The following is a 72,089-nucleotide window of genomic DNA, read 5'->3' on the forward strand; positions in this document are numbered from 1 at the left end:
ACTCCCACTGACGTCCCTTTCTATGGGATAGTACCCAGCAAGGCTGCCATGCCACTCAGATGGATCATGCTCCTAGTAATGTTTGGCACCCCAAACAATTTCCAAACGAAGTTCATCTAGTTTGAGGTAGCTGACTTTGAATCATCATACCATGCTATCTTCGGTCAACCCGCTTTGTCTAAGTTCATGGCCATACCGCATTACCCGTACCTCTTGCTCAACATGCCGGGTACCAATGGCGTACTCTCCTTCTGAGGTGACCTTAAGCCCTCATATGACTGCGACATGGAAGCCATCCAGATCGCAGCCAGAACGCAGCAAGCCTAAGAAGCATAGGAGATTACCAACATTGCATGGCAGACTAAGCCGGAAGACATGGCGATTCCGACTAAGAAGGAAGGAATCATTGCCTCACCCTCTAAGATGGATACCATCGAGATTGATTTGGGTACTGGTGATCCCTCTAAGACGGCTATCATCAGCACCCACCTCTCTAAAGAATAGGAACTCACGCTCACCAATTTTCTCAGGGAAAACAAGGATATCTTTGCATGAAAGATGGCTAATATGCTGGGTGTTCCGAGAGAGTTGGCTAAGCACAAATTGGATTTAAACCCCGGCTCAAAGCCGGTTAAGCAATGACTACGATGGTTCTCACCTGATAAGAAAGCGGCAATCAAGAAGGAAATCACCAAGCTATTGGCAGCATGGTTCATTAGGGAAATTCTTCACCCTGACTACCTAGCCAATCATGTACTCATCCAGAAGAATTCGAAAGAGCAGCGCATGTGCATTAGCTACACAGATCTCAACAAGCACTGCCCGAAGGATCCCTTGGGCTTACCTCGCATTGATCAGATCATAGACTCCACGGCTGGGTCAGCTCTTTTATCCTTCCTTGATTGCTACTCGGGTTACCATCAGATCGCCCTCCGAAAAGAAGCTTAGAGCAAGACATCCTTCATCACTTTGTTTGGTGCCTACTATTACACACCCATGTCCTTTGGGCTAAAAAACATCGGTGCAACCTATCAGTGGGCTATCCAGGCATGCCTAAGCAAACAGATCGGTCATAATGTAGAAGCCTACGTGGATGATGTCGTCGTCAAGACCAAGGATCCCTCTACTCTAATCGTAGACCTGAAGCAAACCTTTGACAATCTTCATGAGTACAAGTGGAAGCTTAACCCAACCAAGTGTGTGTTTGGAGTTCCTTCTGGATAGCTATTGGGTTTCCTCGTGAGCCATAGGGGTATCAAAGCCAGCACGAAATAGATTCAAGCAATCACTCAGATGACTCAACCTCACTGCATCAAAGATGTTCCTAACTGATAGAGTGCATGGCGGCCCTCAATTGTTTTATCTCACGACTCGGGGAGAAAGGTCTGCCCTTCTTTAGGTTGTTGAAAAAGATGGGCAAGTTCGAGTGGACAACTGAAGCTAACGAAGCCTTCCAGAAGCTCAAAGAGTACCTATCCACCTCTCCAATTCTTAGTCCACCTAAGAAGCATGAACCACTCCTACTTTACATTGCAGCTACTACTACGGTAGTTAGCATGGCAATATTTGTGGAGCGGGCTAAAGAAGGGCACGTATATAAGGTACAATGACCTGTCTATTATATTAGCGAGGTGCTATTAGAATCCTAGGCCAAGTACCCACATGTGCAAAAACTCCTCTATGCCCTCTTAATTACTTCACGCAAGCTATGCCACTACTTTGACAAGCACAAGGTAACAGTGGTATCGGACTTCCCACTTGACGATGTTTTATGCAATCAGAATGCAATAGGACGCATATCCAAGTGATCAGTTGAACTTGGAGCTTAGAACATTGAGTTCGTTTCCCACAAGGCTATCAAATCTCAAGTCTTGGCTGACTTCAAAGCCGAGTGGACCGAAGCCCAGCAGCCTACTCCAACAGTTATCCTCGGCCATTGGAAGATGTATTTCAATGGTTCCCTCAAGCTAGGAGGTGCAGGCGTTGGCATTCTCTTCATATCTCCGGATGGAAAGCAACTTAAATATGTCCTACAAATACTTTGGCCTGCTACCAACAATAAAGACGAGTACGAGGCCCTCCTTCATGGCCTCTGAGTAGCAGTTTCACTAGGCATCAAGTGTTTACTTGTCTATGGCGACTCCTCGGTGGTCATCAACCAGGTTAACAAGGATTGGGACTGCACCAAGGAAACCATGGACGCTTACTGCGTAGAAGTCCGTAAACTCGAGAAACACTTCCAAGGTCTAGAAATCCTCCATGTTATGTGAGATCTCAACATTGCAGCTGATGCTTTGGCCAAATTAGGATCAGACAGAGCCCAGGTACCCCCTGATGTGTTCGTGCAGGAACTCCAAGTCCCTTCAATCAAGCAAGATGCCTCCACACCCACCAGTACCCCAAGCCCTAATGTCCACGTACTTGTGGTTAACCCGACATGGACGCAAGTATTTATTGATTACATCCGAGATCACAAGTTGCCTGACAACAAGGTAGAAGCAGAGCAGATCACACGCAAAAGTAAGAATTACATCTTAGTTGGAGACAGGCTCTACTGGTGGGGCACATCATCTGGTGTTCTCCTCAAATGCATTACACCTGAAGAAGGGCAGCAGATCTTGGAGGAAATCCACTCTAGGTGATGTGGTAATCATGTAGCTTCTAGGACTTTAGTCGACAAGGCTTTCAGATCTGGGTACTATTGGCCTACAGCACTCAAAGACACAAAAGAGCTAGTGTGACACTGCAAGGGCTATCAGTTCTTTGCCAAACAAGCCCATGTCTCAGCTCACAACCTTATCTGCATCCCTCCATCATGGCCTTTTTCATGCTGGGGGCTTGACATGGTTGGACCCCTCAAACGAGCATCAGGTAGTTTCGAGTACATCTACGTAGATATTGATAAGTTTACCAAGTGGATAGAGTATAAGCCACTCGTCAAGTTCAATGCTACAAAGGCAGTCGAATTCATGCAAGACATTATGTACCGGTTTGGTATGCTCAATCAGATCATTATAGATCTTGGCTCACCCTTTATAGCTATGGAGTTCAGAAATTGGGCTCAAGATTGTGGCATCAGCATCGACTACGCTTCCGTAGCCCATCCTCAAGCAAACGGCCAAGTAGAGTGGGCTAATAGGCTACTCCATGCCGGATTAAAGCCCAAGCTATTTGACGAACTTAAAGACTACGGCGGCAAGTGGATATATGAGTTACCCAAGGTGGATTAGGGATTGCTCACTCAGCAAAGTAGAGCGATAGGGTACTCTCCCTTTTTCTTGGTTTATGGCTCAGAGGCCATCTTACCAGCAAATTTGATATGGAACTCTCATAGGGTTGAACAATACAATGAAGGTGAAGCAGCCAAAACCTAGCGGCTAGAAATTAACAGTGCGGAAGAAATTAAGCTTAACGCACACTTCTAGTCTGCCAGATACTTGCAAGGCCTACGACGTCACTACAACAAGAATGTGCGCCCTAGTGCCTTTCAAGTCAGAGATCTAGTTCTCAAACGTATCTAGAATACCTCGGGACGCCACAAGCTACTCAGTCCCTGGGAAGGCCCCTTCATCGTCTCCAAAGTTACCCGGCCAGGTTCTTTCGAGTTAATCACAGAGGACGGCGATCCCATGCCTAACTCCTAGAATATCGACCAGCTACGGAGATTTTATGCTTAAGTAAATTCAGTGTCCTAGCGTCTAAGGTTCTTTATTAATACAGAATCGATATTATTCACTAGATGAATCTGTCTTTTTTTCTTTTTACACAACTTTTCAGTTCCCCTTTGTTGAAGTTTTTACGTCATATATGAGATATACAACTGACTACTTGTGTGGCTACACATCTCTCAATATGATAAATTATCTCGACACACAGATACCGAGTACTAAGCTATGTTACACGAGATACACCTCCTACCCGGATGGCTTACATCTCCTTGGCCGGGAGCCAATTACTGACATTTAGTTTAACTATTGCATGTTGTCCTAGGTAGGGTGATTCCCAAAAGCATGTAACCTGATTCGTTGGCTACAGGATGGGATCCTAACAGCAAACAATCATCACATGGGTTCCTTGAACAATTGACTTTGAACACTTAACATCGACAGAAGGGTCTAACATGATTTTAATCATAGCGACTATGTTGATCAACTTTTTACTCAGCTACTCGGTCTTACGCGCCTTTCTAAAGGACATGACATGACAAATTTACAGCCTAAGTAGACTACAATCTTATATGAAAGATTACCAAGTCTAAACAATTTGAAAAACCTGTCTTAGGTTCTCAAGTACCCTCACAAGATGGATCATATTCATAGCATACATGCTAAGTATTGTCATTAAACTAACAAGCCTACACAAGCCAAAGAATATCATTTCTTACAACGTGCCTATCCGGCACATGTGCTCAACAAGTTTTTTCAAACTTACACAACCTATTCATCAGGCTTCTCCATCCTAAGGTCTACTTCATCAGTTATGGTGCTGGCAAGCCCGTCGAGTTGCTCCTCAGCCCTCTCTATGGCAGCAAGGTATCCAGGGGCTCTTTAGAATAAAATCAGGAACGACGGGATAGATTATCCAAAAACCGAGGGTCTCTTTAGCAAATAAGCCAGCTTAATCGGTATCTTCTAATCTAGGCCATTGATTTTAGATCGGGTGGTGCAAATCAAATCAAGGAACGGAGGTCACCGGAGCGGCGCTATGCGCGGCGGCGCCATGGTCGGAGAGCAGAGGAGCTCGCCGACACTGGTCGAATCGGTGACTTTGGCCACCGTTAGACACGGGAAGAACACGGGGAGAAAGAGATCTAGGTGAACTCACCGAAGGAGTTTTCGTTGGCAAAAACAGGACTGCAGCGGTGGCTCGCTCGGTGAGGAGGATGGCAACGACGGCGGCGCTAGGGTAGCAATGGCTGCTACTCAAACGAGGGCAGCGGCTAGCGAAGAGGGTTGGGAACAGGGCGGCGCACCTAAGGCTGCTATTTATGGGTGGCTAGAGGCATGGGATGCACGCTAGGCGGCGTAACGGAAGTGGACTCCACGGCGCGGAGGCGGTGGCAGCAGTGTCCGTGTTGGACACGAGTAGAGGAAGGGGAAGGCGATGACACGTGGTCCCGGCGTGTCAGGGAGACAAGCGAGAGAGGACAGGGCGCGCGGGCGGCGTGATTTGCACTAGGCTGGGCCACAGCGAAAAGAAGAGAGGAGCGAGCGGCCCAAGAGCGAAAGAGGGGGCGACTAAATATTAAAATACTTGCAAATTAGATGTCTAATATTGAGAGACGTACGAATTCAAAGTTAAATATTGAAATTTCTCGCTTCTACCGATCGAATAAAATTGAATTTGCCATTCCCCCGCTCCCAGCTCTGGCCAAAATCCTCCCCGCACTATCTCCACAGCTAGGTCAGCGACCACCATGGAGGCCTTCTTTAGCCAGCCCATCGTTTGGCTACCCGCCTGCACCGTCACCGTGGACGGAACCCTCTTCGTCGTGACCAGGGAGCCCAATGATGGTGAGGACCACATCAGCGCCCTCCCCGACGACCTCCGCCGAAACATCGTCTCTCCCCTCCCCATCAAGGACATCGTGCACACCACCGCACTCTCCACCCGCTGGCACCATGTCTGGCATTCTACACTGCTCGTGCTCTATGATTTGCACCTCGACCCCGATGAGCCGGCGCGCGTTGCTGCAGCCGACCGCATCCTCGCCGGGCACCCAGGTCTATTCCACACCGTCCACCTCGCCTTATGTTTCTTCGATAAACACGAACATGAGCTCGACCAGTGGTGGTGGCTCCTCGCCGCCGGTGGCATCCAGAACCTCGCCCTCATTGGCCTCCCGAGGGAAATGGATCTGCTGTGCCTCCCCGTCGACATCGTCCGATGCGCGAAGCCAGAGCGCCTCTACCTTGGTTGTTGGCACTTTTCGGACACTGCAGACCTACCCGATGGTACCGGCGTCTTCCCCCACCTCCGTGAGCTCACCATGGTCAACACCTTCTTTGAGGACCGTGACCTTGACCACATGCTCGCCTCGAGCCCTGTTCTCAAGACACTCGTGCCCTTTTTTAGCTTCGACAAACCAAAACATGTTTGCCTCCATGGCCAAAGACTCCAGTGTGTGCTCTTCTGGGAGTCCATGGCGTTTGACCTCGAAGTGGTGGACTCACCACTCCTAAAGCACCTCATCATGTGGGATACATGTCCTCCTGGTCCTATAGGTGATGTGTCACTTATGGGGTTAGGATTCCTAAAGGTGCACCTGAGCTGAAGGTGCTTGGTTACTTGGAACCGAGAGTCCACGAGCTTCGAATTAGGAACACCATCATCAAGGTGCTGTGTACTTTATGATGCATTTTTCATGTGTGTGAGTGTGGTGAATGTGCTTGATTCATGGATTGCATTGCAGGCTGACACAAAGGTGAGCCCAAGAACCATGCTTCCAAGCGTCAAGATCTTAGCGCTAAAGGTGAATTTGGGTGTCTTCAAGGAAGTTCAAATGCTGTTCAGCTTCATCAGATGCTTTCCCAACATTGAGACCCTACATGTGGAGGTGACAATATGAACACTAATTCAGTTATTATTCATCAATTTTTACCATCAGTTCTCACTAATAGAAGAGTTTACTGATTTTGTAGTCTGCTCGTGTTGATGAACCAACTGGAAAGCACTATGCTGAGTTTTTTAGGGAGCTCAGTCCTATCGAATGTGTCTAGTCACACATAAAAATGGTGGTTCTCCATGAGATCTATGGTGATCTAAGTGAGGTGATGTTCATTAAGTACATAACCCAGAGAGCAAACACTACCGGAAACGGGTTCTTTGCCGAGTCGGAGTTCCCATCGCCATGTCGGCCTACCTGCACCACGTTGCCTCGCCACTGCACCGACCCACCATGGCCCCACTAGCCTGACTCCACCGCCACCCTAGGTATAACCCCTCTTTCCGTATCATGGTCGTAGATCGCGTAACCTAGTTAGGCGTCTCCCATTCGAAAGAGATACGGTTGGAGGTATGCAGATCTTTGCATATCTATGACCGTATCTGTTTCGGATTGTCCATGTTTTTTGGACAGCCCATGGATGCGTAGATGGGTTAGTTTCCATGGTCTGCTCTAGTCCGAGACAGAGTTTCGGCATCACCTCCCTATTGTTCTCTGGATACGCACTCTTTTTTGGCAGGACATGTATCTAGAGAACAACAGGGAGGTGCTGCCGAAATTCTATCTTGGATAGAAGTAGAGCATGGAAACTAACCTCATCTATGCATCCGCGGGTGGGATTAGGACCTATCCTCACCTATTAGACAGTAGGAACACCATGTAGATGCAATTGATGGTTATATTACTCGCTGATACATATGTTAGAGGATGGATGACCATCAGTGGATGTACATGGGTCGAAGAAGTCAGAGTGATTACACCACGGAATGGATGAACAAGACCGATGCTTTCTTGAATAGTGCATTTGGCAAGGCTGCTAAAGGACATTGCCTAGTTTTGTGTCCCTGCAGCAAATGTGGAAACAGGAGAAGGGTAAACAAGGTGGAAATGGGTAAGCATCTTGTGAAGAATGGATTTACGCCAGACTACACCCGGTGGGTCCACCATGGTGAAGCCCATCGTATGAGAGAGGAGGTGGTGAGACCACGGGTGGAGGCTTTTGATGCTGATGCTGAGGTAGCAGACATGTTAGATGACTTTCACCAAGGACAATTCAATGAGGGGCGTGAGAAGGAGGAGATGGAGGCAGCCGCACAGGCGTTCTACAACATGATGGACTCGACATAGAAACCACTTCATGATCGGTCAACGGTGTCTCAACTGGATGCCATTGGACGCTTAATGGGGTTAAAGTCTGAGTTAAACTTGAGTCGAGAAGGCTTCGATAAGATGTTGGCCATGATTGGCACCCTACTTTTGAAGGGCCACATTCTGCCAAAGAGCATGTATGGGTCACAGAAACTCTTTCGTGCATTTAAGATGTCGTATGAGCAGATACATGCTTGTCCGAAGGGGTGCATCCTATTTAGGAAAGAACACGAACATGCAAAGTTTTGTCCAAAGTGTAAATCCTCCAGGTACCTAGAGGTTGACTCTGATGATGGCCAGAAGAGGCAACTTACGATCCCCATGAAAATCCTATGGTACCTTCCATTCCTACCGAGAATCCAACGGCTATACATGACCGAGGAATCCGCGAAACAGATGACATGGCACAAAAATGGCAAATGGTACAATCCTGACAAGATGGTACATCCATCCAATGGTGAAGCTAGGAACCGCTTTAATGACAAACATCGTGACAAAGCAGATGAGGCTCGTAATGTACGTGTCGCGCTAGCAACATATGGGTTCAATCCTTATGGAATGATGGCTGCCCCATACACATGTTGGCCCATCTTCGTTATCCCCCTTAATCTCCCCTCTGGTGTCTCCTTTCAACAACATAACGTATTCTTGTTGTTGATAATTCCTGGACACCCAGGGAGTAATATGGGTGTGTTCATGGAGCCCGTGTTTGATGAATTGGTCCGTGCTTGGGATGAAGGGGTATGGACATACGATCGAGCTACAAAGACAACCTTCAAAATGCACGTTTGGTCCTACTACTCCCTGCATGACTACCTGGCGTATGGGATATTCTGCGCCTGGTGTGTTCACGGGAAGTTCCCATGCCAAATATGCAAGGAAGGTGTGAGGTTCATTTGGTTGCAAAAGGGTGGCAAGTATTTGTCGTTTGACAGACATTGTCAATTCCTACCTCTTGACCATCCATTCAGACAAGACATCAAGAACTTTATGAAAGGTGTCAAAGTGACAAACCCTGCACCACGGATGATGACTGGTGCCGAGGTTCATGCTCCGATAGATGCTCTCGTGCCCAATGAAGAAGGTGGTTTTGTGGGATATGGTGAGCAACATATGTGGACTCATATCTCGGGCATGACGAGGCTCCCCTATTTCGATGACCTTCTTCTGCCACATAACATTGATGTAATGCACACTGAAAAAAATGTCGTCGAGGCACTTTGGGCAACACTCATGGACACTGAAAAGTCTAAGGATAACCCTAAGGCTAGAGTGGACCTGACAACGTTGTGCGATAGACCAAATCAAGAGATGCAGCCTCCTAGTCATGGCAAGACCTCGAGAAGGCCTAAGGCCGATTTCGTCTTGAAAAAGGACCAAAGGAGGGAAGTACTTGAATGGATCCAGATGCTAATGTTCCCTGATGGGTATGCAGCGAATCTAAAGAGGGGAGTGAACTTAGGCACTCTACGAGTCAACGGGATCAAGAGTCATGACTACCACATATGGATTGAGCAGCTTCTTCTGGTGATGGTTCGAGGCTATGTCCCAGAGCATGTCTAGCAAGTGCTGGCAGAGTTGAGCTACTTATTCTGCCAGCTTTGTGCCAAGGAGCTCTCTCGGACCATCATTGATGACTTGGAAAAAGCGGCACCCATGTTGCTCTGTAAGTTGGAGAAGATCTTTCCACCTGGCTGCTTTTTGCTGATGTAGCATTTGATTGTGCACCTCCCATATGAGGCACAGATGGGGGGGGCCGTGCAGAACCGTTGGTGCTATCCAATCGAGAGATGTCTGAAGACTCTTCGCAAAAAATGTAGAAATAAAGCAAAAATTGAGGCTTCCATTGCAGAGGCATACATTCTAGAGGAGGTGTCAAACTTCACAGAGAAATACTACACTGAGAACCTTCCTAGCATTTATAATCCACCCCCTCGTTACAATGCTGGCGAAAATGAATCGAACCTCAACCTTTTCCAAGGGCAACTCGGAAGCACAAGTGCATCGACCACTAAGCAATTGAAAAATGAAGAGTGGCGTAGTATCATGCTATATGTGTTGACCAACCTTGTCAAGGTGCAACCGTTCATTGGGTAAGTTCTAAAAGAACTTGTTTTATTTCACCGTATGTCCTTGTTTCTTCGTCCAACCCCCTTATTTCTTGTTGGTATAGGGAATTTCTTCGTCAATCCTGGCATGGATCAAGGCAACCTACCCCGCAAGAAAATGATATGCTTCTTTCATAGGGTGCGGGACTAGAGAGCCCTGATTTCATTTGTTGGTTCAAATAGAAAGCCCAAACTGATGCGCCTATAAGTGATGAGCTGAGACAGGTTGCAAATGGCTGTGTCGTTAGGGTCAAATCATTTACCAGTTATGACGTGAATGGATATCATTTTCACACAGCAAGCTACTTGCAGAGTTAGCCCAATCGAAAAACCACAAACAGCGGAGTTGTTACGCCCGGCATTGATGGACTCGACTATTATGAAAGAATTGAAGAAATCTACGAACTATCATTCTATGGTTCCAAACCTCTTACTCCTGTCATATTCAAATGACACTGGTTTCATCCTGGAGTAACGAGATGGACCCCTAAGCTTGGGCTAGTTGAGATTCGACAGGATTCCGTCTATCCAAGAAAAGATGTCTACATTGTGGCTCAACAGGCCGTCCAGGTTTATTATACGTCATATGTGTGCAAAGACACCGAGCATCTTAAGGGTTGGTCTATTGTGCACAAGGTATCGCCACATGGTAAACTACATGTCCCAAATGATGAAGATTACAACTTCAACCCAAACACATATGATGGAGAGTTCTATCAAGAAGAGGGGCTACAAGGGAGGTTTGACATAGACTTAACCGAAGAGATAGGAATGGAAGTAGACAATGAAAGGGATGATGATGAGGACACTGGAGACGAGGTGCGAAATCTGAAGGACATACAAATGCTTGAGCGATTATGTTTAGGCAATGACAATAAAGACAACATTCCTCCTTCAGATAGTGTTGATGAGTTGGACAATGTTGATAGTGATGACGAGACCTATGATCCAGCTAATCTCAATCATGAAGATTATTTCTAATACATGTAATACTATGTTTTTTGTAATTATGTTTTGTTCATTTTTTCATATATTTCTAATACATGTATTACTATGTTTTTTGTAATTATGTTTTGTTCATTTTTGCACCTATTTCTAATTACGTCTTGTTTTTCTTTTTTATTGCAGGTAATTGAACAAAGATGGCGGGCGACCATCATAGGTCCGTGAACTCGATTTACCAAAGACCACGCCGGCTGTAGGAGGAGGCGAAGGGGGTGGCGGAGGGATCGGACAGGAGGAGGAGGAGGGCCGCTAGCCGTAGGAGGGGGTCATCTCCTCCCACGCCGCACGAGGAGGAGGTGGCGCCCGTGGATGAGTCAGAAGAGGAGCTGGTTCGGCAGACGGACGAGGAGGAGGGGCCGCACGAGGACGACGAGTGCGAGACGGCAGGCATGGGTTCCGCTTCCTCTGACTCCTCTTCGAGTGTCTACTAGCGAGGTCCCACGAGCCTCCCACAGGTTCCGCTTCCTCACCAACGCCCAGTGATTCACCCCGAAGGGCAAAAGTAAGTAACTTTATATGTTATCACCACTACTTCATATGATATGATGAAAAAAACTAATAATTTTTCTTAATCACTTGTGCAGGAACTGGGTGGTTGTGTCGGGTGGTAGCGGAAGGCTAGTCAACGGCATCCTGGGTCTTCTGTGCAGGCAACACTTCCTCAGCATTGTCACATACGCATCGAAGATAGAGCCGGCCTACTCGTTTGACCACTATGCCGTCGCCCTCGATGTGGAGTACCCCCAACAAGGCGGCGCGGGTGAAGGCGGATTTTTGGGTAAGTCTCACTCGCACAACATTGCTCAATACGTCGCATTCATTGGACTTTTCTTGAAATAATGAATGGATACATCGCTTTTGTATGCAGACTTATTACAGATGCGAGGGATTTGAGGCCAGGGCGGAGCAGGTGACTACCAAAGCCTGTAAAAAACTCATCACCGACATGCATCACGAGGCGCGCATCCAGACCATCATAACCTACTACGGGTCGAAGCTTGGAGAGAGGAAAACTAAGAAAGATGCAAGAGAGATGCAGCTGACCCAAGAGCAGTACCTTGAGGTAAATGAAGAACATCAATATTGATTCGTTTTGAGATTAAGTTGGTTTAATTTGATCTTCTTATATGTCCAATACTTGATGACGTGTAGATGATTCCGTGGTGGTGCCAAGCGTATCTCGAGTGCTAGGCAATGATGGTGGAGAGGTGGTTTATGGAGGAGTACCTCAAGATGCACAGGGATACCTGGGACCGTCGTTTGCAGATGCAAGGTCCAGCACACCATCAAGGCAGCCGTAGCCTCGCCGGATACAAACAAGCATGGGTACGCGAATTCATTTATCTATTGTGACGCTCAATTCTACCTGATTTGTAATCATTGTGCTGTCTTTCTCGCAGTCGGCGTCACATAGTGCCAGGCTTGCTTGGACTTCCAGGCATGGTATATGGCCCACAAGGGCAAGGCGATGTTCGACGTCTCCTTCAACCTGGAGGACCCGCCCGAGGCATACACGAACCCGAGTGTCCACTCCCACATCAGTGGGTACACTGAGGTGGCGTGGTTGCTCCATGGGTCAGACCACGATCCGAGCACCTAGGACTTCGATGGAGAGGCCGTCATGAGGGCGGGGCAAGGCAAGAAGCATGGGCGGTTCTGGCTTGGCGATGGCGTCATCGACACGGCCTCTACTCCCTCTCTCTCCTAGATCCGAGCACGGTGCACGAGCGAGAGCCCGGCCATTCGCACACGGCCGACCGCTGCACAACACCGGGTCGACGCACTCGAGGTTATTCCTATTTTACTCGCCATACATTGATCTTTACACACCTTAATTAGCTTTGCATTACTGAAATATTGGAGTGAAATATTGCAGGCCTGGCTGGAACAAGAAATGAGGCAACGTCAGGAGCTGGAGGCCGCGCACCAGAGGATGGTGGCCCAGCTAGAGGCCGAGCGGGCCGAGCGGGAGGCCGAGTGGGCCGAGCAGCAGGCCCAGACGCAGAGGCTGACGGACATTACGGAGTTCCTACAAGGGCTTGGGCAACGTGTGGGCTTCTCTCTGCCAGCTGGGCTGTTGGTTCCACCTCCGCCTCCGCGTCCTGCAGCTGCAGCTACTCCTGTGAGTATGAAAGTTTTTTACTTTCGCTTGTGCTTTGCTTGTATGGCATCTACCTTCCTAGATTAGTTATCCAAATAATCTTGTCTCACATGCAATCTTTTCTCCTTTGTGCAATCTCCATCTGACGGTGGTTCGAATAATCCACCTCATGCACCTCCGAATGATGGAGTTGGACCTTCACCATAGTCGTAGTGGCCGAGATGAGTGCATGTTGTATTTTATTCATTTGTTGTTCACTTGGTGATGGACTTGTGATATACTTGTGATGTACTTGTGGACTTTGATGGACTTGTGGATTTATTTAGATGGACTTGAGCACTTATTATTATATATGTGATATATATTGTGATGGATGTGATATGTGCGGATGGATGTGTGGATGGATGAGATATATATGTGATGGATGAGATATATATGTGATATATGTTTGTATGAATTTATTTGTCATGATGGAATGTAAAAAAATAAAAATTGCCGTTTTGGGTCACTTTGCCGAGTGTTGCACTCGGCAAAGGACCCCGTTGCCGAGTGCCATGGTCACAGCACTCGGCAAAGCTGGAAAAATGGGCGCTCGGAAAACTATTTTTCCAGCTTTGTCGAGTGTCATGACCATGGCACTCGACAAAGATTTTTTTTTAAAAAAAATTCAAACTTTGCCGAGTGCCGGCCAGAGGGCACTCGGCAAAGAATTTTTTTAAAAAAAAATTCAAACTTTGCCGAGCGCAGGCAAGGGGGCACTCAGCAAAGAATTTTTAGAAAAAAAATAAAACATCTTTGCCGAGGGCCGGATAGAGGGCACTCAGCAAAGAATTTTTTAAAAAAAAATAAAAAATATTTGCCGAGTGCCTGCAGGGTTGGCACTTGGCAAAGCGACCGTCAACGGAACCGGCGCCGTGACAGTCGCTTTTCTTTGCCGAGTGCCCCCGGGGCTCTCGGCAAAGCCTTTGCGGAGTGCCCGATAAAAGACATTCGACAAAGAGGGCTTTGCCGGTCAATTTTTTGCCGTGTGTTCTTTGCCACTCGACAAAGAACCTGAATCCAGTAGTGAAATGAGCTCAAGAAGTTGACACTTGTGCTTGCTGATGAAAGAAGAGCTACAGTAGGCGAGATGATGTATCTAGTGGAAACTCTAGCTATTCCACAATGGGCCAGTGAAACGTGTATGGTTTTGCTTATGGCACCTAAAGAGGAGGAAGGTTTGAACTTTCACAGGGCATCTGATCTTTCTGTCGAAGACCCTTTTCTTGAATATGGGCAGGAGCTCTTCCGTTTCATAAAAAAGGGAGAATAAAATGTATGGACACCAGTACAATATGGTGAGGATACCATTTGAGCAAACCATGGAAGGTATCTAAAGTATCTAAGCTTGCTTTTGTGGGAACTAGTCAATTCTCAAGCTAGAGAAGATATCAACTAGGATGCCTGTAGCGTAAGCGGCTAACTTAGTGCTATGATCACTACTACAGAATGGACTTGTTGTTCCGGGCGGTAACGACCTTTAGTCCTGGTTACCGCGCCGGGACAACGATCCCGGGACTAAAGGTGGAACCTTCAGTCCCGGGTCATCGAGCCGGGACTAAACCAACCGGGACTAAAGGCCCTCCAGCCGAGCAAATGTGGCCGCACCCTTTAGTCCCGGTTGGTAACCCCAACCGGGACTAAAGGTTCCTTTTCTTTTTCTTTTTTTTTGTTTAATTTGTTTTTAGTTCAGTTACACATATTTGTTTAATATATAATATGTTTTTATGTACGTATTCTACGCTGCTAATATAAATACACGCACGCATATAATTACATCTAATTCTCATCTGGAGCATTATTATATTCGAATAAAGTATGAAACTATATATATTATAGATATATATGTATATATACAACACTTTCATAATCTTGTTCTCAAAAATAACGATATCAATAAACATTTAATTTATATCATTAGTTCCTTAGATCAAAGTAGAACTCGCCGTTGGGATTTAGCACTTTTTCTAGAAGATATCCTGCTATTGACTCTTGAACTGCTTTCAGATGGTCTTTTTGCATGACCCTTCGTTTCAACCATTCAGTCTTGCATTTGAAATAAAAGGAAAAGTATTAATATATATATATATATATATATATATATATATATATATATTCATTTAAAAATAAATAAAAAATTGATATATACGTACTCTGAGGACATCTTCAGGAGTTCTTCTTATATATGCAGTGATAAATTCACAAACGTAGTATCCACACAAGTTATTACCTAGTTCCTGCCGCAAACACCATTGTACGAGAAGAAGATTATTCTCATCATCTCACACGTAAATTGAAGTACGATATAGTAATTAAACACATGGGGAAGTATATATAGTACTACTTACTGGTATTTCAACTACATTAAGTGGTGCCTTGCAATCCTTGCGGTGTTGCCGAATAAACTCTTTCCAAACCCTGTGCGACCAATAATGTACGATTGTTAATAAATTATGGCAAAGTCTATTCAATAATAGTTGTGCGCGAGAGATCGAAATTACCCCTGGATAATGTCTATCATATCTTGGTATAGTGCTCGCTCTTTTCTCAATGAGTCCAAGATTACTAACTGACTTGAGTTTAACTCAATGACAATGAGTATCCAGTGAAACCTGCATTGGTTTATACACACACGTACATGCATATAAGTTGTATTGATATTACATAAAATGTGTAGACTACATTATTATTAACACTTACTCAAAGTTATACGGGAAAAGTATTGTTGTCTTGTCGTGCTGCTTCACGAAGAACTTCATGATATTCGTCTGTGCTTCAGATACCCAGTGGTCCTTGACAATAATATCGGTTTTGAATACTATATAAGGATCAATGAAGCCAACACTGGTGTCTTGTATTCTTTGGAGCTCTGACATCTAGAATATGTATATAAATATAAGTTATATGTGAGGATAATTATATACACGTACGCATGGAAGTGAGTTTATTAAATAAAAGTAAGAATCGCTTACAAACAAAAGGAGCTAATGATTGATTTATCCAGAGCGTCCAAGTGGAATAGTTGATGCAATTCTTCGAAACTAATATGTAAGATGTCATCTCCACGGAAGTAATGATGGTCTCTAAATCTGACAAAGATCCACTGCTCACCCCTGCCACACGCCTGCATATACCACTTGTTGAGCAAGTACATTTGCGTACCCAATTCATTCAGAGCCGCAGGGTTGTACAGACTTTTGCCAAATTTATAAGTCTTCCAGGTATCAACTTCCAGGTTCTGGATTGGAGCTTTGCCCGTCACTTGATCCAAGGTTAAACCAGTTTGTTCAAAAAAATCATTAAGGTCTTGAACCGACACTTCTTCAGAGTTATCTAGTCGATAGACTTCTATGTTGGAACCATATTGATTAGCAACAACAAGATTTTGCATTGGTTGCTTCTGTTGTCCGAGCTGTGGGACATCCTTCCCTAATGCTCTTTTCCTTTTCTTATGTGCATCATGTGACTTCACGAGGGAGCAGTCATAGTCTGATAGTGGCGGTGGCTTACGAACTTCAAGCATCTTTTTCTTGTGAGCTTCGACCTTCTGCCTCAGCTGATCTCGTGGTATGTAAAAGTACGACTTCTTCTTAAACTTCGCTTGTCTCTGCTTTTGGATATCTATAAAAAAATCTTTCACTTTTGTGCCTTCTTCAGCTGCTATTTGCTCATCAGTCTTTTCAGGAAGTATTTCTTGAGAAATAACTCTTTTTTTGGGGTCTTCTTTGCCGCCGGGACCTTAGATGTCTTTGTAGTACGTCGCTGTGGAGGTGGTGGGGGCGGTGTTGGAGACCGGCGTGGAAGCGATAAGGCCGGTGTTGGAGTCCGGTGTGGAGGCGTTGGAGATCGTTGTGGAGGCGGTGGGGCCGGTGTAGGAGTTGGAGATCATTGTGGAGGTGATGGGGCCGGTGTAGGAGTTGGAGATCGTCATGGGGATGAAGTCGTCTCGTCCCCCGCGACGCTGTGATGAGATGGGGAATGAATGATTGGGCTAGGCTAGGGGGAGACCCTGCTACAAAAACAAGTTGTGGTCAATTATTTTTGAAGCCAATATAAAATTAATGGAAAAATAATATTTCATTCACTATCATTCGTACCTAGGGTGAGGTAGGGGAAGCGGTGGCACCCTAGGAATGATGATGAAGCGTTTGCGCCATTGAATAAATGTCTTCTCTACTTCTCCTTGTGTCTTCTCCCTATCACCGCCTTCAATGTCAAGAGGAACATTGCTGTAACCTTTGAGCACTCTATCGACCGAGACGCTAGCATATCCAGGTTGAATAACTGACCCATGGATTCTTGGTGTCTTCGTTCGGTCTATTGGAGATACAACCCCGATAGCCACCATGATTGATGCATTATTACCATCTGGAATGTGCAGCTCACATGTTGTTAGAGGCTCGGTAATGTCATCAACAAGGAAGCGCAACCCAGCATCACCTTGAATAACTGGCAGCTCCGTGGAAGCACAACTGCTTTTCATCTGACCAACGGGGCTAATGGTGACTCCCGGCGTTGATTGCATTTGACTCATTGCTAGCTGCACTTGCCTCTTGATCTCCTCCTGCATTCTTGCCTCAAGAGATTTTTCTCGTTCACGTGATTCAAGCAATGCTTGTCGTGACTCATTAACAAATTGCTCCAATACACGGATTCGGTCTGCCTCCTCATCCTTCTTTCTCTAGCGGCTTCTATAGGTATCCCTGTCTGCTGGGAATGCTTGTAGCCACGAAACCGCCCCATAGCCTCTTGTTCGACCACCGTGTTTGGGATTCTCTAGGGCATATGTCAATTCATCCTTTTCTCTGTTGGGCTTGAAAACACCACTATCAGCTTCTTCCCTAGCACGAGCTAGTCTCTGTGTTGCTCTCTCAATTTTTTGGTCAAAAATTAGCTTGCCAGTGTCTGGGTCTAGGCTTCCCCCATGAGCGTAGAACCAATTCTTCGCGCGTTGAGGCCAGTTCTTCTCTATTGTTTCAGGTATGATTCCCTTGGCAGTAATCTCTACTTCTAGGTTCTGCCACTTGGGAATAGCACTCCTATAACCACCTGATCCCATGCGATGATGGTATTGCTTCTGTCGGGCATTCTGTTGATTCCTCATCACACGTTCCTCACTCTCTTGAGATGTCTTGTATTGTACGAAGTCATCCCAATGGGACTCCAACTTGACAAACGCCTTAGCATTGAAATTCGGCGTTTCATTCTTCAAGATAAACTTTTTATACAATGTCTTCTTCCAACTCTGGAACAATGTTGCTATCTTCTTCATTGTCCAATCCCTCACTAGCTCCTTCAAAGCATCATCTGCTTGTAATGTGAAATGCTGAGTGATATCTCTCCAAGCTAGGTTCTTGTCACGATCAGATACAAAACTAACATTAGGAGCGGATATCTTCTGCTTCCATTTACGAGCACTAACTAGGATCCTAGCCCTTACAATGAACCCACATTGATTGACATATGTCTAAGCATGTGGTCCCAATGGTTTGCCGGTGTCGGTGTCGAATTCTGATATTATGAAACGGCCCTCTAATGGCTTTTTTGGCCCTCGGACTTTCCTACTCTTGCCGGTGGTTGATGTAGATCCAGAGACCGGCTACATGAGTAGAAACATAACGATTAACAACAAATATACGTACGCATGCATCTATAAGAGATGATAGATAATCGAATATACCTCGCCAGTATTTTCTTACGCGACAATTTGTTGATCTTCAACCACAGGCATATTCAGGATATCATCATAATCAGCAAAGTACTGACTCGTGTCATCCACATTGGTGCCGGCGTTGATAATATTCGCCATTATGTCATCATTCAAGTTATCATCCAGAGCAGCCATTTGTATCTTCAAGATAACACATAGATAGAATTACTATATGGCACATAACATAAGTACATGTGAAAACACATATAGAATTACTAAATCCAATTAAATATAATAACACATAATATTTTATAAGGATAAACAATAATAAGGTATAGGCTTTGGAATCGAATAAAAAACACTTTCGATCCAAAAAACATGGAAATAAGTACATGTATATATACATATAGAATGATACAATTTTCTCTCTCTCTCAACACATAGAATAAGTGCATATGTATATATCTCTAGATATGCATGTGATAACACATAGAATGTCTCTCTAGATACAATTTTCTCTCTCTCAACACATGGAAATAATTAAGTACATGTATATATACACATAGAAATAATTAAGTACATATATATATGTATACATATAGAATCTCTAGATAGAATTAATTACTAAATCTAATTAAACCTAACATATATACATAGATAGAATTTTACTAAATCAAAATTAAATCTAACACATATATAGAGAGAGATAGAATAATAATTACTAAATATATCAAAAACTATAATAAAAACTATCTAAATAAAGTACTAATTAAATTTTAATACATTTAAATCTAATTAACATATATCAAAAACTATCTAAAAACTAAGAATAAACTACTAATTAAATTTTAATACATTTAAATCTAACATATATATCAAACACTACCTAAAAAACTATCTAAAAAAAGTATCTAAAAAGTATCTAAAAAACTATCTAAAACAGGCTATGGATGCATGGCCATGCATGCATGGTGGCTGGGCGTGCTGGCCAGCCACACGGGGCCGAGTAGAGCCGCGCGAGGACGACGTACGGCGGAGACTCGACGACCGCCAGGCGGGGCTCGACGACGACGGCGGCGCGGGCGCGGCAGAGACGACGATCGAGGCCGGGCGGGGGTAGACGACGACGACGGCGCGCGCGGGTGCGGCAGAGATGACGAGATCGATTGTAGATCGAAAAGTAGAAGATAAACCGGTCGATATATATAGGCCGGGACCCTTTAGTCCCGGCTGGTAACACCAACCGGGACTAAAGATCCTTTAGTCCCGGCTGATAAGCCGAACCGGGACTAAAGGTCCAACCCTTTAGTCCCGGTTGGTGTTACTAGCCGGGACTAAAGGTATTTTTGGGCGGGCAATTCCGCCCACCATTTAGTCCCGGTTCCTGGCCTGGGCCGGGACTGAAGGCCTGAAATTTTTGCAGCCCGCCAAAGTGTTGTTTTTTCATTAAGGATTGTAGATCTTGATGAGCTGCTCAAATAAGACACTAAATGACCTCAGATGAAAAATCTCTGAATACCAAGTTTGATCATCTCAGCAAGATCTACAATTATTACATAGCTCATTTTTCTATTTGAGAAAGTTTTATCAAACACTAGTCACAAATCCTTAATTCTCATATAGACTTTCTAAAACTATGTCACACACTTGTGAAATTTGAACTACATTTTATTCAAACTTTCTCAAATGAAAAAATGGCCTATATAAGGATTGTATATCTTGATGAGCTGAACAAATTTGGTATTCAAAACTTTTCAATTGGAGACAATCTAGGGTTCCGAAAACTAGTTTGTAGGCGTCGAAATTTAAAAATCACAAATTTGAACCATCCAAACTATCTCAAATGGAAAGTTGACCAAAACAACAATTGTAGATCTTGATGATTTTAACAAACTTAGTATTCAAAATTTTTCAATTTGAAGTCATTTAGAGTTCAGAATACTAGAGTCAAAGTGTTGTTTTTTTATTTGACCAAATTTGACTTGGTCAAACTTGCTCAAATGAGACACTAAATGACCTCAGATGAAAAATCTCTGAATACTAAGTTTGATCATCTCAGTAAGATCTACAATTGTTATATAGCTCATTTTTCTATTTGAGAAAGTTTTATCAAACACTAGTCACAAATTCTTGATTCTCATATAGACTTTTCAAAACTATGTCACACACTTGTGAAATTTGAACTACATTTTGTTCAAACTTTCTCAAATGAAAAAATGGCCTATATAAGATTTGTATATCTTGATGATCTGAACAAACTTGGTATTCAAAACTTTTCAATTGGAGACAATCTAGGGTTCCAAAAACTAGTTTGTAGGCGTCGAAATTTAAAAATCACAAATTTGAACCATCCAAACTATCTCAAATGGAAAGTTAACCAAAACAACAATTGTAGATCTTGATGATTTTAACAAACTTAGTATTCAAAACTTTTCAATTTGAAGTCATTTAGAGTTCAGAATACTAGAGTCAAAGTGTTGTTTTTTCATTTGACCAAATTTGACTTGGTCAAACTTGCTCAAATGAGACACTAAATGACCTCAGATGAAAAATCTCTGAATACCAAGTTTGATCATCTCAGCAAGATCTACAATTGTTACATAGCTTATTTTTCTATTTGAGAAAGTTTTATCAAACACTAGTCACAAATTCTTGATTCTCATATATACTTTCTAAAACTATGTCACACACTTGTGAAATTTGAACTACATTTTATTCAAACTTTCTCAAATGAAAAAATATCCTATATAAGGATTGTATATCTTGATGAGCTGAACAAACTTGGTATTCAAAACTTTTCAATTGGAGACAATCTAGGGTTCCGAAAACTAGTTTGTAGGTGTCGAAATTTAAAAATCACAAATTTGAACCGTCCAAACTATCTCAAATGGAAAGTTGATCAAAACAACAATTGTAGATCTTGATGATTTTAACAAACTTGGTACTCAAAACTTTTCAATTTGAAGTCATTTAGAGTTCAGAATACTAGAGTCAAAGTGTTGTTTTTTTATTTGACCAAATTTAACTTGGTCAAACTTGCTCAAATGAGACACTAAATGACCTCAGATGACTAGTGCTCTGCTCCCCAAAAGGATTCATACCATCTGTACTTAAGGCGAACCTTAAGTTTCTAGCCTCATTTGCAAACTCTGGAAATTCCCTGTCTATCGCTCTCCACTAGGACCCATCAGCTGGGTGTCTCAGCATATTGTCTACCTTACGGTCTTCTTTATGCCACCGCAACAACTTTGCATGGTCTTTATTTCTGAACAAATGTTTTAAGCGTGGTATTATAGGAGCATACCACATAACCTTGGCAGGGATTTTCTTTCTAGGACGTTGTTCACCCTCGACGTCACCAGGATCATCGCGCCTGATCTTATACCGCGCTGCTTTACATACCGGGCATTCATCCAAATTCTCGTATTTATTGTCATGGTAGAGGATGCAGTCATTAGGACATGCATGTATCTTCTGGATTTTTAATCCCAAAGGGTAGACAATCTTTTTTGCTTCGTACGTAGTGGTGTGCAATTCATTTGGCTTCGGAAGCATCTTCTTTATGAGGTTCAATAAATTCCTAAATGCCTTGTCGGATATACCATTGTTTGCCATCCACTGTAGCAATTTCAGTGTTGTACCCAGTTTTTTTGCCCCTCTTCGGCCGTCGGGTATAGCAACTTCCTATGATCCTCAAGCATGCGCTCGAACTTAACTTTCTCTTTTTCACTTTCGCATTCTTGTTGTGCATCACGAATGGCATCGCCAAGAGCATCACCGAGATCATCTTCTACCGCTACCTCTTCTTCATCTCTCCCCATTGTAGTATCATCAAAGGCAGCATACTGAGCAATAATGTCATCAATGTCTAAATCTTCTCCTTCACCTTCTTCCATCATGACCCCACTTTCTCCATGCTTAGTCCAACATATATAGTTTGACATGAAACCTGACTTAAGCAAATGTGAATGAAGACTCATTGAGCTTGAATATTCCTTTAAATTCTTACATATGGCACATGGACAGCACATGAAACCATCCCATTTTTTTGCCTCGGCCACACCTAAGAAATTGTGCACGCCCTCAATAAAGTCTTGGGAGCGGCGATCGGCATTATACATCCAATGGCGTGACATAATCTGCATTACACGACAAATTATGAAAACCTTGAACATAATTAAGTATTTTATTACACAACATAGATGACACACACACGGTTGATTAATTAACTAAGCCTGGCTACAACGTAAGCAATCCCAACTATCACTAAACAAACTAAAACTACAATGCACTTTAGTAACATAATTATTTCGAGATCGTACGCAACTAAAACAGACAAATCATTCTTCTGTTGAATATCAATAAGCTTCTCCTGCTAGCTCACTGCCTCATCATCAGCAGCCGCTACCTCAAGCGCACCCAAATTCTACACGCATGTAGCATAATCTTCCTCCCAGTACCAACCATCGCATCCATTGCCCTCCCACTAAAATTAAAGCCAAAAAATATTTAGTCAAAAATATTCAAGAAAAGCAGGTCAATTAGCCATAATTATAAAATGCGTAAGAAACTCACATCGCGATCCGGGCACTTGTAGAAAACACGACCCTTGTTGGGTCCCTGTCTCTTGACTCGGTACTCCATCACAATCTTCTGCTTACACTTGCCACAGATAATGAGAGGGAGTTCTGGCCTCAGTCGTTTCACAACCGAACAAGAGGCCGAGGATCCGGTACCAGTTGTCATCTACTTTCTATACTTCTTTTTGCAAACTAGTGTAAATTTCATATTTTCTAAAATGATATATTTAAACAAAACTAGTACGGATTTCACATGTTTCAATAAATAACCATCCATACTAGTTGACCTTGCTTATGTGATCATCTCGGCCAGCATTTCTCCACCAGACGGCACCGTACTTGGCCAAGGAAGATCTTCGATTCTACGAGAAATGGAACACGGTCTTCCACGACCGTTGTTGCTCTCCCTCATAGAATCAAAGCTCCTCCTTGACGTCCGTTACCGCTCGACAGAGAACATGTTGGCCGAGCTGAACACGGTCCGCAAGTTCAACTAGTACGGATTTTCTATAATTTTCTAACTATTTACTAAGTTTTTCATTTCATGGAAAATTTAATTCTAAAAAATAAAAGGCATGATTTCTAAGTAGTTCATTTCATGGAAAAAATAATTCTAAGTGACCTGCTCGATATCGGCGAGCTCGCGGGCGTTTAGGTTGCCGAGGATAGTAACATTTGTAGATGACATTTGTAGGTCTGAAGTTATCAAATATCCATCAAATTATAGCTCAAAAACATGTTTCAATAAATAACCATCCGTACTAGTTGACCTTGCTTACGTGATCATCTCGACGAGCATTTCTCCACCGGATGGCACCGTACTTGGCCAAGGAAGAGCTCCGATTCTACGAGAAAGGAAATACGGTCTTCCACGACCGTTGCCGCTCTCCCTCGTAGAATCAAAGCTCCTCCTTGACGTCTGTTACCGCTCGGCAGAGAACATGCTTGGCGAGCTGAACACGGTCCGCAAGTTCAACTAGTACGGATTTTCTATAATTTTCTAACTATTTTCTAAGTTTTTCATTTCATGGAAAATTTAATTCTAAAAAATAAAAGGCATGATTTCTAAGTATTTCATTTCATGGAAAAAATAATTCTAAGTGACCTGCTCGATATCGGCGAGCTCGCGGGCATTTAGGTTGCCGAGGATAGTAACATTTGTAGATGATATTTGTAGGTCTGAAGTTATCAAATATCCATCAAATTATAGCTCAAAAACATGTTTCAATAAATAACCATCCGTACTAGTTGACATTGCTTACGTGATCATCTCGGCGAGCATTTCTCCACCGGACGGCACCGTACTTGGCCAAGAAAGAGCTCCGATTCTACGAGAAAGGGAACACGGTCTTCCACGACCGTTGCCGCTCTCCCTCGTAGAATCAAAGCTCCTCCTTGACGTCCGTTACCGCTCGGCAGAGAACATGCTTGCCAAGCTGAACACGGTCCGCAAGTTCAACTAGTACGGATTTTCTACAATTTTCTAACAATTTTTTAAGTTTTTCATTTCATGGAAAAATTAATTCTAAGATCACGTAAGCCGCCGGGGACGAGGATGGCGCGTGCTCCAGCGAGGACGAGCGAGGCGTGATTTTGATGAACTAATTTAACTTTTGTTTATCCAAACATATATGCAAATCATCATGTGATTTTGAGCTAAAAATGACATATAAAATCATAATAAAGTCCAACATATAAAGTTACACATGCATCTACATCGCAAAATGAGATAAGCTACTGATAAAACATAAGAGGATTAAGTTTGTTACCTCCAAAATCGAATAGCAACACTAATGGAGAGGGAGAGAGCAAAAACAACAGCAAGCTGAAGAACAGAGGCAGTGAGTTTGAATGGAATGGCTCGGGCTCGTGGAGGAAGAAATGAGCTGGATTATAGGCCAGGATAATTAGTCCCGGTTAGGGGGCCAAACCGGGACTAAAGATTAATCTTTATTCCCGGGGCATCACCCAAACCGGGACTAAAGATCCCTGCCCCGCGGGCGATCGTTGGGCAAGGACCTTTAGTCCCGGTTGGTATTATCAACCGGGACTAAAGGGTCCTTTAGTCCCGGGGGCAAAAAATGTCGAGGCTAATGCCAAATTGGGACATCGTTCTAAAGTCTGTTCTCTAGTAGTGGATGGTCCACTTAGAGGACCATTGTTACTTATTTTAGTTTCGAATATCATGGATATCTTTGTTTGTCTTTAACCTTTAGCTGTGTATCCGTAACTGATGCATAAAGACATGTGATATGGGAGACTATATCCTGGTTATCTTAGTTGCAATATCCCTCTATGAGATTTTCGTTTCATATGGTGAACACTTAGTCATTGCATTTTTTACCAGCAGCTATTGCATCCTGATTGGTTGCAAGTACCTTTGAAGTCAACTCTCTGTAGAAATTTAGCTCTGCAAAGACAGAAGCTATGTTGCCAAAGAATGCTCATTGTGATGACGAGAAAAAGTCCTACTCATGATATCATTTTCTTGAGTTTGGCATGCTCTTAAACAGTTTTGCTAGTTCTCGTTAAAATATATAACATGTTTACATCTCGCGGGTATTAATGTTTGTTTGCTGATATTGCTTTCCTTTGTTTGCTGTCACCTTTGTTTCGTTGCATGAGTTTGCCTGCTGCTAGTACAATTGCTGCAGGCAACTTAACTTTATTTTTAACATGTCTTTGCTGCTGTTGGCAACCACTTTAGCTGGCTGGTGTGTGGGTTGCCCACCCACATCTGGAATTTGTTTCTACTTCGAACTAATGTTAAGTGAGTATAGGTAGCTGTCTTATCTTGTACTCTCTTTTGATTCCAAATTATAAGTGTTTTGGTTTTTCTAGGTACATAGTTTTTGCTATATACCTAGATATACGTGTCTAAATACATAAATAAAACTATAGATCTAGAAAAACCAAAATAAGTTGCAGTTTGGATTGGAGGGAGTAGTAATTTTTAGTGCTTGAATGAACTTGCGTGCTGGCTATGTCAGGTAATCTTCTCTTGGTGGAAGAACATATAGTGAGGTTGATATTTCAATTTTATTATCTACGATTTTGATCGACCCTGCTCTAGTCACTTGATGACTTGTGAACTGTGACACAGATAGCTGTCGGTTAAGAGGGTAATCAATTACTTTAAAAAGAAGAGAGTGTAATATAATCAATTAAGAGAAAAATACACTAGCTGCCACCGATTTTGTTAACGTTAAACTTTGGGTAATGGCATGACTTATAAGGAATTCTTTCTTAAACTTGTCCTACTGTCATTAGGTCACTAAACTTTAACATACATAAACTTGTTAAGTGTACCACCAAGGTCTAAATCAATCTAATCAGCATAAATTTGCCTAATCGTATGTGAGACACTGCATTTGAAATGTAGGCTTTGTCCTAAAGTTTAAGGTATATTAAGAATTTTGCCCTCCTTTGAGGATCTATTTGGAGCGTAGGATTCTCAAAATATAGAAATATGAAAAACATAGGATTAGAGTTGCATAGAACTTCCAGTCCTATAGGAATTCAAAATGCATGAAAGTTTCTATTGTGACATTTGCGTCACAGAAAAAAAAACTAGAATCTAAGAGAGATAGTCAAAGAAAAGTTTTCATGAGGGCTAACCTCGTGCTAGTTTTCCTCCAAAATTCTTTGTTCCAAAGGGGGCCTTGAGTTTTTAGTGTGTGTTTAGAGGTCTCTATCGGAAAAGCGAGGGTCTTTGCTATAACAAATCCTCTATTTCCGTCCAGAGGTACGCCTTTACGTGATGGGTGGGCATCTCGAGCTTCATTTTGTAGCGGCACATATAATTATTGTTTTTGAGGCGCCGTGGCGAGGCCCGGCGCCCGACCCCCTTCATAACGCCTAGGCGTTTGTGGTGGACGCCAAGGCGACGCCATACACACATTGTAAGGCGTTGTAATCTAGAATTTTATATACTAGTGCAGCACATACATACCTTGTTTGTTATCAATTCTTGAGCCCATGTTCCTTTCTTTCCTTTCCAAAAGCTCTTCTCCCATGTAGCATCAATCCCCTTGAAGGAAATTGCATGACAATTACAGAATTCAGCAATCAAATAGGTTATCAGTTGATGAGAATTAAATAGAAAACAATATACAAGAGGTAAGATAACAAATTAGCAAGCATTAGTGCATGCATGAGCATGACAAATGACATCATAGTCTGTCTCAAATAGTCCACAAACTTAGAATAAAGTATTGAACTCTAAAGCATACTAATTAAGGCAACTACACCAAAGCCATACAACAGGAGTGCAGGACAACACAAAAGTACAATAAGGGTGCAGGACACAAAAGAATCCATCAGCAGGAGTGCAAATCTCTGTTTCAGCACTCAAAATCCATCATCAAACTCATCAGGATCACCAGCCTTGTCTTCTTCAGTAGCAGGAACATTGCCATCTTCACACTCGCTCACTTCCGCATCATCATGTGGGTCTTCAACTTCATCTTCCTCTTCTCCATCTTCAGTAGCAAGAACAGGAACATCTCTTGAACGACTATAATGTTGAGTAGCAATAGCTCTCCTTGGAAGATTACGACCATGCAGCGCTTGTGATGCACCAATGGCTTCATCAACATGCTGCCATGTGAGGTCATTGACAGCATCAGACCCTCGAGCACCCGGAATGGGAACATGCAATGAATTAACCCATTCATTGTTCCCATCAAACTCCTCAATGACCAAAGGGTCATATTTCTTGCCTATCTTCTCACGCATAAGCTGAACCCTTGTTCTCATCTTTCGATTGTATGAAACAAAAACAATATCATTCAATCTCTTGTGCAGCAGCCTATTCCTTTTCTTTGTATGCATCTACAAACAAAAAATAAGATGGGAAGCAGTATGGCACTATGGGAAGCAGTATTCCTTTTCTTTGTATGTCTTATGTTTTTTGTTCTGTACAACAGTAAACTAAAGAAAGAACACAAGTGAATGGCACTATGGTAGAGGCGGACATTATACTAATCAAAGAAAGATCCTTGTGCTCTGTTATAGCAGGGTGTGTGACAGCCCAAGCACAAGAGCCATTTGTATATGTGAGTGACAACCCATATAATATAAAAAGCAGGCATCAGCAATTCATCTTACAATATTTAGAGGCTAGCCCTGAGTACATACAGGCACACACCATGAGCAAAAGCAGAGCAGAGTGCAGAATAAATATTCAGAGCAAGGGAGGAGGTAGGGACAAGCATGCAGCATCAGCATACAATATTCAGATCAATAGCAGAGCATGAGGCATACAATATTTAGATCAAAAGCAGAGCAGCAGAGCACGAGGCATACTATATTTAGAGCAAAAGCAGAGCACGAAGAGCAGATAACACTACAAGAGTACACACCTGGGAGTTGGCCTTTGGGAGACCAGAGACAGAGAGGAGGCAAGGGACATACAAGGCGGAGGCACGGACACGAGGCGGACAGACAAGTGCGGTGCAAATGGACCTGCGGACGGCGACTCGAAGCGGACAGACAGGTGAGGTGCAGATGGCGACGGTGACTCGAAGCAGAGAGGAGGCAAGGAGCGTCCAGGCCCAGGCTGACGACAGACGGTCGACGGAGGTGGGTGAGCAGCTGCAGACGGCCGACGAATGCAGGTCCGGCCAGTCGACGGAGACGGGCGAGCAGGTGCGGACCGCTAGTGGACTTGCGCAGCCAGGCGGAGATGCAGTGGTAGCCTCGTGTAAGATGCGGACAGCCGCTAGACTCGAGCAGATGAGCAGCAAGCGGAGATGCAGGGCCGCCGCCACCAAGAGTTCCCGCCCTCGGCCTTCTCTTTTCCTCTCCCTCTCTCCCCGTGAAGCTGCCCGCACCCGCAGTAAATGGCACCAAGCTGGAAATTTCCCGCACACGAGCATATATGCGCTCACTGCGGGTCTTCTGGCGCGGACGCGCGCTCGATTCCCCCCCCCCCCCCCCTCCGACGCCATTCGCGCCTAGGCGTCCGCCCGACGCCATTCACGCCTAGGCGACGCCTAATCCTATGAGGCAGACGCCATACCCGTGGAGGTCGTGGTGACCCCGACGCCCAGCACCTCTACCACGCCTTGTAGAATAAACCATGCATGTAATCACTTGCTGAATAAGAGCATCTCCAAGAGCCTTTGTAAATCTCACTCTCTAAATCATCATTTGTAGAGTCATTTGTATAAAAATCATTTTGTATATCTTTTCACTCTCCAACAATTTCTCTATATCTCATGCGCACTCTAGAGAGCCATTCTCACTTTCTATATTTGGCTAGGGAAAAATCCGGAATAGAAAATGGCTATATTGGATGATCATTTAGAAAAGCTGTTGGAGAGTGGTTTTTTACCAAAATTTCTATTCCTAGCATTTAGTAAGGAATGATACGCTTAGCAATGCAAGTTTAGGGACCCAGACGAAGATTTTATGAGTATATGGCCCTAGATATCACCAGAGGGACAAGTCAGGACTGTATATACATTTTACTCATCAATTAAGACCGAGCCACATAGATTGTGAAATCGTGCTTAGCTTTGCAAAAACTTTTGTACCAAACCGATAACTAGATTTGCTTCTAATGGGGATCTTGCTTACTTCATGTTGACTCCCTTGTGATGCCCAATCGTACAACAGATTGACATTATGTTTGTCAGTTTGTGACGCTGTGCTGTTGTGAAATTTTTACCCTGAGCTCTGTCGAAGCAGATGCCAACGAAGCCATTTCTACGATTCAAACTTGGCAGAATATGTGGTAGTGGAAAATTATAGCAACTTCTACGATTCAAACTTGGCAGAATGTGGTACCAAAGAATGAAAGGATCCACCTAGGGTGTTTCAGTGATATCACTACCGGAAACCGGCTTTTTGCCGAGTGTTTTTATGTTTGCCGAGTGTATTTCCTCGGACACTTGACAAACAAGCCTTTTACTGAGTGTTGCGAAAAAAACACTCGGCAAAATAATTGCACTCGGCAAACGATGCAAAAAAACACTCGGCAAAGTTCGACACTCGGCAAACTAGAAAAAAAAACACTCGGCAAAACTAGACACTCGGCAAAGAAACATGTTTGCCGAGTGTAATTGTATGGCACTCGGCAAAGAAATATGTTTGCCGAGTGTAACTATTTGGCACTCGACAAATAATTTTATTTTTTTCTCTTCTAACCTTAAAACTTTTTTTACTCTCCACATACAACATGTGGTATTCCATGTTAAAATTTGGTATATTCGTGGATCTGTTTGCTATATTTAATTAATTTATTGCATTTCAAGGAATTTTTTTGTATAAGTCAAATTTGAACCGCAAGTGATTCAAATAATAGAATAAAATCAGTAGAAAAATGATATTCATGTTATTGAGTCCAGTGTGAGGCCTTACCCGGAAATGAAAAGAAATTTCGAACATTTTGTTCAGAAAACACGACCACGAACGTGTGACCGAATGCTTTTTAAATTCTAAAAAAACAAACGAGGTCTGAAAATCATGAGATTTGTTATGATGTGATGATATCATACGTGGAGGTTGTGGTAAAAAATTGAGAAGGTTTCGCACAATTTGTCAAGTACGATGTTTACAAACCGAAGCATCTAGCGTTGAGAAGGAATCGGTAAGATTTGGAGTCAAAGTGATGGTCGAATTGGGGTTTGACTTCGAAACTTTTTGTACAGGCAATAGAGAACATAGATTGTTTTATGAGAAATTTTGGTAATTTTTTGGATCTGTTTGATAATTTTAATTTATTAAGTGCAATTATAGAATTTTAATTGATATAAATTAAATCTGAGCTGTAACTGCATAAAAAATGGAATCATATTCATATAAAAACCATATATATATATATATTGTTGAGTCAATTTGACAAGGTATTTTTAAAGTACATCGAACAAAAAAGGAAAAACATGTTATGGAAAACAAGGAAATAAAAAAATAACTAATATATTTACCGAGTGCCCAAAACTGTAGACACTCGGCAAAGACTGCTTTACATAGTGTTCTCGATCCGACACTCGGCAAACTCGGCATTATAAAGTCTCCTGGCCCTCTCACGGCGCCGCCCCCTCCCCTCCCTTTCTCTCTCTCCCTTATATCTTCCAGAGAACACGCATATAGGGAAAGGAGAGGAGGCGTCGGCCTCCTGGGTTGGCTGAGGCGGGCCCGCACCCGCGCCCAGTGCTCGCCGGCGGTGGTGGCCGGCCGACGGCGGTCTTGTGGCCGAGGCCGGCGGTGGTGGCCCCAGTGCCCCCATCCTCGCGCTGTTTGTGTCCGCCGCGGGGGACGCCGACACGCCCAGGCTCGGCCACCTCCACACCGTCTCGCTGCTCTCCTCCACCGCAGCCTCGCTTTCCTAGCTCGCTGCTGCCTCGCTTTCCTAGCTCGCCGCCGACGCGCGCCTCCTCGTCGCGCCCGCGCCGGGCCCCTCCTCCGCCGGCTCTGGTTCCTCCCTCGTCTCCCGGCTCCGCATGGGCTCCGCGGCCTCCCGCGCTGCCGCGCTAGAGGAGCTGGAGAGCACCGCGCCTGCGCTGCCAGCGCTCTCCGTGGCTGCGGCCGTCTCCGCGGTGGCGGCGCTGCTCGACTCCGCGCGCTAGCTGCGGCGGGGACCTCCACGAGCGTGCCGTGGTCGCGCTGGCCGCCCTGGCATCCTCGGATGCCTTGCGGCCTTCCCTGGCGCAGGAGGCCAGCGCCGTGGTGCCGCACCTGTGCCGCGCGCTCGAGTCTGGGGCCGGCGCGTCCACCGCGGAGTATGCGAGCACGGCGCTGCTCCCGCTAACGGCGTCATGGCGGGACGTGTGCGCGGCCGTGGCCGCGTGCGGCGGGTGGTGGTGCTCCTATCCGCCTGCGCCGGCGGCACCCCGGGTGGCGCAGGCTGCGGCGGCCGGGGTGCTCCGCAACCTCACGGCGTTCCCGAACCTCCTCCCAGCGTTCCACGACGAGGGCGGCGCCGTGCGTGGTGGCGGCAAAGTTCTGGTAAATGGGAAATGGTCGTGGTGGTGGCGGCGGCGGCGGGGGAGCCGCGGTGTTTTTTTTTATATTTTTTGAAAAGTCTTCGCCGAGTGTCGGTTTTAGCTTTCGGCAAAGTATTTGTCGAGTGTTCGATAAAAAACACTCGGCAAAGACAGCTTTGCCGAGTGCCATTTACTGAGTGTAACACTCGACAAATTCTTTGCCGAGTGTTTTTTAGGCTTAGCTTAATGCCCTGGGCACTCGGCAAACCTACTATTTCCGGTAGTATAGGGTTTCTCGGTCCATCCCCGTGACCATTTCAGCCTAAAATCCAAATCCGACCAAGCAGCATAAAGATCGATTCTCAAGAAATTAACGTCCCTGTTTGTTTCGCTGAAATTTGGTTGCTGTTGATGTTGATTTGTTGTGAGAGGAAAAATATTATTCCTTCGCTGAAAAATACCGCTAAAGTAGTGCTGAAAAATAGGACGAACGTTTACTCTCTTTTTTTTTGCGCTGCCTGCACATGTAACTCCCTTATTAATAATAAACACCGGTGGTGTACCGTATCTTAAAATAAAAACTTTGTGACTTCCTGATTTCTCACCGAGCACATACATATCTTCACTGTGCGCAGCTACAATCTTAATACGGGCAATGGAAACTAGTCGAGTAGAATCAAACGGCAGGCTCAAGACATTACAGAGAACCACAATCATATCAACAATACACAGAATCTGTGGTTGCCAATATGACGTTTTCCAGTTCCAATTATGCCCAGGATACAGTACATTTCCACTGAGAAACTAGCCAGTGACAACATTAGGAGGTAGTCAACTCAAGAGCAGCTATGCAGAATCTATATTTTCAATAGTGAAATGTCAAGCAGCATTTTGCATGAGTTATATACCTCTCCTGATTCACTCAGAACTGTACTCACACTTATCAAGCTGATACTATCAAGACAACGCGAGACAACATTCTGGGGAATGTCTAGCAAGTATACACTGAAACTTTACCCAAAAAGGGTAAAGTTCACTTTAGGACCTCCAACTATCATAGAAGTATGGATTTCAACCTCCAACTTCAAAACCGGATAACATTGGCCCTCCAACTCTCGAAAAAGTTCACTTTAGGACCCTGGCCGGTTTCCCTGGCGGTTTTGCATGGCAATGTAGCAGTGCTGACGTCAGCGATGACGTCAGCACTTCTTTTTAATTTGCAAAATTGATATTTTTTTATTCGGAGCTTCAAATATAGCAAATAATATATCAATTTTGATCGTCTCGACGAGCTCTTTGCAATGGTGTACTCCGTTTTGTTGTTTGAGATAATTTTATTTCATGAAAAAAATAAATATTTCTATAAATATTTTATTTCATGACAATTTTGTTTGAGATAATATATTTCTATCCACTGCCACTTCATGCGGTCGTACTCATGCCATGCCAGCCAGGAAACAGATACGTACAGGTCGGCCGAATGGTCGTCCAGTTCCTGTGTGCTGCAATAGTAGCCGTAGGAAAGGAAAAAGGACAGGTATACACGAATCGTATACTGTATCGGATTTGGGTACAAGATAAATATAATACTACTACTACCACTAGCTACTTAATTTCACCACAAAAACAGAAAAAAACTACACTAGGAGCAGTAAACATATCGTTTGATCGTGTCATATGTTGACAGTTAGTTAACCGCAGCTAGGGAAGGTTAATTCAAAAATATCTAAGCGATCGTGGCAGGTCTGATTATTGACCGTCCAACTCCCTGTTTTATATACTGACTACGTTGGTGTTGTACATATACAAATATACAAAGTATATTAAATACTTGCATACGTCAGCTTAATTGCATAACTTGTTTTGTAGAAATATTTATTTTTTCATGAAATAAAATTATCTCAAACAACAAAACGGAGTACACCATTGCAAAGAGCTCGTCGAGACGATCAAAATTGATATATTATTTGCTATATTTGGAGCTCCGAATAAAAAGATATCAATTTTGCAAATTAAAAAGGAGTGCTGACGTCATCGCTGACGTCAGCACTGCTACAGTGCCATGCGAAACCGCATGGGAAACCGGCCCGGGTCTAAAGTGAACTTTTTTTTGAGAGTTGGAGGGCTAATGTTATCCGGTTTTAAAGTTAGAGGTTGAAATTCATACTTCTACGATAAAGTGAACTTTACCCAAAAAAAACAACTGACCAGCTCAGGAGAATAATAGATCGGTCATGTACTTGAGCCTCACCAATGGGGTCACTAACAGAAAGATCGGATGCTCTCTGAAAGTACCAGGCGCTGTCTCCCTCACGGACGACTGCCAACAGAGTAGGGCATTCGCTGGCTCGTTTCGCCGTGGTCAGAGACTTCAACTTGGCGAGCATCTCATCCACTGAGGCTTGATCTCCATTGGCCAATACAATCACAAGCTTCAGCAGCGATTGTGCCCTCTCTAGGATGAACTTGAGGAACGCGAGCTCGCAGCGCTCTCCTCTGAATTTGTCGAACACCACCTTGGTGATGTGTGTCTCTAGGCAGTCGATGGAGCCAACCTCTTCCCAGAACTTCAAATTGAGCTAGCCATCTGGCTCCTAAGCTTCATGAGACTGCAAAAATCACCGTGTGTATATATGTGACTCCACTAACAATGGTGATAATGCTCAAGGGTTTCGAAAGAGAGAGATTGAAATTAATAAGCTATAACGATATGGGGTGAATGGGATCTCACCAGAACATGCAATGTCTCCACATTGGGAAAGCATCTCAGGAATGTGGGTAGCATCTTAGCTTCCTTGCGGATTCTGAATTGTACCTTCAAGGCCAAGATCTTGACACTTGGAACCATGCTAGATGGGATCATCTTTGTTCCACTCTACAGCACAATTGAGAACCATTACTGCCATGGATTAAAATTGAAGGTAACATTTGGATCGATGGCACATATAGATATAGATAGAGCTATGCTTATGCAATTATGAATTATGCAATGTAGGAGGAAACAAAGGAGAAAGAGATACCTCAATTATGGTGCTGCCAATCTGGAGCTGGTGGATGCTTGGCTCCAGGTAGCCGAGCACCTTGAGCTCGGTGGCGTGGCCAATCCTGACCCTGGTGCCGAAGGTGACGGAGCCGATGATCATGCATTGGCACGGCCTGCCACAGGATTAGGCGCTGGAGGCGCGGGGCGATGACCACGTCGAGCTCATCCGCCAGGTACTTCCAGAAGACAAGGCACTGGAGGCTGCAGCTGCGGATCCGGACAGAGCGGGTGTGGTAGAGGCTGGCGATGATGGCGAACTTCTCGAGCACGGGGCTGCAGACGAGCAGGTGGTCGATGTCCCTGGCGTGGATGATGGTAGCGCAGAGTCCAATCTTCTGGAGGCGGGGGAACACGGCGGCGCGGCCTCGCGGGAGGGCGGCGGTGTCCGGGAATTGCCAGAAGCCGAGGTAGAGGGTGCGGTGCGGAGGGAGGCGATGTGGAGGAGGTCGACGGGGAGGCGTAGGGAGCGGGGGAAGGGGCGGTTGACGAGGACGAGGTCCTCGACTCCCCCCGCGGCGAGGACCCGGAGCCAGTACTGGAGAATGCCGTGGCGCGCGGCCAGCTCCATGGAAGCAGCAGGTGAGGCGCACGAAGCGGATGGGGCCCCTGTGCCCGCCGATGACGCGGGAGACGGCGTCGGTGACGGCTGGCCAGTTGACGGCCGCGGAGCGGCCGCCACCGCCGTCGCGGAAGACGAGGAGGTCGGAGTCGTCGAGGACGAGCGGCGTGGAGGCCCAGACGCGGCGCCAGCGCCTGGAGAGCGCGGTGGTGCGCGCTGCGTCCTTGGCGGGGAGGCGCGCCACGATGTTGGAGAGCACCGCGTCTGGGAGGCGGCTGATGCGGTCCTCGCCGCCGCCGCCGCGGGGGCTGTGGGAGCGACGGGAGGCACCGGTGGTGCGGAAGGGCGGGGCGGGGAGGCAGGGGAGGACGACGCGTATGATGTCCTCCATCTCCACGACGGCCTCCGGAGCCATAGCCATAGCTGCTAGGCGACGGCGACGCTCCTAGCCCGCGCCCGTGGAAGAAGAGGGAGGGTTTTCTGGTGAGCTCGCGTGCTGTGCTGGTGTGGGCGGCGCTGAGTTCGGCTGTGGTTTTCTGGGCGAAATCAAAAAAAATGAGGAACGCCCGCGTTGGAAATAAATTGTGTGAGCGCTGGGCGCGGGCGCACCCCACCGCCTGTGCGCCCCTCCACTCGATGCTGGACACAAGACAGAGAAAGAGATCAAACGCTCCTAGAATTTTTAGGATCAGAGCCAGAGCAACTGACCGTTACCAGTGCTGAGACACGTGTGGAGATTTTTTACAACCAAGCGCGTGTTCAATTGGCTGAACTTTAGATTTTGGGCTACTGTAGCACTTTCGTTTTTATTTAGTAATTAGTGTTCAATCATGGACTAATTAGGCTCAAAACGTTCGTTTTGCAATTTTCAACCAAACTGTGCAATTAGTTTTTTTTCATCTATATTTAATGCTCCATACACGTATCGCAAGATTCGATGTGATAGGTACTGTAGCACTTTTTGAAATTTTTTTTTTTGAAACTAAACAAGGGCCAAGCCAAGCTGCTGGGCGTTTGATTGTTTTCTGTGCCACGTGTCCAGCGCTGAGTGGAAGGGCGTACAGAGGCTGGGGTGCGCCCATCGCTCACACAATTAATTTCCCCGGCGTTCGGTTCCTCACTTCCCCTCGCACGCAGGCCCACCGGTCAGTTATACGGAAAATCAGGGTTCAGGGACGCTGATAGAGAGGCCGGGGCTGATGAGCACTGCTAGTCCGGTGCAAATTAGAGCAGTGGCAGCGTTAGGGTCTTCGGGACAGCTTCCCTTGTTGGTTGTTGCTGCAGCGGCTGCAATTCCATATGACAACTAAACAACAAACCGATCATCCCTGGATTACTTGAGAAGTTCAGATTGATATGGACACAGGGGCTGCCACTAAAACCAGCGACATTATACTACCAGTCCACGGCCACATTTCAAAACCGAAGCATTCCAAAATTACATGATTCATCTCGTCCCTGATTGATCGCTTCACGATCCAAGTAAACAACAGGCACCGTGATTTGGGACTGAGCAGGACCAAAGTATCTATGTGCCTCTGAGCTCTGAGCAGCTGACCTCATCAGCGAACACCCACACACACACACATACCCTCCTTGAACGAGTGAATACGTGAATGACCAGGAACCGTTTTATGGCATCAAAAGAGCTAAAGAAAATTGTGCAGGAAATCACCATGGCATCAACTGATCAACGAGATAAACATGTACACAGCACTGTGGGCACAACGGAAAAGTACTCAATTAAACAGGTTTCACCAGTTTGTGAGCATTTGCGCTCAAACCTGACAATCTATAACAAGTAACAACAATGGAACTAGTTCATGTCGACCAACAACCAAGAAGGCATTTGATGAAATGAAACAGCATTGCATCACACAGAAATAAACTGTAGCTAATTTGAAACCTTAAGCAGCATGGGCTAACTAGCCTGTCTCATGTTCAAAGCTACTATAACGTAAATTTTTTTTAGATGACAATAAGCAATCTAGACAACAAATAAGCCAGCAATCCAAATATGTCCTGCAACTGATAGAGGTTGCCGGTTCAGCAAAATGGCTTTGCGATCAGAGAAACATAACAGCCAACACCTAGAACTTCAGCAATCAAAAGGGTCGCTCACAGAAAGATCAAATGCTCTGTGGAAGCTCCACACGCAGCCTCCATTACGCACCAAGATGGTCAACTTGCGGTCTTTGCTTGCCCGTTTTGCACAAACCAGAGGTTTCAGTTTGGCTACCATCTTCTCCAACGAAGCAGGATCATCTCCATCGGCCAAAATAATCACCATCTTGTGCAGCAGCTGTGCTCTCTCCCAGATGAACCTAAGGAATACGAGCTCACTGCGGTCCCCTCGGAAGTTCTTGAACACCACCCTCTTGATTTGGGACTGAAGGCAGATGATGGGGCCAGCTTCCTGCCAGAACTTGAAGTTGAGCTTGCCCGTGGGCTCATCAGCTTCATCAGACTGCAGAGTCAAAATGCTGCTAGTTCAATTATCCGTGATTCAAGTTAAGCATCATACACTGAAGATGGTTCAGATGCTAAATGAGGACAAGTGGGAATGGAGTCTCACCATGATATGTAATGTCACCACATTGGGGAAGCATCTGAGGTAGCTTGGCAGCATTCTAGCTTCCTTGCGAACTCCAAACCGGACCTTCAAAGCCAGGATATTGACACTTGGAACAATGGTACGTGTGCTCGGCTTTGTCCCAGCCTACTGAAAAGTTTGGAATTCGCAATTACTCGAATGTAATGCTAATGATGGTTCCACATATGAAGCTTATGGTGGAATCCATATATGTATGCAGCATTGGCTGAGTACATCAATTTGACGAAATTGAGCTCACCGCGATGATAGTGTTGGAGATCTCGAGCACGTGGATCCTTAGGTCCAGGTAGCCGAGCACCTTGAGCTCCTGGACGTAGCCAATGTTGAGCTTGGTGCGGAAGTCATCAGCGAGACGGGCACCGGGGCACTCACTCCACAGGATGAGCCGCTCGAGGCTCGGGACGACGAGCACATTGACCTCGTTGGCGACGGACATCCAGAAGAGCACGCAACGGAGGCTCCGGCTGCGGACGCGAACGCAGTCCGGCGAGTTGTCGCAGGCAACAAGCGCGAGCTTCTCCAAGAGGGGGCTACACTGGAGGAGGTGGTCGATGTCCGCGGTCTTGATGTCGGTGCGGCAGAGCCCGAGCTCGACGAGGTGGGGGAAGGCAACGTTACCGCGGCGGAGGGACTTGGTGCTCCCAGGGAACTTGTCCCAGAGGCCGAGGTAGAGGCTGCGGAGGGAGGCGACGCGGAGGATGTCGGCGGGCATTTTCGCCTTGAGGGGCCAGCGAGGGCAGACGAGAACGAGGTCGTCGACGCCCTTGTCCGCGAGGACGCGGAGCCAGTCGCGCGGTCGCGCGCCGCGGTCGCGCGCCGCCGCGTAGCTGCAGACGTTGGTGAGGCGGACGCAGCGGAAGGGGCCCGGGTGCGCGGCGAGGACGCTGGAGACGGCGTCGGCGATGGAGCGCCAGTCGGTGCCGAAGCCCAAGGGGCCGTCGGGTTGGTCCGGGTACGGGAGGAGGTGGGCATCGTCGAGGACGAGCGGCGTGGAGGCCCAGACGCGGCGCCAGCGCGGGGAGAGCGCGGCCGTGCGGGCGGCGCGTCCTTGATGGGGAGGCGGGAGACGATGTTGGAGAGCAGCGCGTCCGACAGGCGGCTGATCCGGTCCTCGTCGGCCTCGGCTTCACCGACGACGGAGCAGGCGGCGGCGGAAACGGAGCCTTCGGCGGGCGAGGGGATGCAGGCGAAGATCTCTTCCATGATGCCGCGGCACCCCGTGGAGGCCATCGCTGCGGGCCGCGGCGCCGGCCGGAGAACGGGGAGGGTTTTGGTTGGGGAGGCGTCAGGCGTGGGATTGGTCAGGAGGTGGTGACGTAGTGGATGGTGCCGTGGTGGCCAGCGCCGCGGCGCGAGGATGTCCCACTCCGCGACTGGGAGCGTGTTTAGTTTGAGGAAGTTTGGAATTTTGGGTAGCGCACCACTCTCCTTTTTATTTGGTAATTAGTGTTTAAATATGGATTAATTAGGTTTAAAATGTTCGTTTCGTAATTTCCTACAAAACTGTGCAATTAGTTTTTTTTTCGTCTACATTTAATGCTCCATGCATGGACCGCAAACATTCGATGTGATAAGTACTGTAGCACTTTTTGAGATTTTGGATAGAACTGAACACGCGCTGGGGCACTGGCCTTGTAGGGTTTCAGTTCCTGCCTGGCCAAATGTCGGAACAAGATTTATCTGCGGCCCACCAGCCGGTCCCAATCAGTTTTTGGATGGAGGTATTAAAGTGGACTTTTTAAATTCGGGGTTTAAAGTTTTGGGGTATCATATTAGGTGTTATATATGGACGTTGCATAGAGTGTTCGAAAACTAATAAAAAATAAATTACAGAATCTGTCAGTAATTCAAGAGATGAATTTATTAAGCCTAATTAATCTGTCATTAGCACATGTGTACTGTAGCACCATATTATTAAATCATGGACTAATTAGGCTTAAAAGATTCGTCTCGCAAATTAGTCATAAACTGTGCAATTAGTTATTTTTTTAGTCTATATTTAATACTTCATGTATGTGTCCAAATATTCAATGAGATATTGAGTAAACTTTAGTGGAGGAACTAAACAATGCCTTAGTGCCTATCACATCGGATGTTTAGATACTTATTAGAAGAACTAAACATAAGCTAATTATAAAACTAATTACATAAATGTTGAATAATTTATGAGACGAATCTATTAAGCCTAATTAATCCATCAATAGCGTATGTTTACTGTAGCATTATATTGTCAAAATCATGAATTAATTAAATTTAATAGATTCTCTCGTAAATTATTCTCGATCTATACAATTAGTTTTATAATTAGTCTATATTTAATACTATAAATTTATGTCAAACATCTGAAGTATAGAAGACGGAGCCAAACACCTGGTAACTTCTTTTCCGGCCATAAAATTATAGCTGAAGTTTTAGGAACGAGATCCTCTTGTAGTCGGGCTCGACGATGGCTCTCTACAGTTGTTGCATCTACGCCATACGTGGCAATCCAACGGCGATCCCACGAAACTCCACTTGCAGAATTGCAGAAAACATGTGTCTCTTACGGCAGCCACTCGAGTGGCCCACCTAAAAGCCCACGACACTATGCCTATAAACAAGTTCGCCATGGGCAAGTTGGTTCTTGTTCTTCCTATCTGGCCTCCGCATCTTCTTTGTTTGTTACCTCGCAAACTCGTGCGTTGGCTTCCTTGCTGCCTTAGCAGTCAGAACACAATGCAATTTACAAAATATAATACTTCCAATCCAAATAAAGCGGCTTGGATATGCTCACAGTCTCAAAGAGCTTTTGCGTGTCAGGAGCTCCAGCTCGACCACAGGACGTGCGCATCTCACCAGCCAGCAGGGCGCGAGAACGCTCCTAACAATGGGTTGGTACATGTCACACGGATTTGCTCATCAAAATAGAAATTGACAGCCCTTGGAAAAATTCTACTCTACTCCATACAAGAACGGATTAAAGCATCACATACTAATTTGCTACCATATAATTTGCGAGCAATTAAAACCACCATGTATTTTGCTAGGACTTAAAGCATTACATGCTAACAATCATCAAAACCACCATGTAATTTACTAGGGACTAAAATGGGTTTATAGACACCAACCTTTTAGAAGGTGGATTCACCACGATTTGGATGCCTTCCCCAAAATCAATTGAAAAGTGCTCTCTAAAATGGAGAAACAACTAGAATAAAAATCAAGCAGTCTAGCCGTCAAAATAATTATAAAGCTACAAATTCAAAAGAGTGGAGGCTTATTACTAACCTTAAAGTAAGAAGATCATGCCCATATTTGAAAATCCAAGAGCTTCATCGAGCATTTTGGTGAAGAATGGCCGCAACAATTGAGGGAGTGGGGAAATGCGCACCTCCTGGATGAGTGTGCTCACAGTGGAAGAGAGGAAGGAGGAGAGGATGACAGCTTTTGTACTGTGGTTTATTACTGTCGGCTTAAGCCGAAAACCGTCACTGATAGCACCATATCAAGGTAGGTCATCTAACTTTGCCATCGACAGTTTGATTTCTGGCCTTTGAAACACAACTAGAAAATATGTTGCAATCATGTTGTATACCTGACCACCGACTCATTAGAGAGCTTTGTGTCGATTGGAATCAAAATCCTTCTTTGAATGAAAGTAATCATGTATTATTTTTCAATAGGTATTTTTTGATTGATTGACTCCTCGCATGGGATCTGAAGTCACATTTAGCCATGCTGACAACAACATTTCGTCCTCCTTAACAGTGAAATTTTTGGACCTTTTCTGATTTCTTTTCACCGCAGTAGGGACCTCATCGCGTGCTTGTAATTCATTATGACGTTGGATATTGTTAGACACTGCACCTAGAGTGAAACCCTCTATAATCATGTCGGTCAAAGGTCTCCCTGAATCCATTTCGTTGTAAAAACAAAACACAAGGAACATATTAGATGATGAACTGAACATGTTATCAAAGAGTAAAATAAAAAGGAAAGTGCATTGTCTAGATGTACTACAAATTATAGGCTAATAATTTTCTGTAGACTGAGAAAGAATTCACCAAAAGGTCTTATGGGACTGAACACATTGTTTTTGCAGACACATCTGATATTGTAAATGTGCTTTCTCCAAGTACTATCTGCTACTTTCACGAAAGGCACCAATGTTCTTGCACTATTAAACAAGGGCACCAGATGTGCTGAAATAAGTACATTCTAAAAAAAAATTCGACCCACGGTGGCTAGACTAGATAGCTGCCGGGATTTTTGGCTTAAGGAAGAGACCTCTCACGTAGATCGAGAAAATCGTTGAACCCCGTACCCCGCCTGCATACGGGGACCGTAACCCTGCGAGTGGGCCGGTGCCTACGAACCTATGCTTTGGGATGCGGGGCAGATGATGGGGTTTTTTTCAACCTCCGACGCTGCAAATTCGCCCCGTGGGAGGATCGAACTCGGGCCACGATGGTGCCAACTGGAGTGCGTGACCGGCTGGTCTAGCATCATTTGGCAAATAAGTACATTCTAAAGTTTACTAAGATAAATATTTGCAAATGCTCATTTTTGCAGTCCTAAATACCCTTTATCTGTTAAGTACAGTGGAGAAACAACTGTAGCCAAACCGCATATGTTAGATACTTCTGTGATATTTCCCATATGCTACAATCACCTCCCATCGACCACCAAACAATTATAGGTGCATGCTTACTGATGAAGCAACAGCATCCATTAACACGAACCATCAAGCATATGCATGACAAATCGGAAAAACTACAGGGTACCTTGAGAGGACATCGTAAATTATTATCATATTCAGAACGTTCTACAGATGAGAATGTTAATAATACTGCCAGTGCCAGGAAAGACCAATTATTTTCCGTGAACCATGTTGTTCTAGGCCTCAGCCTTTGAACACCAGGTTGCCGCTCTATATGCCGAAAGCTCGACGACTCCAAATGAAAGGAACACAAAGGCAGAACGGAAGGAAAGGAATGTATTGATCATGAAAAACAACGATTCCATCCTCCCTTACACCACTCCTGTAGAGCTCTATTCATACGTAACCGTATCTTTTACAAGGACCAAAATGCCCTCACGTACTACAGTACCCGAGCATATTCCCCTCTTCTGCGGGTGCTTTTGGTCCGAGCCGGTTGCGGCCTCCCTTGAAAGGTGCCTCCCCCTTGGTGGGCCCACCAACTCTAGGACCCACCACTCCTGCTAGGGTTGTTCTAGGCCTCGCCGATCCCAAAAGAAACTGAAAGCGACGAAAAACCTGTGAAACAACGCCCTGTTCAAAACCAGTTAGTTAAAGGCACGCCGAATGCTTCGAACGCCTTTCGATATCGGTACCGCCCTGGACCAAAAGATACCGGCGGGCGAAAGCTTTTGGGCGCTCCCCTGCCCAATGAGGGGAACCTGACGTTTCCTTCCGCCAACGACTTCGTCGATTGAAGTATTGGCAGACGAAATGCCAATCGGAAGCTTCCTAGCCTCTCCGAGTTATCCGGGCATAAACCGTCGTCTCCTTCCGCTGGCGGTTTCGCCGATGGAGATACCGGCAGGCGAAATGGTGGCCGAAAGCAGCTCTAAGCAACTGGGGGCCGAAGCCGTATGCCATCCCCCAACAGTAGCTCCTCGGCGCCCCCTTTCGTCGCCTGTGTCAAAAGCGGGCGCCGTATCTTGTCACCGCCTTCCCCCAAGGTGCAAAACGGTGAACTGATTATCTTTTTGGTTTTTGTTTTTATTTTTATTCATTACTGTTGCATGAGCATTATTTTTATTAAAATCAGAAAAGGCGTCTGTTTATCATTATTTTTCCATTTTATTTTATTTTTTCCTATTGTTTGAAACACGAATCGACGTGATGCGTGGAGGTAACGGCTAGTTGACGTGCCTCTCGGTTTTCGTGCCGCGCCTCTTGGCCTTCAGTCGACCGGCTATATTAGCCCCCGCGCGCTGGCTTGAGTCGCGCTTCCTTTGCTCTGCTCTCGACGACCCTGCTTGAAACCTCCTGAGCTTTCGTCTGGTCGTTTCGCGCCTTGTTGTGATGTTTCGCTTCTGCGCCGTTGATCTGGTAAGGCTTCTTTGTTTTCGCCTGTACTTTCACCGTTGCTTTTATTATTCGTCATTTGTTATTACTTTTTTTATTTCCAAATTTTTGTTTCGTTTTGAGTTTTTGCCATCTCTTTAGATGGCTGACACGGTAGAGGTCGCTTCGCTCGCCGGTTCCTCCAGTGGAAACAAGAACAGCTCGGGGAGTTCAAGTCAAAAAGTCCACTGATCGGGTGACTAGTAGTTCTTCTAGCTCGTCGATTTCGACCAGTACTGCCGGCTCTGAAAGGTTACTGGTCCACAGAATGTGGTTTCATATAATGCCGAAAACACCTTGTCGATTGAAGAAGAAGAGCCACAGGCGATGTCCGACTTGGCGCAAGTGTCTATTACAGAGTCTGTTAGTAATTCTCCTGCTCCGGCGCCAGTTGGGAACACTTTTATTCTTGGCCGATCTCGAGTTACCCACAAATTGATACAAGATTACGTGAACAAGGGTTACCTGGAGACAAATAGCTTGGGTCATCAACAGTTTCGCCCTCCTGGCAAGGAAACGATACCGCAGCCGAAACCTTATGAGGCTGTCGTCTTTTGCGACTTCTTTATCGCTGGCTTGCATTTTCCCTTGGAGCCGTTTGTTTCGGGCGTTCTTGATCGATTTGGGTTTGGGGTGCAGCTTCACCAGTTGACTCCTAATGCTATCGCGCCTGAGTGCTTTCGCCATGGCCATGAAGATGACAGGCTCTGATCTGCTGGTTGATACTTCTGCTCGCTTTTATAAGATTTAGCAGCACCGAAACAAGTTTCAGAATCCGGATACGGACGTGGAGGTATATTCAGATTTTGGGGCCTATATCTTCGTTCCCAAGAAGCTGGAGGACGGTGGGGGGTCTCGTTCCGTCCTTTCGGAACAAATGGCCACAATGGGCGCAGTTCTGGTTCTATCACCGTGTTTGCACGGACTCTGAAGTCGCGGAAGCTGAGGCGAATGGGAAAGATAAGGCTTCACCCTTGGTTTTTGACGTCTCGACCGAATGAAGTGAGAAATAGGGAAGCTTTCGTGCTCACTTCCCAGTGGCAGATTAGCAGGGATCTAGTCGAGGAATGGATAGCTCTTGGCCGGAGTCCACTTTGTGTTTACACAAAGTTTGATAATTTTACTAATTTGAATGGCTACAAGGGTCCAGTTGTGGCTTGCCGAAAGCCTAAAGGATATAAAAGTGATGAATCTTTCGTTGCTTACGTCGAAAGCCAAGCCAAAAAGGTTTGCGGCACTTATCTTGGTAAGGAACAAGAGGCTAAGAGGGCCAGTTTTGGATCGAAAAGGAGGCTGAATCGTATCTTTGACTTGATGGGAGTGGCGTATGAGGATCGTCCCGTTTTGGAGGAGAAAGTCGCGAAAGATGCCAGCACGCATGCTTCAGGAACCAGCCACCGGCCGGAACGTGCTGGCAGGGACGCTGACAAACGTAAGGCCCGCGAACCCACTGATGTGCGAATTGGGCGCGAGCTTGCGAAACCTGTGGAGAGGAAAAGCCGAAAGGTTTATTTTTATTTTGGCTAGTTTATCGGTGAGACTAGCTCTAGTGATAGGGTGAGTTGGGTATGGAGTAACGGCTGTGTTTTTCCGCTTTGAACGATAATTTCCCGTGCTTTCACTAACTACTTCCTTGTTCTGTTGTTTTCTTTTACTTTGTTTCAGGCCGACTCGCCTCCAAGCTTGGACCTGATGGCTCCTCCAAAGGTTTCGGCTGCCGCAGCGAATGCTTTTACTGATGATCTGTCAGTCGTCGACCCCCCGACATTCGCTAGATTATCGAAGAGACACAATCGCGGGGCGGACGTCGCCATTCGCGATGACGGCACAAAACGCCATAAGTCACGGAAGCCCCTGGAGAATAAGGCCCCTGAAGCTGCCTAAGGAGAAAGTCTCCTCTTCGTCGGTGAAAGATAAGACCATAGAACCGGCTAGAGGTAAGACACGATTCTACCGTGAATCCATTCGGTTGAATCAAGACGTGGCAGAAGGGCGGCTCCTGGGTTTTGGCCGTTTGGTCCTTGCGTCGAAACTAGGAGATTATGGTGAGATGCGGTTTTATACGGGATCCAGTTCTTCTGGTGAACCCGATTCCTTGAAGGAAGAATCTTACCGCCTTGCTCGTTCTCTAGGGGTTCGTCAGACGCTGATATGGCGTGCGGATTCAAAATTCAATTACCGTAAGATTGGTCTCCTTCCTACCGATAGCACTGCGGCCGCCAAGTTTTCGGAGTGCTGTTCCGGCTTCCGTGCCCCTGAAGTCAAAAGGGACTTGCTGGATGTGGATGATGCGAAATTGGCAGAAGCCAATGAATATCATTTGATCAGCATAAGTCACTTCCTAGAAAAGTTTTTTTCGTTTTGTTCCGCTCTCGACTGACCTATTGTCCTTGCTTTGTCTTTTTAGTCAATTCTCCTGAACCAAAGTAAGCGGCAACAAAGCCTTCTGTATCGGCAGAAGATTGAGGAAGACAACATGGCGAAAACCATTCGCATCAAGGCGCTTGAGAAAGAGGTTGAGAGCCTGAAGAAGAAGAGGAATGACAAAAGGAAGTTGCGAGAGACGGGCGAAGCCAACCATCTGAAGGTGAAGGAAGAACTAGCTAGGGTCCATGAGGCGAAAATCAATGAAGCTGCCTCGCTTAAGAAGAAAGCGAAGGAAATTGCAGCCAGGTATCGCCACTGTCTTAATGGCGTTGGCTGTGACACCCAGCTTCCAGCGAAGTACAGTGCTGCCCCGTTTATGGATTGGCTGCTCGGCGAGGTTTCGTCCCTAGAAGGTCACATGACCTTGGGCCGTGATTTTGCCGTTGTGACCGCCTTTAAGGCTCTGTGCGCTGGGCTTTCGGAGACCAGTTGTGATCACCTGGAGCATCTTGACTTGTCAGATATTGATCGATATTTCCAGGTTTCGGCAGAGGCTAACTCGATTGCCGGAAGATTTTTCAATTCATTTTTGGTCTATGACATGGCCATCATGAATGCTGCTCTGTCACGTGGGAAGGTATTGGCTTACTTACAGCCATGGCTGATACGATCGTTATTACTACTGGCTGGTTTGATGTGAGAGAAAAATACTGACTAAAAATTTATGATCGTTTACGACCAAGCGATCAGGCTGGTTTACTTTTCACTTGATCTTTCGTTCCTCCAACTCGTCTTCGCGGCGGAACTTAAGGCGTTGTTTTTTTTTCGTCAGTCCTCGGAAGAAAGGCGGGTGATTCGTGCCATGGTGGAGAAATACTTGAACGAGACGCGTGGTCCTCGTGATGGTGGCGATGCTTCGCCTGCTATTTCACCCACGCATTCACCTGCTACTTCGCCTGCCCCTGGAGTTGAGAGCTCCGCAGCTAGCGCTACTCGGAATGCTAGGAGTGACGGGGTAGATGAATAGATCTTGAACTTTCGTTGTGTGGACAAGGTGTCTTAGGTGGTGGTTGTAAACATTTAACTATTAACTTGTTGTCTTGAACATTTTCGGTGCGCAGGTTCCAGGCGAGGAGCCTGCGCAACCACTTGATGTTAATTCCCTCATGATTCATTACGGTGATTTTTTTTGTTGGTAGCGCCTCGTGGGTTCGGTACCATCAGAGAGTTCAGAACGCTCGACTTTCTGACTTCTTGGAAATGCGGTATCGGCGAATGCGGCGAAAGGAGGAGTACCTGCAACACTTCTTCGCCTCACTGGATCCGTCTGTTTTGGCCAATAGGTGTCGCATTCGTAGGTGGCTTTGGCGCGCACGCAGAGAACCGCATGCCGACTCTTTGGCCGGATTGCGTGAAGCTAAGGTGGAGCCGGTCGATGAAGAGCTGATTGATTATGAGAAACGTTGATATATTTTTTACTATAAAATGTATGATGACGGTGCCTAAACTTTTGTAAATTGCTTTTGCTTCCGTGTACGCTTAGCTGAGACTTGTCGTGTTTTTGCCGATTATAGTGGTCCTTTGCTTTCGGCTATGTGGCTTGGTGGAAAAAAATCTATGCCTTCCCCCAACCTTTCCAACGGGGGTGGCGAAAGCACGCGCGAAAGGCTTTGATGCCAACCCCTCGGCGCTGCTTAGGAATTTTGACGCCTTCCCCCAACTGTTTCGGCAGGAGGTGGCGAAAGCACGTGTGAAAGGCTCCGATGGTAGCCCCTCGGTGCTACTTAGAAATTTTGACGCCTTCCCCTAACCTTTTTTGGCAGGGGGTGGCGAAAGCACGCATGAAAGGCTCCGATGCTAGCCCCTTGGCGTTGCTTAGAAATTTTGACGCCTTCCCCCAACCTTTTTGGCAGGGGGTGGCGAAAGCACGCGCGAAAAGGCCCCGATGCTGCCCCTCGGCGCTACTTAGAAATTTTGACGTCTTCTCCCATCCTTTTCGGCAGGGGGTGGCAAAAGCACGTGTGAAAGGCTCTGATGCCAGCCGCTCGACGTTGCTTAGAAAATTTGACGCCTTCCCCCAACCTTTTCGGCAGGGGTGGCGAAAGCACGCGCGAAAGGCCCCAATGCCAGTCCCTCGGCGCTACTTAGAAATTTTGATGCCTTCTCCCAACCTTTTCGATAGGGGGTGGCGAAAGCACGCGCGAAAAAAGGCCCCAATGCCAGTCCCTCGGCGCTACTTAGAAATTTTGACGCCTTCCCCCAACCTTTTCGGCAAGGGGTGGTGAAAGCACGCGCGAAAGGCTCCGATGCTAGCCCCTCGGCGTTGCTTAGAAATTTTGACGCCTTCCCCCAACCTTTTTGGCAGGGAGTGGCAAAAGCACGCGCGAAAGGCTCTGATGCCAGCCCCTCGGCGTTGCTTAGAAATTTTGACGCCTTCCCCTAACCTTTTCGGCAGGGGGTGGCGAAAGCTCGATTTATAGGAAACAACGATGTCAGTTATATGGTGGAACCGGTCTTTTGCTTTGCTTCATTATATTCAATGAAGATGCGATAGGATTCACTTTGATGGGAATTTACATTCTATTGGTTATGTTTTGCTTTCTTATATATGGCTGCTTTGCCTTACCCTTTGGTTGAATGTATTGGCAGGCCTGCGCAATCGGTATATTTCCTTCTTCCTATTGCTTCGCGTCCAATTGCCGTGAAGTTGCAAACAGTGGGACGAATTAGCTAAATTGCTCGAAACGATGCTGGCTTTTGGCCTCCTTCGTGTTTGTTTCCTCAATACTAGAAATGACAGCCTGCTCCTTGACCTTTGGTGTTCAGGGTGGTGGGTATTGCCGATCGGCCAAGGTGCCTTTTGACAAGCCGGTACCTACTACGCCTGCGGGGTGAAGGGTGACCCGTGCCACAAAAACTCATGTCGCGCTCTGTCCGATGTGGGGATACTGTAATTTTCCTATTGTCGCTTCCCCACCGATAACTTACGTGGTGGTACCTTCATGTCTCGTGACATGACTCGTGGGCCTGGTGTGCGATAGCGTTTAGGCATTTGGCCCACTCGTGCCGGCTGTGGCATTGGCTTTACGTGCTCTCTTGCAATATCTTATTCTCATAATTCTATGGCTTGTGCCTATATAATCTTTTGCTCCACGGATTGTGGGTCCACGGTGTAACACCCTAGGTGTTAGCCTTGCACAAATTGACTTGCATAGCATGAGCATGAGTATCAAGCATTCATATTTAAGCTTTTACATTTGAAACATGTGATTGAAACATATGAAACATGCTTGTTATTTTATGTTTCTTGTTTATATGCATATGATCATGAGTGAATACATGTAAATGGTTGATGCGAGTCACAAAAACATATTAGCTACACTTAGGTTAACAAATGGAACATTGTTCATGAAGACCACTTTTCATGATCAAGTACTTAAGTGAGGTTATGTGTTGACCTAGATAGCCCTATGTGTGACCAATGCATGAAATGAGTGTGTGACCTTACAAATAGCTTAAACATGTTTAGAGTATCATTATGAACAATTTTGGTATTCATGGCTAGGGCTAAATGGGTCACCAAGTCATAGTTCAAGTACAAGTCACCTTTTGAATGTAGCACGTTTGACCAAGTTTGAACTAGGTGCTAGAGACCTTGCATGGTGGTGGTCACTAAAGCAAAGTTGTAGTATTTAGCATGAGGAACAACTTTTATTTTTGGGTCATAGACTGGTTTAGCTCCTAACATGCTTGAATTAGGCTCACAAGAATCATCAAAACACTGTTTTGCAACACTTAGAATTTTCTGTCTTTTTCTGTTTTTCAGTTGCACTGGCTCGACTTGTAGATGATATTACTGTGTATTGGTTGGGAATTAAAGATTGATTCTTTAATAGAAGTTGAAGATGGTACATAGGTCTACGACTTTGATTTAGATTGTTTTCGAATTTGCTTCACGGTTTAGGAGATCGAGCGTCACCAAATCGCGCTGTTAGGCTGCTCGCTCGCGCTGATGAACAACTGAATCAACTCCTTCGGTGGCCGACCGTCGCAGAGCATGCGTGCCGCGTGGATGCGAGGATGGCCGCGCGTCGCCGGTGTCTTGCCTAGCGCGGCCGTGTCGGGCCAGAGCACAGTATAACGCGTCACGCACCCGCTGCTCCATCCCCGCGCTCTCCATTTCATTGCACTACTTCCTCTTTCGCCATTTCCGCAGCACAGCCTCACCGCCGAGCTCCGCCTTGCCTCTGTCGTTGCCTTGGGTGTGCTCCACAGTACTGCCACCATCTCCATCTTGCCTGTAGCTGCGCCAAGTCCACCTCTACCGCCTCGACGTAGTGGCTGGGTCAATTGAGCCTCGGTAAGGGCGTATTGCCTTTTTCCCCTCTCGCTGGAACCTCAGCCGCCATAGCCGCCTCCACGGCAAGCTTGCCACCGCTCGGCTCGCGCACGCTTTCCTTACGATGTCTAGCGTTCGTGCTTGGTTAGGATGAGTACTAGCTTGTGTTATGACGTTACCTCCGTTAGTGGTCTCGCCGGCGCAGAACACGACGACCCGTGCCGCCGCGTTCTGACCTCCGCGCCACCGCGTCGTGGCCATGCTCCGTCGGAGCACCTCCAGCTGCCTAGGTCGCCTAGACATAGTCGCATGGTCTCCGTGGTTCTGTAGAGCGCTTCGTCTGGCTTCGCTATGGCCGGTGATGGCCGGCACACCGCAGAGCAGCGCCGCCGTGCCGCCATGGCTGGCGATGAGCCCGCTCTGCCACACCTGCACCGCCACTACTTAGGTCACTCAGACTCGCCTTGCTCTGTAGGTCACGGTGGTCCACTTGCCTTCGTCGGAAAGCTCGCCGGCGACGAGCCGTGGCCGAACAACACCGTTACAGCGCCGCCTCCCCTATTTTCGGTCGCTGACACATGGGTCCATCTGACCGGTGGACCCCGTCTGTCAATGACTCAGTTCAGAACAAGCTAGTCCATTTATTCCTGTTTTGTATGCAACTTTGAAAATGTATAAGTTGAGCTATAGACATCAAAAATTTGTGAACCAAATTTTGTAGTGTTCCTTAGGAAGTGTAGTATTTACGAAAAATATGATATTAGCTTTTGTAGTAGAGTTTTTGAAAGATTTAAAATGAATCTTGAAATGTGTTTTTACATGTATGTAAACTTGTTTATTTTATATCTAGAGTTCCTGAGCTCCAAAAATTATGAAATTTATATGGTGAGCTGTTCTTGACAAGTATAAGCTCTGGTAAAAATTTGAGGGTCAGTGCATATATGGATTTGTAGTTATATATTTTCCTTTTATAATTAGGTGATCCTTGTATGAATTTTTATAAATTATTTCTGAATCCAATATTCATGAAATTTGTTGTAGGTTGTCCTAGTACCATATGGATGCTAAGAAAAATATAAAATCTGTTGCTTGACACTTTTCACTAGGGTTTTCTATTTATGTTATTTTAAGCCTTTATGCCTTGTCATTTTTGCATAGGATGCTTTTCTTGCTAAAATGGAATGAAACTTTTATAGTAGCCTATTGGTAGCACTAGTAAGCCACTGTAAATTTTTGAGAATTTATGATGCAACTTGGTATATGTTTATTATTTACCCTAATTATTTAATTAAATTAAGAAAGGCAATTAAATAATTAAATTATGATTAAGCATAAGGTTTTCTATGGTTCTTATATTGCATAGTAACTGTTGATATCAGTGGTAAGGCTTAGAAGCCATTGATTGTACACAAATGACTAATTATCGTTTTATCATTCAAATACAAGACTGCATGTATAGTTTTAATTGTATAGATGTTTTCATATGGATAATTGTCTCTACTGTAAAACTTGTTAATAAGAAAGTTGTAGATAACTTGCTAATCTACCTTGTGTTAAATTTTCACAGTCATAGGACTTAGGGTTTTCGAGTTCTAGCTATTACAAGTTTGCTGTCCGAAAGGTTTACTTTCTGGACAGATTTGATTGAATGATTTGTTTGCCCAATTTAACTCTTCAATCACAGTGAGAGTGTTAAAGGAAAGTTGTAGATAATTTTGTAAGCTTTCCAGAAAGTCCAAGATCAGCACATTTGGATAAGTAGAACTTCAGTTACGAGTAAAACAAGTAGCTGCTATTTTGTGATATAGTAAATGCATTGTTGAAGTAGTTGGTTAAATGAGCAAGAAGAGATATGCACATACTCAGTAAATGTGATGCAATTATATTTCTTTAACACCATGTTGTTAAGAATGCTTGCAAGAATCCATTCATCATGTATAATCATACTATACTTGCCAACATGAATGCATTCGCATTATCTCATGTCACACTCATGCATCTAGGATCGACGGAAGAGATAACGTTACTGGAGTTCGACGAAGGAGAGGAAGGGGACCAGCAGGAGATTCCTCAAGCCACAGCTCTCGAAGGCGAGGAGCAGAACCCAGAAGAGCTTCCAGAGTGCCCTGATCACCGCTCCACTTCCTTTCTGAAAGGCAAGCCCCAGAGAATTCTAAGTCTCCCAGTATTTTACAAAATATTACTTAAGTCCTTATGATTGATGCATTAGGTTATAAGAGTTGATTTGAAACCACTGATGCATATAAATTCCTTGTCCAAAAAAGTACCTTTAACCCTGTATAGGTCTAGGATCGAATATATGCTTAGCCATGCTTAGACCGGTAGAAGTCGGGTGATTTTCTATCACCTGCGAGTTATAGGTGGATACCGAAGCACGGTTGGCTATATTTGCTATCATGGAAAAGAACCATGGGGTAATGTAAATCGAGGCCGGACGGAGTCTATGGTAGGTTGACTCATGTGATTCTGTCTGTGCCGATTAAGGACCGTACCGTTGTTGGACCTTTTGACAAGATTGAACATCCATTTGGTTGTCCCTGATTGTGCGGCGCTGGGCGAACCCACGAAATATGTACTTGAGTTGTACCAAAGGTGACCTAAGGCTACCATGGCTGGTAGACCCGGGTTTGTGTTAGGAATAAATTCCCAGCTGGTTGAAATCAGTTCGAATGGCCGTCTCTCCCGGATAGTGAGAAACTTAGCTAGCTCCAACCTTGTAGTAACTGTACTATAGAACATGATGGTTCGAATGAACATGGAATTACAATACCTGCTATGGTTACTATTGTATGCTCTTAAAATGATATACCACATGTTTGGCATAGGATAGTCGCTAATTTAGAGATGGATAGTCATAATTAACTTGATAACAAAATTATATTTGTATCACTGAGTTAATCGCTTTTTATGCAAAATGTTATTAAGCTATATCCACTTATACAGCCTTGCATGATCCTTGGAGTCATTTTTATTTCTAGTTTATGACGGGTAAGTCTAGCTGAGTACATTCCCGTACTCAGGGTTTATTTCCCATTGTTGCATATGGCACTGTGTATCATGGTTATTGCAAGAGTTGCTTCTATCCTGCCTTGGATGAGGAGTAAGCCTTGGGCAGGCTTCTTTATTAACCCCTCTACATGCTTTTGGGGACTATGATCGTATGTTGGCACTGTATCAAACTATGTTGGCAAATGCTACTTTCAAACTTAATTTGCTTCCGCTTTTGTTTATCAAACTTGGTTTGTAATAACTTTGTTTCATACTCTGATGATGGAATTGTATCTGTGAACTTTATGTAATATGTGACATGTATGTTGAATCCTACACGATCTTGGTTGTTGTAAATCATTTATCGAGACCCGTCGTGGTACTCGATGGACTACCGGGTTTATATGGGTTCAAGTATGACAGTGCGACCGCTTGCGGGCTGCCATTGTACTTGTACTCTTATAAATTGGTCGGTTCTGCGACACACAGAATTTCTCGGATTCGCTCTGCCCTTGCGCAACATTATTGGCTGCATTTCTGGCCCACTTTGAGGTGCCTAAAGCAAGCTAAGCTACTAACTACGGATCTATTGCCTATCGATGTTTGACAGGCGACTTTGGGACTTATGAGGCTCCCCCTAGACTTAGGGTTGTTTTATAGGGCTGATGCCGATATGGCGCCTTTAATTTTGGTTGTTGGAGTGGTTGGGTCGCTGAGTCTTAAATTATGAACCGGCCTACCCCTGTTTAATGTTGTACCTTACTATACTTTTGATATTGGCAACGGTCTAAAATTTGCCCTTAGAGTTTTATGATTTAAGTATTCTTCTCGGAGATCAGTAACGAAAGTGCGTATCAAATGACCTTTTTCTGCAATTGCGACAGTCGATGTATGATCGGGTTTCAGATTTGTCTCATTTTTTGCATGTTTTTGTCTTTGAGGACTGCCACTTGGGAAAAGATATGAGATGAATTGCTATCGACTCGATTTTATTGAGCTTTTGCTAATGGACCAAGTTGGTCGATGTACATTTTGTTACATAGTGCTTTTACAAATTGAGTGGTCTGTTGGCCGAAAGTACTAGATACGGTTTTTGCTGTAAATTCCTATGAGGCTTTTTAATCACTTTCATGCGAAGAGGGCAGTGAAGCTGAGGAGCCTTGAGATGTGGCCCTTTTGCCTTTTGTTTTCATTGCGCTGCCCTTGGATGGGGTCGAGCGGCTATAGGCGGTTGTTTTGGCATGGCTGGGGGATGTTATGTTTTCTTTTGCGGTATCCCCTAACCTGCCCTTTTTGTAGTGATTCTTTCATAGCCTGCTCAGTGACACTAAGGCTTGGTGCGTGGCAATAATCAGGCGCATGTTGCTCTTCGACCGCCCGTGCTTCCATCTTTACGTGTTCTCTTATGATATCTAAGGTTTGTGTGCTTTTGATTTGCTCTTGTATAACCTTCTACTCCAAAAGAGAAAGGGTGGTGGGGTGACGAAAACATCTAAGTCATGATGCCACCTATTCGCTACTCTTAAACTTGCTTCTACTATGACAATTGTTGATGGTAGTTAACAACCACTATAAAATCATCAATAAAACATGTATAAGGGCATAAATATGATCACCAACAAAAGGTCTAGGGGTTTAAACTAACAAATTTCATGAGTTTTGGTAAATCTGTATTTTCTGTAGGGTTTATTTAGAAAACCATCAAGGTGAACCTACATGTCAAAATTAATTGCGCTTATCCATAGCGAAACAGACACCAAAAGGTTCCAGAAGACTCGAAATGACTCCACACCAAGGCGGAGCCCAAGTGGCTACCAGGTGGGGTCGACTGGCCCCACTTGTAGGCCACCCGGCCCCTAGGGCCCACATGTTAGTCCTCGTCGCAATGTCGGTTCTCCACCACCTCCTAGGTTGCATCTACACCGTCCTTTAAGTCGGTTTGATCTAAGGGCTCATGATGGACACTCCGACCTATATATACCAGCCCCTGCCACCCCCTAAGGCAATAAGTCATTTGAGAAGATAGAAACCCTAATCATCCTCAGAGCGCCACCATATTCTAGGGCATAGCTAGTTAGGCTAGGTCTAGAGGGAGGCAAGCAAGCTTCGCTTGGATTCCCAATCTTGTCAAGAGCGTGGTTTGGTATAATCTTTGTACCCCCTCTCTTTTGTATCTCCATTACTTTATATGCTTGCTACAATTGTTATGACAATATTAGTATTCATCTTATTCATATTCTTTGTTATAATGTTCATCGTCTACTTTGATTATATGCTTAGTATAGCTAGTTTATCATTTTGTCCATGCATAAGTTCACATAGCTCTCGCTCCACTGCGCACAGGGTGAATGGTCGACATTGTGTAAGTGTGGTGCTTATACGTTGTTTACCTGTGAATACACCCTATATTCTAGGTCATATGGTAGATTGCGGATGTGACACTCCCGTTGAGTCCTTTGTAGTCCACTCCCCGAATATTGGTGCACATAGGGTCCGGTTACAAAGGAAGAACAAGCTCTGTTCTTAATCTTCCTTAGTAATATCCCTTATGTGTAGATATAAAGATGAGCTTAGCCATAACTACTAGGTGTAATTGCACTAATCAATGTATGCTTTGACTTGTAATTAACAATGACTGAGGAATTATTCCTCTAATATCCTACTTAACCATGCTAATGCCATAGAAAGGAGTACTCTGAGTGATTTATCATTGATGAATACTTATCATATACATATCTTATCCTATGACTTACCTCTGTTATGAGTAGAATATTGGTTATGGTTTATTTCTCCATCAATACTATAAGTTATCAATACATGTCCATGCCAGACCTTCCCTATGGTAAAATATAAATAACGGTACCTAGAATACTCTCAGGTGAAGTGCTACAATGGTATAATTATCTGTGCGCTTGCAGATCCTTTTCATTCATATATATATATATTATTCTTTCTAGTCACATAAAATGATAAAGCACTACTTAGTATTATTCTAGTAGTAATTCTAGGTAGTACCAATGACCATCTCTTGCACTATCATTAGGGATGACAACCTAGTCCAAGTAATGCTAAAAGAAGTAGGCATATAATAGGTGGCTACTTAAAATAAGTGACAAGTTAATAAATACCAACAATAATAGTACCCTCAACTACCCTATCCTTGAGCATTGCTTTCATGGAAAAATGGCTACTGCTTCTTTTTGGAGTTGTGGTTTGGCGCTTGTTCTGGGAGCCCTAGCCTCCCTTTTATAGGGTTATTGGAGGTGTGCATCCTTTACTCCTAGTTGTTGGGGTAGGTAGCAATATGTACTCAAAAGTGCAATGCGGCTTTAATGCTTTCTCTCTTTGCTTTTTGCCTTTGCTTCTCTACCTCCTATAATGTAGGAAACTACTTTCTTAGATTGTTGGCTTTCACCTTTTCATCATTGTTGGCTATGATTACTTGACTGAAACCTGCCCCATTCTTTCGCCTCTCATGAGTACGAGGTGTTTATTAGCTTGCATGTTTTCGCTACCTCGCCCTTTCATGTTTTTAGATGGTAGAGGTGCATAAACAGTCTGTAGGCTTTCGTCGCGTCGCCCTTTCTTCATTTACGAAGGGTCAAAGTCCATGATGGATCCATAGGCTTTTGTCGCTTTGTCCTCTAGTTTTTTCGAAAGGTCAAAGTCTATGTTGGTATATTTAACGCACACAGATAAATCCGAAAATGCATGGATACTGCAGTAGCTTTCACCCGAAAGTATTCTAAGTATCGTATCCATAGGGAAACAAGTGAGACTAACTACAATCTAACTTAACTAGGGCTCTCCTTCTATGGGTTCACTAGACATGTCATCCTTGAATTCTTCCCAATGTCCTACATGGGAATAAGGACGCATTCTAAGAGATCCCTTCTTAAGAGGAATTGAATTATATTTGCTCGAAGGTCTCTTGTGGAACTAGAAGTTTAAGCTTTTCCCAAAAACATCAAAAAGATCATCCTCACAAGAAATTTTAAAATATTGAATTTCTTCTTCCTTTGGAGGATTTGGATTTTGGGGCATAGATGGTTCGGGATTGATAGCTAAACCTTGGGATTGAAGTGGTTGTGATTTGGCTATCAAAACTTACTTTTCTTGTTCGGGAGATGATTCCTTCTCTTCCTTGAGGAATTTATTATGATTGCTAGTGTAAGGAGTTTTTCCACTAATCTTCTCAAGCATAGACCTTGTTTCACTAGCAGATAGATGAAGGAAAGCTCCTCTAGAGGCTACATCAAGGGATTCCATGGAATCCTTGCTAAGACCCATGTAAAAATATTGAAGGAGCATTGGGTCTATAATAGCAAGGTCCGGGCCAGTGATGATGAGGTCATTAAAATGATCCCACGACGTGCCAAGAGATTCTTCTTCTAGTTGTCTAAAATTTAGAACCTCTTTTCGAAGGCTAACTACTTTAAAGATGGGAAAGAAACATAAACAAAATTTAGAGCATAGTGTTTTACAATATCCTTTCATACTTCCTACGGTTTGACTATACCGTTGTTTAGCTCTTTCTATCAAAGAGAACGGAAACAACTTCCATCTTAAGGTTTTGTCAGACATGCCAGCGATACATAAGCATGCACAGGTCTGTTCAAACTCTTGTAGGTGTGAGTATGGGTTTTCGTTGCCTTCTCCCGAGAAGGATTGATCCCGAATCAATAAAACATGGGCGCAACTCATAACTAGGTGTAAGGATAGGCTCTATAGATTTTGATGGCTCTAGGCGCGCGCTCATAGGTGCAGCGTATAGGTAGATAGGAGTGGAATTCATGATAAAAAAGGAAAAGAATAAAAGAAAGAAGATAAAAGATAAGAGATTAAGCTAGGATCGTAGTTAATTCAGCAACCGTTTCCTCAGTAACGGCGCTAGAAAGCTTGTTGGTATATTTAACGCACATAGATAAATCTGCAAGCGCATGAATACCGCTTTAGCTTTCACCCAGAAGTATTCTAAGTATTGTATCCATAGGGAAACGTGTGAGACTAACTATGATCTAACTTAACTAGGGGAGCAACAAGGTTAAGATAAATAGGAGCGTAGAGAGCAAAACTAAGGTTCTCTAGTTCTGACTTGGGTAAGCTATGTCTTCTACTATTCAACTAGGGACATTACTTAAGGAAAGACACTAGCAGAGGATACTTTCTGTAGTAACCGCGTCCTACTTGCCCTATAAACAGGAGGTGGACTATAGAGGATTCAACGAGGCTATAAGAGTCACCCTGGCAAGCTACCACCGATCTAGAATGCAGGATGCATCCACAAGTAACTAGATTCTAAGCACCACGTTTACACTACAATTACTACTTTACTCTTCCTGAATAAAGAATAAAGCACTCAAATGAGTTGTGAACCTGATGAATAATATAAACAAGAAGCTTACTTGAATTAGAAGTTAATTACCAGAGAAATCTCAGAGGAAGCTCAGATAGAACTTAGATCCGCTAAGGTACAAGCCATAGAGAGAGCACCGACAGGCCGACATCTCCTCCAAACTCTTCCCTCACTCTTCATCTCACTATTATTTACAAGACTAGATCCTATGGAGGACTAATCTTCTCTTGATAGCTGGCTCTGATCCAGTGTTATCCTAAATGCTAAACGGTAAATAGTCGGTCCCCTACCGTTTAGCCCATTATTCGAGCAAAACGGGTGTTTAAACGGGAAAAATGGCCGTTTAAACGGTCAAAACAACCAATTAAACGGAAACGGTGTACCACCGTGTAACATTTAAACGGTGTGTAAATGGGCTAAACGGCCGTTTAGGCAAACATTGTCTGATCTTGAAGCTATGAATTAGGGTTTTAGGGATCTACTCAAGGAAGGGGGTAGGGGCTGATATATAGGCCAAAGTGTCAATCCTGAGCCCTCGGATCAAATTGACTTGAATAAACGGCGAAGATTGGATATCAATGGCGGTGGGAAACTGACTTTCGAAGCGAAGGCTGACTGGTGAGACCCACAGGCTCAGCGACATGTAGGTGGGGTTGGTCGGCCCCACATGGCAGCCCCTCGAGGTCTACTTCAGTGGAGAGCCTCCTAGAATCTTCTAGAATCTTTCCACGCTGTTTACGCGGTAGAATTCCATAATTTGCTTTGACGAATAGATCCCCCTTGACGGTTTTCTGGATAAACCCTGCTAAAAACACAGATTCACCAAAACTCATGGAATTTATTAGTTTAAACCCTTATACCTATGTTTGGTGATTGAATTAAGTATAAATGCAGGTTATGTTGATGGTTTATAATTGGTGTTAGTGACCGTCAATAGTCTACAATGAGCCCGTAGGCTTTCGTCGCTTTGCCCTCTCGTTTTTTTGGAGGGTCGAAGTCTGTGATGAGCTCGCAGGCTTTTGTTGCTTTGTCCTCTCACTTTTTTAGAGGGTTTAAGTCTATGATGAGCCCGCAGGCTTTTATTACTTCACCCTCTCGCTTTTTCAGAGGGTCGAAGTCTATTACGAGCCCATAGGCTTTCGTTGCTTTGCGCTCTCATATTTGTAGAGAGTCAAAGTTTGTAGTGTGCCCATAGGCATTCTTTGGTTGTGAATGCCTACTCAAAGGTCTGTTATGAAGAGTTTTGGCAGAGCAACCTCTTACCTACGGTTGACGCTATCGATACACAAGCTTTCTACTGGCTTGTTTCGACATTCAGTTTTGTGTGCTTATCTTTTTTTGGGGGAAAGTAGAAACATTACTGTCTTAATGGGGTATAAAGGATTGCCTCATTAAAAGACCTCACACCCTTTCATAAGGGCTTCCCCTATGAGGAAAAAGAGTGTGAATCCCCTTGAATTTGCCAAAATCTAAAGGAAAACAAAAATTGAAAATTACATTCGACTGTCGATAGAGTATGATGAGTTTTACTGACTATGGGTAAAACCGACGCAGATTGTCTGCATTCTAGGTGTGGATTGTTTCAACACATTTGTCATTTAGTAGACAAAAGGTTCCTGGCTTGATCATATTTGTGTCGACATAGATTTTCGTCTCCGTGCAGAGGACACACGTAGCAAGCCAGAAGGGTCCGCTCGATGGAGCAGATCCGCTAGCTTCAGTGCATGGGTGGTCGATCCTACGTAATCCCCCCGAGACGTGCTAGTCAATTTGACCCTGCAATTGACAAGAAGAGAAAGCTCATCAGTAATTAAGGGCAGAATGTGCTGGTGTTGCCAGATAGTTCCGAATGTGTTCTGAGAGCCAATATGAGAGGAGATCGACTAAATAGTCGATTCCAGCATATTCATAAGAATAAATCGATTAAAGCTCATAGGGTCATATAAGAAGAATCGGTTATCATTCAGGATAAATATTATTTAAGCAAATATTAATCAATGGCAATAAGATATCAATGATGATCGATTTATACTGAGCCAATGATTACAAGTAACCAAACTCCTTTTTATATAAAGAGACAATTCAACACCACTTAACCATTTAATAAAGATAAAACTAATGAACATGTTAGATCTCATCCATCGCCATGACTAGTGGGGCATGAGGCAGAATCATGCAGGCCGTAGTAACAACAATAGACTCGACGACCCTAACTCATTACTAATATCAGTGGGGCATGAGGCAGAATCATGTAGGCCATAATACAATAATAAGATCATGGGGCTAACATATCTTTCAACTTATATCTACTTCAATGATCTCGTAATGTGAACTATTCTTGAAAGCACTCGATATCAGCTAAACAACTGATTCAGGCATAGCGCACAGTTAAGGTCATGCCTCCTCAGGAACGGGTCTACCAACTAACGATCCCCACTCCATGGTGCCAATAGTGGGGTGAGAGGTAGAATCCCATAGGCCGTGATGACAGGCCATGGAACAGTTTTCATTAACCAATAGATCTACTCGAGATCGGACATGCCTTAACCGCACGCTATGCACGATTAAGATTGATGTAAAACAGCCGATAAAAACATAATTCATCATTTAAGGTGTAGATTAGATCAACTTTAAATTAGCAAACGATGAGTTAAACAAGATATAAGGCCGATCCAGATCAATCTCAATCGGACAGAGTGATATTGCTGTAATTAGATAAACGATGAAAGCAATAAGCAATATCGGTAACTTAATGAATCTACCAAAGACTGCCATACTAAGGTAGAGCCGATAACTTGACCTTGATCTAATTCAAGCAGTGGGGTATGAGGCAGAATCACATAGGCCATACTTAAATTAGACAAGAGTCTATAACTAGTCTATACCAGAGTCATAGTGGGGGTCGACCAGATCGATGCAGCCATACGAACAGAGGTATAAACCATGACGGTACTTACAGACAAGCAGTGGAGGTCGACCGGATCGATGCAACCATACTCGCTGAAGAACTCGCCGAGATCTACTCTACTCCAACTCCTAAGGGGTGGCCGAAGCCGAAAAAAGTATTTGACTTGTATTTGATTGATTGTTATCTTTACAATAGCTAGGGCTTTGATATTTATACCCGGGACCAAAACATGAATCCTACTCGAGCACGATTCGTTACAATCCTTGGCATAAACAAAAATATTCCTAATTTAAGATAACTTGGACTCTAATCTTTCCCTTTTTGTGGAGTCCAGCATGCCTTGTCCTGGCGCCGATCATAACCTTCGTCATTATCCGCTGGCGCTATTTGAAGAAAGCCGATTCCAGTTTTGTGCTCGAATCAGCTAGTTCCGATCTGCATGCAATTGATTCCCTGACGACAAGACCTTGGGAGCCTTCGAGTCCCTATGACTCTTCTTCCAAATTTTGGTGTAAACACGTGCTCCCCAATTTTGGGATAAAAGTAATTTTATTCCAAAATTATCATGTTTGTATCCCTGATTGGTCCATAGTCACGGGTAGAGAACCTTGATCTGGGGTCTACTGCTTGTCGCCGCTTGCGTCCACTCATGAGCCTATGCCTCAAAACTTATCACTGCTTCACGGGCACTTGGATTCATCTTCACGAGGCGGCTATAAAATACCTATCCGACCTTGGCAAGAGCAACTCAACAATTCAACCATGTCTTTCTTCTTTTTGTCTCTTTGAGTGCCCCCGATTCCGCTGGACCCTCCATGGTCTTGTTGTGAAGATCTTGAGCAGTTAGAAGAATTCTTGTGCATAGGGTGATTATGTCACTTATTCTAGCGCCTCGTTGGGCAAGAAGACCAGCCATTGTGGTTAGAAGAATTCTTGTGATATCACCTGAGTCTTCTCTTCATGCTCACAAGGCTGTTTTAGTGTTTATGAGGGCTAGAGGGTGTGATCACCTTCCCCTTGTTGCTCCTCCAAATGCCCATCAGGAAAGCCTCAGGCTTCTTTCCCATAGTTCCTCAATTTATCGAGAAATATGTTGAGCATATGTTAGGCGGGCGAACTTTCTTTTTCTCTGGTATAATTTATTAATGGGCCGATGCAACTTGGTTCACAATGAGTTTCGGCCTTGCGGAAATCTAGACTCCCTTCAATCCAAAGAAGTTCTGGTGGGTTAATCTTTAGTCAATGTATCCATCCCATGATATTTTGTAATCTGGGGAAGCAATAAATGTGAATCTGTTATCTCTTCGTTATCCGTCCCCTGAATTCCCAGAGTGTTGATCCGTTTCCGTTTCCGATTTCAATTTCATACCTCCATCGAAATCTATCTTCTCGCTTTCCCAGGCTACATATACGAGCTATGGCTGTGAACCGAAAAACAACCCTATTCGTCTCAACTCCTCTTCGTCTTCAGTACATCCTCTACCTTTCTGTAGGTTCGAAGTCCTGGAGAACAACAAGAGGTCTGCTGAAGAAGCCCGCAACAGATCCACACCATCAGGCCAACGCCCTCGTTGTTAAAAGGACGCATCTTGGGGTGCTCCCATCGCTTCGGATCAAAGGGCCAACTCCACCCAGCCCTCAGGGTCATCTTTGGTACCAATCCACTGCCAGCTTCCCCATCACCTGAGGTGACAAATCAGCAATGACGATCTGCTAGCCTCCATCGACCGGACCGACCAGCATCTAGCCAACTGCCTCTCACTAGCGGAATCGGCTTTGGCCATGATTGAAGACCGATCTCCCCCCGAGGTTGGCCTAGTGAGGGAAAGGTTGGCTAGGGCTAAAGCTAGAATCATGGGTGAGATGTCTGCCATTATTTCTCTGTTATTTCTTGATTTTACCCTCAAGATCTCTGATCACTCTTTCCTTGAATATCTTAGATCTAACTGCTCAGTTGGAGAGTCTTCGATCAGCTGCGGATCATGTGGCGGGGTTTGTCAATGCTAGGTGCGCCATTCTGGTGGTTCGCTTGCATGACATCCTAAACCGTGTCAGGGAGGTCGCCCTTCATGGCGTTCATCATGGCGCTGCCATGGCGTTGGCTACTGCACAAGCCCGTTCGGGCCATAATCTTTGGCTTCTTCCCCATGGTTTTCCAGATGTAGTGCACCCTGGGGAGGATGAGCACTTGGTTGAAGATTTTATGAACGCCGCCAACTCTACAGCTTTCAATACCCTGGCCGACAACATAGTAGGTAAAGTGTTTTCTGGCCCGTAGCTTGTAATAGGTGATGTTTAGCAAATAACTTCCTCGCCTTGAGTGGTTTCCCATTGTTTTGTGCTTCATACCGTTCACTTTGTTTATGTTTGCTTTGCTTCTATAGGCGATACACACCGTATTGGCTTTTACTCCTTTGGGTTCACCTTTTGTACTGGAGGTGATATCTTTTCAATATCGGCTATTAAAGCTATCGACCAGACAAATCGTTTATTAAGTATTGATCCAAACGCTAGGATAATATTTCTTTAAATATTTCCCATTGATTGCTCGGTCAAATTCTTCCTCTCCTTTTAACGTTTCCAAAATATAAGCATTACTAGGCGCACAATGTTTGATCTGATAGGGTCCTTCCTAGTTAGGTGACCATTTACCGAATTTACTGTCCTTTGATCCGATCGGCAATTTCACTTTCCAGACCAAGTCTCCTTCAGAGAATTGCTTAATCTTGACCTTTTTATTATAATATTTTGCAACTCTCAGTTTATTTGCTTTGATATTCTCAAGAGCACACAGTCGAAGGCAACTCAAGTCTTCTAGATCGTCTATCATTAGATTCTTGTAAACCTCAGCTGACAAATAATTCTACAACATAACACGTCTCGATCTGGTCTGAACTTCCCAAGGAAGGACCGCGTTATGGCCATACACAAGCTCATAAGGTGACATTTTAATTGATCCATGGCAGGCCATCCTGTATGCCCATAGTGCCTCATTAAGCGTCGAATGTCACTTCCTGGGCTGTTCCTCAATTTTCTTCTTGATCAGCTTAATCATAATCTGATTGGATGCCTCTGCCTGACCATTAGCTTGAGCATAGTAAGGAGACGAATTTAGCAGCTTGATCCCCATACTGGCAGCAAAATCTCTGAATTCCTCTGATGTGAACATGGTCCCTTGATCGGTAGTGATGGTTTGAGGAATCCCAAAACGATACTGTGGGGGGGGGGGGTTAACCCCTATACCCTTACGGCTAAGCTTAGGCCAGCCCGGATCGATGGGTCCGGTCCATCCGAAAGACGACGCGTGGCCCAGCCAACCTGGTTGGAGTCCTGCGCAAGGAGTCAAGGCGGATTTGGCGATCAAGCAGGATCCTAGTCGGTTAGAATAGGAATCCTTATCCGGCCACATATGGCAATTGTAACTGACTAGGATTAGTTTCTAGATCTGTAACCCTGCCCCCCGGACTATATAAGGCGGGCAGGGGATCCCTCTAAAAATCATCTCTCATTAACATACAGCAATACAATCAGACGCAGGACGTAGGTATTACGCCTTCTTGACGGCCGAACCTGGATAAAACCTCGTGTCTGTCTTGCGTCACCGTCTTGTTTGTGGCTTGCGCATCTGTCTACCGACAATCTACTACCTTGCGCATACCCCTAGGTAGACTGCTGACCATATTTTGTCGACAGTGGCGCGCCAGGTAGGGGGTGTGCGTACTGCTCTCCAAGCAAACAAGACGGTCATCACCTCCGGCTCCATGGCTACGCCGAACGGCCTCACGTTCACCGTCGGCCAGATCACCTGGACCACCGGCTCCGACGGCTTCATCGTCATGACCACGGAGGAGGTGTGGATTCAGTCTGCGCCGACCACTGCTTCACCTACATCAGCTACGGCTCTGACCACGATGGATCTGGCTCCGACCACGGTACGTCTGGCTCCGACCACGATGGATCTGGCTCCGACCACGGTACGTCTGGCTTCGACCATGATGGATCTGGCTCCGACCACGGTACGTCTGGCTCCGACCACGATGGATCTAGCTCCGACCGTGGTACATCTGGCTCCGACCACGCCTACATCATCTTCAGCCACGCCGATGATTCGTCGTCCGCTTCCCCGCTACAAAGGGAAGCAGATCGACAACACCGACCTGCTCAACTCCATCGATCGGGTCGGCACCAAACTCGCTGAAACCCTAGCACTGGTAAGTACGATTCAAAGTCAACCTAACGAGCAGGGAACTGCTCCCCACAACAGATCTACCTGACCAGCTCGGACCAGTCGTCCTGTACGACTTGGTATAGATCTCGTGGTCTTATCTACTCCTGAAGGGCGCTCCGCTCATCGCCGGCCAGCCTCCGCGACGGGTCTCCGGCTCTCCGAGTACGCAGCCTCGATGGAGAACCACCAGGTCCAGCCTTACGGCCTACGAAACGCTGCCTCCAGCTATGCGTATAACCCACAACGCTGCTTGGATCTATGTTTTATGCACCGACCTCGGCCGAAGCCGCGCGACTTCGTCAACATGATCCGGACTGAAGATTATCAGGAAGGATCTGTCCACACAGTTCAAGAGGGCGACTCCACCTCCTCATCTGGCATCGCATCCAAAGCTTCTGTACACACCGAGCTTCAGCATCACAAAGATGACGGCACCAAGTACGATCTGGATCTGCCAGACCACGCTCCAGGGTTTTCACAATTCCCATCTTTCCCGCCAAGACGAGGGGATTTGATCCATGTTGTCAGCAATGACGAACCGCCAGCGGTTGGCGAAACAGAACAAGAAAAGACCGCGCGCGAAGCGTGCAATATTGACCGGTTCAATCGCCGACAAATCGAAGCCGAAGCAGACCAGGAGGCGCGACGCATCAGGGTCCAGCCACGCGACCTCAACGATGCTTTCGACAGGGTGGGGGACAAACAGGTCTTCAGGACTCCAAGTGCCAATGTAGCCGTCGCCATGGCAACAATGCAACGGCTACCCAACACCCCGGAAACCCAAGCGGTTCGCGATGAAATACAAGCCTATCTGATGGCTGCCATGGCCCAGACCGCAGAGATTGTAAATCAAGTCCGGGCTCCATCCGTCTCAGTCGAGTCAAGCCACCGTCACCAGCTTCCAAGTCGCTCACAGCCACTCAACCCACGTGGCTCGTGCACCAACGACCCGTCAGACAACCATCGAGGCGGAAACAGTGGCCATGACAGTGGTAACCGCCGTCGGGAGGACAACCGTCGCGATATCCAGGACGATAATCACCAAGACAACCGCGACAATCGTCGCGATAACCGCGGTCGTAGGGCTAATCCAGATGGCAATCGAGATCGCCGCGATGGCAATATCGATCTCTGCCATTACCTCGGTGGACGCGATCTGCGCGCTCGCATCAACCAGAGAGCTGACGATCGAGCATCCCACGAAAGCTATCGCCGTATGGAGTATGACACTGCCCACGGTCCGCCGGGTTTGAAGCAGTTTACTCCACACCTTCGCCAAGTCATATGGCCCAAGAATTTTAAGCTCGAGAAACTTCAGAAGTATGACGGCAAAGAAAACCCCGAATTATGGGTCATGCTCTACGAAACCGCGTGCAGATCAGCCATGGCTGACGAGCACGTCATGTCTAACTACTTCCCAGTCGCTGTTGGCCATGCAGGTCACCAATGGCTGGTCAGCTTACCGGCGAACTACTTTGATTCTTGGCAGGAGCATAAGCAAGCCTTCATTAACAATTTCATCGCTACTTGTGAACAACCGGGCAACAAGTACGATCTGCAACGGATCCGAGATCGGAAAGATGAGCCACTGCGCGAGTACGTCCGGCGTTTCTCAGAGATGCGCATCAAGGTCCCATCAATCTTCGACAATGAGGCAATCGAGGCTTTCATCACTGGCCTCCGTTTCCACGACGCCCTAAGAGAGAAGCTCCTCCGGAAGAGACTTGAGTCGGTCACGGCACTCCTATCCACCGCTAAGAAATATGCGGATGCCGACGACGCCAAGAAGATAATTATTGAAGAAGCAGCAAGGGTTCCACGCTTCGACCACCCCTCACACCGCGATGACTACCGTGGCAACCGTGGTCGGAGCGACAGTTTTGACCGCCGCAACCAGCGCAACGACTCCCGCGACCACCGCGACCGACGTAATCAGCAGCGTAACCGCCGTAACGATTACAGGAGCAAGCGTGCTTGGGAAGACGACGGCGAGGTCAATACCGTTAAAAAGGGTGGCGGACGTCGTAACTACGAAGACGACTACGCCAAAGCATTGAAGGGGCCCTGCCAGCTCCATCCTAAGTCAAACCATACCATGGAGAATTGCCGCATTCTCAAGTCTATCTATACACGTCAACAGGCTCCGGATACATCCGACAAGCCTAACGATGTAGCAGAACAGCGCAATGAGGATAACGAAGATGACGATGCAGACCCTCGTCACAAGTACGTCAAGCCAACCGATCGCGTGCACACCATCATCGGAGGCAAAGTGTCCATCGAGACCAAGCGGGAACGCAAGCTGCTCGCCCGTGCTTGTTTGAACGTGGCCAACACCGATAACCTGCTCGCTGATCCCCGGCTCCCTCCGTGGTCTCACCGCGAAATCTCTTTCAGTAGGAAGGACCAATGGGCCGCAATACCGGAGCCAGGACGTTTTCCCTTGGTCCTCAATCCTTGTATCAACAAGGTCCAGTTCGACAGAGTACTGATCGACGGCGGCAGCTCCATTGATATATTGTTCAAGAACAGTCTGCCCGCCCTGAAGATAGCTCAGGCGGATGTTAAGCCATACGAGGCACAGTTCTAGGGTGTTCTTCTCGGACAGAGCTCTACACCTCTCGGGCAGATCACGCTACCTGTGCAGTTTGGGACCTCGGACCACTTCCGTACCGATTATGTCAACTTTGTGGTCGCTGACTTTGATGGCACCTACCATGCTATTCTTGGTCGACCGTCGCTCACCAAGTTCATGGCCATACCTCATTATAGGTATCTGGTGCTCAAGATGCCTACCGAGAAAGGAGTCCTAACCCTCCGAGGTAACGTGTACGCCGCCTACACCTGCGAAGACGACAGTTTCAAAATAGCAGAGGCCCACGACCTCTCTATTCGCATGGCCGAGACCATGCTCGACGCTAAGAAGACCTCAGCCGACCACCTGGAGATCCCAGAGCTCGAGACTCCACGCAAAAACATCAAGTCAAAGGAGAACAAGGTGATCCAGCTGGTCGACGGCGACCCCAGCAAAACGGCCCTTATCGGGGCCAACCTGGATCCCAAATAGGAAGACGCGCTCATCGGATTTTTGAGGAGCAACGTGGATGTGTTCGCATGGAAACCTGCCGACATGCCCGGTGTACCTCGGAACTTGATCGAGCACTCCTTGAATGTCAACAGCAAGGCCAAACCTATCAAGCAGAAGCTTCGACGTTTCGCTCGCGACAAAAAGGAGGCGATTAGGGTAGAAGTTACACGGCTTTTGGCAGCCGGATTCATTAAAGAAGTGTATCATCCGGAGTGGTTAGCCAACCCGGTTCTTGTACGCAAAAAGAATAATGAATGGAGAATGTGTGTTGATTACACTAATCTCAACAAACACTGCCCTAAGGACCCCTTCGGCTTACCTCGCATAGACGAGGTCGTAGATTCAACCGCCGGTTGCGAGCTACTTTCCTTTCTCGATTGCTACTCTGGTTATCACCAGATCGCTCTCAAAAAGGATGATCAGATCAAGACGTCTTTCATCACGCCTTTCGGCGCCTACTGCTACACGACTATGTCGTTCGGGCTCAAGAACGCTGGGGCTACATACCAACGCACCATTTAGGCCTGCCTCGCAGACGAGATAAAAGATGACGTAGTAGAGGCCTATGTGGATGATGTAGTTGTCAAAACCAAGGAAGCACATACCCTTGTTGACAACCTCAAACGTACCTTCGTGGCCCTCAATACATTCCAATGGAAGTTAAACCCAAAGAAGTGCATCTTTGGTGTTCCTTCTGGTATATTGCTAGGCAACGTCGTCAGTTACGACGGCATACGCCCTAATCCGGAGAAAGTCAAAGCTGTCTTAGACATGAAGCCCCCTAAAAAGGTGAAGGATGTCCAAAAGCTTACCGGATGCATGGCCGCTCTAAGCCGTTTCATATCAAGATTAGGAGAAAAAGGGTTACCGTTTTTTAAACTACTCAAAGCATCCAAGAAGTTTGAGTGGTCAGAAGAAGCAGACGCTGCCTTCACGTAGCTAAAACATTACCTTACATCACCTCCAGTCCTCACTGCTCCTAGAGAAGACGAAACCCTCCTACTTTACATTGCAGCAACCAATCGGGTGGTCTCCACTACCATGGTGGTCGAGCGCGACGAGTCGGGCCACACCTATAAGGTACAGCGGCCAATTTATTTCATCAGTGAGGTACTCAATGAATCTAAGACCAGGTACCCACAGATTCAAAAACTGCTCTACGCCATACTGATAACATCCCGAAAGTTGAGACATTACTTCGACGGATATCGTGTGGTGGTCATGACCGAGTACCCTTTGGGGGACATCATTCGCAATAAGGATGCGAACGGGCGCATCGTCAAATGGGCAATGGAGCTATGCCCCTTCTCCTTGGAATTCGCAAGCCGTACTACAATCAAGTCTCAGGCACTCGTCGATTTCATCGTCGAGTGGACAGACTTAAGCACGCCTGCCTCTCCGGAATCCGATGAATATTGGACGATGTACTTCGACGGCTCTCTCACAATTGACGATGCGGGAGCAGGGGTTCTTTTCGTGTCACCATCCAAGGAGCAGCTCCGGTATGTGCTCAGGATTTATTTCCCAGCATCTAATAACACCGCCGAGTATGAAGCATGCATGCATGGTTTATGCATTGTGGTTGAGCTTGGTGTCAAACGTCTCTACGTCTACGGAGACTCGGCTCTGGTCATCAACCAACTCAACAAGGACTGGGACACGACCAGCGAAAAGATGGACGCATACTGTAAATCGATAAGAAAGCTGGAAGGCAGGTTCTATGGCATCGAGTACATACACGTGGTCCGGGACAAGAACCAAGCAGCGGATGCGCTGTCAAAGTTAGGATCATCTCGAGCCAAAATCCCACATGGTGTATTCGTCCAAGACCTGCTCACACCTTCCATCAAAGAGGAAGATTCCACGGTCGACAAAGTTCCGGACCAGCAATTGATGGCTACGGTTCTGGTGCCAAGCACAACCGAGCCGCCTTCGACCACTCATGAGCCAGACTGGAGAGTACCCTTCATCAAGTACTTAACAGATGGCAGTGGTTATACTGATCGGACAGAAAACGAGCGCCTAATGCGTCGCAGTAAGCAGTATCTGCTCATCGATGGTAAGTTATGGCGCAAAAACGCAAAGGAAGAAATCTTGATGAAGTGTATAACCTAGGAAGAAGGCGAACATCTCCTGGACCAAATCCACTCTAGCTCCTGCGGCAACCATGCGGCCTCAAGAACACTGGTCATTAAGGCTTTCCGAGCAGGGTTTTATTGGCCGTCAGCAGTAGCCGACGCAGAGAAGCTAGTCCACCACTGTGAGGGTTGTCAGTTCTT

General features: G+C 45.5%; 2 protein-coding genes, 1 long non-coding RNA gene and 2 pseudogenes across 3 annotated transcripts; 3 read left to right on the plus strand and 2 right to left on the minus strand.

Annotated features, from left to right (window-relative positions):
• Positions 1 to 5,416: 5,416 nt before the first annotated feature.
• Positions 5,417 to 6,719, plus strand: LOC136454838 (F-box/LRR-repeat protein At3g26922-like). Its single transcript, XM_066455101.1, has 3 exons — positions 5,417 to 6,259; positions 6,413 to 6,556; positions 6,642 to 6,719. The coding sequence occupies exons 1-3, from the start codon at positions 5,417 to 5,419 to the stop codon at positions 6,717 to 6,719; spliced, it is 1,065 nt and encodes a 354-aa protein (XP_066311198.1).
• Positions 6,720 to 28,804: 22,085 nt separating this feature from the next.
• LOC136454839 (uncharacterized) lies at positions 28,805 to 33,026 on the plus strand. Its single transcript, XM_066455102.1, has 4 exons — positions 28,805 to 28,945; positions 31,657 to 31,860; positions 31,955 to 32,248; positions 33,006 to 33,026. Exons 1-4 carry the CDS (start codon positions 28,805 to 28,807, stop codon positions 33,024 to 33,026), a joined length of 660 nt encoding a protein of 219 aa, XP_066311199.1.
• Positions 33,027 to 33,072: 46 nt separating this feature from the next.
• On the minus strand, positions 33,073 to 36,349 carry LOC136454840 (F-box/FBD/LRR-repeat protein At1g51370-like; annotated as a pseudogene).
• A 1,522-nt stretch (positions 36,350 to 37,871) lies between these two features.
• On the minus strand, positions 37,872 to 39,672 carry LOC136452479 (putative FBD-associated F-box protein At5g56700; annotated as a pseudogene).
• Positions 39,673 to 45,944: 6,272 nt separating this feature from the next.
• LOC136452480 (uncharacterized) lies at positions 45,945 to 48,035 on the plus strand. Its single transcript, XR_010758840.1, has 4 exons — positions 45,945 to 46,072; positions 46,181 to 46,560; positions 46,648 to 47,519; positions 47,715 to 48,035. It is a non-coding gene; the product is annotated as an uncharacterized lncRNA (long non-coding RNA).
• The last annotated feature ends 24,054 nt before the right edge of the window (positions 48,036 to 72,089 follow it).

Source organism: Miscanthus floridulus, chromosome 5 (assembly GCF_019320115.1).
Source record: "Miscanthus floridulus cultivar M001 chromosome 5, ASM1932011v1, whole genome shotgun sequence".
Taxonomy (NCBI): Eukaryota; Viridiplantae; Streptophyta; class Magnoliopsida; order Poales; family Poaceae; genus Miscanthus; species Miscanthus floridulus.

Coding starts and splice junctions, on each gene's coding strand:
- LOC136454838 (XM_066455101.1), top strand. CDS start 5,417: ATGGAGGCCTTCTTTAGCCAGCCCATCGTTTGGCTACCCGCCTGCACC. Junction 6,260..6,412: donor TGGGGTTAGGATTCCTAAAG/GTGCACCTGAGC, acceptor ATTGCATTGCAG/GCTGACACAAAGGTGAGCCC. Junction 6,557..6,641: donor TTGAGACCCTACATGTGGAG/GTGACAATATGA, acceptor CTGATTTTGTAG/TCTGCTCGTGTTGATGAACC.
- LOC136454839 (XM_066455102.1), top strand. CDS start 28,805: ATGGCGACGGTGACTCGAAGCAGAGAGGAGGCAAGGAGCGTCCAGGCC. Junction 28,946..31,656: donor CGACGGAGACGGGCGAGCAG/GTGCGGACCGCT, acceptor TCGCTTTCCTAG/CTCGCCGCCGACGCGCGCCT. Junction 31,861..31,954: donor TGGCGGCGCTGCTCGACTCC/GCGCGCTAGCTG, acceptor TCCCTGGCGCAG/GAGGCCAGCGCCGTGGTGCC.